General features: G+C 42.5%; 1 protein-coding gene across 1 annotated transcript; it reads right to left on the bottom strand.

Annotated features, from left to right (window-relative positions):
* Nucleotides 1-10,828: 10,828 nt before the first annotated feature.
* On the bottom strand, nucleotides 10,829-48,212 carry LOC145349199 (uncharacterized). Its single transcript, XM_080197653.1, has 6 exons — nucleotides 48,134-48,212; nucleotides 47,852-47,945; nucleotides 37,358-37,762; nucleotides 24,476-24,634; nucleotides 16,676-16,766; nucleotides 10,829-11,294 (listed from the first exon to the last, which is right to left on the bottom strand). Exons 2-6 carry the CDS (start codon nucleotides 47,910-47,912, stop codon nucleotides 11,120-11,122), a joined length of 891 nt encoding a protein of 296 aa, XP_080053779.1. The 5' UTR covers nucleotides 47,913-47,945; nucleotides 48,134-48,212; the 3' UTR covers nucleotides 10,829-11,119.
* Between the last annotated feature and the right edge of the window lie 10,083 nt (nucleotides 48,213-58,295).

Genomic DNA, 58,295 nt, shown 5'->3' with positions numbered 1-58,295 from the left:
AATTTAATTATTTGAAATTATGAAGGGGCCATACCATACCATGTCAGTCTGGACAGGCTATTTCAATTAGACTAGAGAAAATATGTGTCATACATATAGGGTCTGTAAGATAGATGTCAGAAGGAGTTCCTGTATGCAGGGTCACTGACCTTTGAATTTACTGTGGTTGGCTCTTGTGGTAAATGCAGATTTGCTGCTAAAGTTCACAAAGGGATTTGAGTCCCTTACAGCAGCTAATATCACTGTGTACAAAAATTCAGTGGATGTGGAGAGGAATTTCCCATATTCCTATTTCCTGGATTGGTCTAGGTAATCTTAAGTCAAGCTCTAATCAGGTTTCATCATGTTCTGCAGCTAAATGCTAAAAGCTAAAACCCTATGGGAGGTCATTTTATTTTTTGAATTTAGCAACACAATGAAAGCATCGCAAGTAACTGGGGTGGCATGGTGGCACAGTGGTTAGCACTGCTGCCTCACAGCTCCAGGGAGTTCAGTTCCTGGCTTGGGTCACTGTCTGTATGGAGTCTGCATGTTTTCCCTGTGTCTGTTTGAGTTTCTCCAGGTGTTCTGGCTTTTTTCCACAGTCCAAAGACGTACAGGTTAAGTGAATTGGCCATGCTAAATTCTCAGTGTACCTGAACGGGCGCCGGAGTGTGGTGACCAGGGGATTTTCCCAGTAACTTCACATAAGGTCCTGAGCAGTTTTGTGCCATCCCTCGCCTTTGAACAAAAGAGTTTCCTTAAGGTGTTATGGAGAGCATTAGCTATGTGAGGAGGTTGGAGAAACTTGGTTTGTTCTCTGTGCAACGACAGAGGTTGAGGGGGCGACCTGATTGAAATCTACAAGATTATGAGGAGCATGGACAGAAAGGGTAGTCAGAAGCTTTTTCCCAGGGTAGAAGAGTCAATTATTAGGGGGCATAGGTTTAAAGGAGATGTACGAGGCAGGTTTGTTACACAGAGGGTGGTGGGTGCCTGGAACTCGCCACAGCGGGAAGTAGCAGATATGGTAGTGACATTTAAGAGGCGTCTGGATAAATACATGAATAGGATGGGAATAGAAGCATATGGTCCTTTGTTGATGTAAGCCTACATGTGACTAATAAATACACTTTACCTTTACTTTTTTACTTTTAATGCTGAATTTAAAAACTTTTCAAATCATTCATCGGATCTCTTCATCATTTTGTAAATTTAGTGCTGAATCTTTTTATCATTATGATAAAGAAGTATTGCCACATAAATTGTCCTACTACTAAACACTAACCATGAGAAGGTAGAAAGAGCACTACCCAGGTATATAAATAAGATAGCATGCGTGCACCAGGAATCTTTCTGTCTTAGCTCAGTTTGGTGTTCCTAGATTTTCTATTTTCAACAATTCGTTCCAGCGTCGATTCTAACGAGGTGAGTGATTTTTGCTCCATTGTAACATTAAGATGCCAGATGCATGGAGACAAATTTCACCACATGGTGCAGTGTGTTTGCTGATGACTGCTGCTGCTGCAAAAAGTTTAAACACGAAAACTACTATTATACTGAACTTAGAGAGTGCTAGTGTTGCTGGCACCTGAATACATAAGTTTCAACCAGCAAATGACAACTCCAATGTAAACTTACTTAACTTACTAAATCCAGATGCCAGGAAGACCCAGTCAAAGTAGCCAAAGGATTTGGTTTTGTGCATCTGACTGGTTTACATTGGAACTGTCTCCAGTTGCACGGGAGCCACAATATCAAAAACTGACAGTCCCAACATGCTCAGCATAAAAATAAATTTAAAAAATAGTACATAACGCCCAGAGCAATTTTGTGCCACCCCTCCCCTTTGACCAAAAGGGTTTCCTTAAGGTGTTATGAAGGGGATTAGCTACAAGAGGAGGCTGGAGAAACTTGGTTTGTTCTCACTGGAACGACAGAAGTTGAGGGGCGACCTGATAGAAGTCTACAAGATTCTGAGGGGCCTAGACAGAGTGGATAGTGATAGCTTTTACCCCAGGATGGAAGAGTCAATTACTAGGGGGTGTAAGTTTAAGATGCGAGAGACAAGATTTAAAGGAGATGTACGGGGCAAGTCTTTTACACAGAGGGTGGTGGGTGCCTGGAACTCATTGCCAGGATAGGTAGTAGAAGCAGATACGATAATGACTTTTAAGGGGCATCTTGACAAATACATGAATAGGATAGAAATAGAGAAATATGGTCCCCAGAAGGGTAGGGGGTTTTAGTTCAGTCGGGCAGCATGGTTGGTTCAGGCTTGGAGGCCTGTTCCTGTGCTGTAATTTTCTTTGTTCTATTCAAGATGCCTCAGGTGTCAAATAGTGAAACATTAAAGCTCATGTTAGAAATGATTTAAATTTATAATAATAAAAGCAGTATTCATCCTTCAAACTTTGTATTAAGAGAAGGATAAGTAAATCTTTTGTTTAAATGAGGAGTTTTGTGGAGTACATACAATGGTGCAAAGATACTTAATCCTACCTGATCGTATCAGTTTCACCAGATATTGTAATTCAAATTGAGTGTCCTGTTTAGACTCAGAGACTTGAACTGCCACTTTCCCTGATCAATGACTTCTCCCTGTATAACCCTACCCACCACCTCCCAACCACTGCACCCCCACATGCACCCCACAAGCACTGCCTGCCCCTCCTCCTGACCCCTCCCCCTCCCCTGCCCCTGTCCCCATCCCCTCCCCCTCCCCTGCCCCCGTCCCCTCCCCCTCCCCCTCCCCTGCCCCCGTCCCCTCCCCCTCCCCTGCCCCCGTCCCCTCCCCCTCCCCCTCCCCTGCCCCCGTCCCCTCCCCCTCCTCTGCCCCCGTCCCCTCCCCCCCTCCCCTGCCCCCGTCCCCTCCCCCTCCCCCGCCCCCGCCCCATTTCCCTCCCCCTCCCCCTGCCCCATTTCCCCCCCCCCCGCCGCCCCTCCCCCTCCCTACTTTACTAGCAATTCCTCATCTTGACTTTGGACTTACTTGGGCATGGGTGGGGAGGCATTGCTTTCCCACCTGCGCCCAATTAAGTTTCAGGCAAAAAGGCTTGTGGGCAGCCTTTCTATGTTGATGCTAATTGAGGCCCTTCAATGGAAATTAATGTCCATTTAAGGACCTCGTCCCACCATTGCTAATTCAATCAGCAGTAAGAAAGGGAGTCACCACACAGGGAGCCCAAAAGCAAACTCAGCAAGTTCTGAATTGGGGGGGTGGGTTCCTCAAGGGACTGAACATCAGGAAGGGGTGGTGTGCTGAAAGTCATATCCCTGCTCTTTCTTCCAGCTGTCCAACTATTCCCCGCATCCCCCCCACGCGCGCGCGCACACGCACACACACACACACAATGAATCTCATACTACCCTCACTCACCTTTGGCCTGGGATCCCTTGTCAATCCTAGGCCTCTGGTGGGTGTATTACCAGCCACTTCAGCGTCAAGAGATGTCAAGCTTTGTTAGAAACTAAAGGTATTGATTGATAAGAGAAATTTGGCACAGTAGTTTGCAGCCCTTGGCTGCCCTAGAGCACAGTTCCAGTCTTTATATGGTGGAATGGCAGGGTGGCACAGTGGTTAGCACTGCTCCCTCACAGCACCAGGGACCCGGGTTCAATTCCAGCCTCGGGTGACTGTCTGTGTGGGGTTTGCGTGTTCTCCCCGTGACTGCATGTGTTTCCTCTGGGTGCTCCGGTTTCCTCCCACATTCTAAAAGACGTGCTGATTAGGTGCATTGATCTAAACAGGCGCTGTGGTGACTAGGGGAATTTCACAGTAATTTAATTGCAGTGTAAATGGAAGCCTTCTTGTGACTAGTAAATAAACTTAACTTTCTTCTGGCAAACACCCAGTGGAGAGCCTGCAGGTTTCTGAATTGCCAGCGCTCTCGGGGGTGGGATTTCTGTCCTAGCCCACACTGGCCAGTTAAGTGCCTCAATGGACAGTGGGCCATCCCTGGTGGAGATGACCTGGCGCTCCCACCAGTTCTCTAACTGGCAGGCAAGACCACATTGCCAAGTATTAAATTCTATCCAATGTTATATCGTAAGTTTTAGAGCTGTTAGACCTAAAACTATGCCTTCAGCTTTTCCAAGGTAATGCATCCCTGCTTATACCTTTCTAGTTCCTTACTCAAACTACGTGATTTACATGTTTTAAATTATCTTTAAAAATACGAAACACAAAACAATTTTAATAAGAACTGGTTCTTATTAATCAGAGCTTCTTCCCTGCTGCCATCAGATTTTTGAATGGCGTTATCTTGTATCGAGTTGATCTTTCTCTACACCCTACATTCTGCACTCTCTCATTTCCTTCTCTATGAATGGAATGCTCCGTCTGTGTAGTGCGTAAGAAACAATACTTTTCACTTTATGCTAACACATGTGACAATAATAATTCAAATCAAATTAAAATGGTTCATCTACTGTGACATTGTTCAAAAGTAGTCTGGGGTACAGCTCTAATGTTTAGTTCTAAAGTGGAGTTACGCTTATCCCTTTACAAGCTTACAGGAGGAGCAGGAATAGGCCATTTGGCCCCTTGAGGCAGCTGTACAGTTCAAGAATAGCTTCTTCCCTGCTGTCATCAGACCTTCGAACAATCCTATGATTGTTAACAATGTTAAGTTGATCTTTCTCTTCACCATACCTGTAACTGCAACACTATATTCTGCGCCCTCCCCTTTCCTTCTCCCCCATGTACTCTATGAACAATATGTTTTGCCTGTATATCGGGCAAGAAACAATACTTTTTACTGTATTCCAGTACAGGTGGCAATAATAATTCAAATCAAATCAATAAGATTGTGCCTGATCTGATTTGTGGCCTCAACTTCACTTTCCTTCCTTTCCTCTATACTCTTTGACTCAGTTTAAGTCTCTGTGGACGAGCGACCTATGTTGTGTATCTGAAGCCTGTCACTTTAAGACAGTACAGCAGAAGTGAATCACCTGACTTGAGGGGCCAATGGAAACTGAGAGTGAGTGATCACACCAGAGAGTGAGGTCCTCCCCAAGGCAGAATCATTGAGTAGCCATGTAATAGGCATGTAAAGACTGGAGCTTTGTTCTAGGGCAGCTAGAGACTGCAAACACTTGCACCAAGTTTCTGTTATCAATCTGTTACCTTTTGTTCCTAATAAGCTTGAAATCTCTTGATGCTGGAGTGCCACAACATAACCTACAACAGCAAATGCAAGCAATTTTAGTTGCCATTACATTCCTGAGATGTTTGAAGTAGCTGCTTGTATAAATTTCAGGCTCTGGATCATTAGAATACAACATTATGAACACACAAATTAGGAGCAGGAGTAGACAACTCACACCAAACCACCCTCCCCATGTCTACTCTGCTATTCAATAATCATGGCTGATCTGAATGTAACTTCAATTCCACATTCCTGCTTATTCCCGATAAACTTTCACGCCCTCATTAATCAAGAATCTGTCCATCTCAGCCTTAAAAATATTCAAAGACTCTGCTTCCACTGCCTTTTCAGGGACAGAGTTCCAGAGATTCATGACCTCTGAAAGAAAAAAATTCTCTTCATCTGTCTTAAATTGGCAACCCCTTGTTTTCCGACAAGGGGAAATATCCTATCCACATGCACCCTTCAGGATCTTAAAGGTTTTGATGATATCTTACTCTTCTAAACTCTAGTGGGTACAATCCTAACTTGTCCAACATTTCCTCATAAGACAACCCTTCCATTCCTGGTATTAGTCTAGTAAACCTTCTCTGAACTGATTCTAATGCATTTCCCTGATTGGGCTTTCTCTGACTATGCAGCAAGTGGTGATGATCTGAGGAGACTGGTTGCCCATGAGGGTGATGGGAGCTGGAATAATCAAGAGGAAATTTAATGGGCACATAAAGGAAATCAATTTGTATGGCTATGGGGATAAAGTAGCCTGGGACTGCCTGGTTGGTCAGCATGATTTTGTGAAAGGGAGGTTAGTTCTCACAAATTTGATTGAGTTCTTTGAGGAAGCGACAAGAAAAATTGACTAGGGCAGGGCGGTGGCTGTTGTATACATGGACTTTAGTAAAGCCTTCGGTAAGGATCCCCATGGCAGGCTGATACAGAAGGTGAAGTCATATGGGATCCAAGGTGAGCTGGTAAGATGGATACAAAACTGGCTTGGGCATAGAAAGCAGACAGTAGCAGTGGAAGGGTATTTTTCTAACTGAGAAGTATCAATGCTGGGACCTCTGTTGTTTCTAATATATATAAATTATTTGGAGGAAAATGTAGGTAGTCTGATTAGTAAGTTTGCAGATGATACAAAATTGGGGAGTAGCGGATAGTGAGGAGGATTGTCAAAGGATATGGCAGGATATAAATTGGCTGGACACGTGGGCCAAAAGATGGCAGATGGAATTTGATCCAGATAAATGTGAGATGATGCAATTTGGAAGGTCTGCTGCAGAAAGAAAGTATACAGTAAATGGTAGAGTCCTTAGAAATATTAGCATACAGAGGGATCAAGGTGTGCAGATCCACAGTTCCCTGAAGGTGGCAACTCGGATGGACAAGGTAGTCAAGAAGGCATATGGCATTCATCAGTTGGGGCATTGAGTATAGGAATTGGAAAATCATGCTGCAACTATATAAGACTTTGGCTAGGCCCCATTTGGAATATTGTGTATTATTCTGGTCACCACACAACTGGAAGGGTGTTGATGCATTGGAAAGGGTGCAGAAGAGATTTACCAGGATGCTGCCTGGTTTGGAGGATATGGACTATGAAGAAAGGTTAAACAAACTTGAATTGTTTTGATTGGAGCATCAGAGGATGAGGGGTTACCTGATAGAAGTTTACAATATTATGACAGGCTTGCATATAGTGGATGGTCAGAGTCTTTTTCCCAGGGTTGAAGCGTCAATTGCTCAGGGGCATAGATTAAGAGTGAGAGGGGAAAGTTTAAAAGAGATGTAAGTGGCAGATTTTTCACACAGAAGGTGGCAAATGTCTGGAACGCACTGCCGGAGGTGGTGGTGGAAGCAGATTCTATAAAAACATTCAAGAGGCATCTAGATAGATACATGAATAGGCAGGGAATAGAGGGATATGGACCATGTAGAGGCAAGAAAATACTAGATTAGAGAGGAATCTGTGACAGCACAGACTTGGTCAGCTGAAGGGCCTGTTCCTGTGCTGTACAATAGTTTGTTCTTTGTTCTAGGAGAAGAGGCACTGACATGATGGGCCAAATGGCCTCCTTCTATGTGATTAAGGCTTTCTGGGCTTCCTTTTTTTAAAAAAATTGTTTAAAATCTGTACCAAATTGTAATTTCTGGATAATGACAGGCTGGTAGAAGTGCTTAATAGCATAGAGATATTGGCTATGATACTAGTAGAGACAGGGAGGGTATGGAGGAGCTCAGAGTGCAGAGAAAACCTGGCAAGGCTGGGGACTCTGGTCCTGCTAAATTTGTTTCTTTTGTATTTGACCTGGCAGAGCAGCCAAACTCACAGACTGGCCAGCTGCTGGGCAGTAAAACCAGCAGCAAAGGTAAGACAGTCTTACATCCACATGAACTAACCTAGCAATTATGGGGGAGAAAGGAGCACAGATCAGTCAGGGTGAGTGTGGTGATGGGAACAAGCTTGACAATCAGGAGGGAGCTAAAGGTCAGAACTTGGTGGGGAGCAGTGGTCAGTGACAAGCAGGAGGGATGGAGCTTGAGACTGAAGCTGATGGGGGTGAAGCCTGTCAATCATGTTAGGTGGGAGAAAGGAGCTGTCTAATTCAATTAATTGACATCCTGATTAATAATGTATACAGTACAAAAGAGAAAGGTTTGTTTTATTCACATTCTACAACTATTCTGAGGCAAATAAATTGGAGTCAAGGGTTGGCAGGAAAACCTGAACAATGAGTTACCTTTAAAGAAGAGATAGTTCGGACACAATCACAGTATATTCCCTTGAAGGGGAAACAAAGGGCAAACAAATCCAGAGCTTCCTTCATGATGAAAGAATTAGAGATTAAGATTTAAAAAGTGTACTTATGACAGAAGTCAGGTGGATAAGACAGCTGAGAACCAGGCTGAATATAAAAAGTTCAGAAATGAAAAAACAAATAAGGGAAGCAAAGAAGGAGCATGAAAAGAGACTGGCAGTTAACATAAAACAAAATCCCAAAATATTCTATAGACACATAAATAGAGGAAGGATGGTAAAAGGAGAGGTAAGATCAATTAGGATCCAAAAAACTGTATTTATACAGGGAGGCATGGATAGAGCGAAGGTATTAAATGCATTCTTTACATCTGTCTTCACCAAGAGAGAAGATGCTGCACACATCATGATGAAAAAGGAGGTACTTCAGGTACTTGGAGGGCTTAAAATTGAGACGGAGGTGTTGGCTAGGCTTTGTGTATTTAAATTTGAGAAGACGCCAACATTAGGTGGAAAACATCCAAGAAAAGTGAGAGTGGAAATTGCAGGTGCACTGGTCATAATTTTTCAGCATTCCTCAGACTCAAGGGTGGTGCCAGAGGACTGGAAAATTGTAAATGTTACATCCTTGTTCAAAAAAAGGGTGTAAAGATTAGCCTGGCAACCACAGGCCAGTCAGTTTAACTTCAATGCTGGGGAAAACTTCCAGAGACAACAATTTGGGACACTTGGGTTAGCTAAGGAAAGCCACCATGGTTTTCTTAAGGGAAAAATTGTGTTTAACTAACTTGCTGGAGTGTTTTGAAGAGACAACTGAGAGGTTGGCGAGGGTAATGATGTTGATGTATTTAGTGTACACGTACTTTCAAAAGGCATTTGACTCAATGCCACACAACAGGCCTGCTGTCAGCAAATTTATAGCTTATGGAATAAAAAGTATAGTAGCAAATGGATATGAAATTGACTGAGTGACAGGGAACAGAGTTTTTGAGGCTGGTGGAAGATTTGTGGTGGAGTTCCCCGGAAGATGGTGTTGGCACTCTTATTCTTCCTGATATATTAGAAACCTTGTGGTGTACATGGCCCAATTTCAAAATTTGCAGATGATATGAAACTTGGAAGCATTGTGAACTGTGGGGAGGACTTCAAAAGGACATAGAAAAGTTAATTGACAAGTGGCAGTTGAAGTTTAATGAGAGAAGTGTGAAATGATTCTTTTTGGTGGGAAGAACATTGGCAGAGAAAATAAAGGCTATAATTCTAAAGATGGTGCAGGAGCAGAGAGATTTGGATGCATTTGCACATGAGTCATTGAAGACAGCAGAACAGGTTGAGAGAGCAGTTAACAGGTTGAGAGAGCAGTTAACAAAGCATACAGTATTCCAGGCTTTATAATAGGGGCATAGAGTACAAGTGCAAGGAGGTTATCCTGAACTTGCATAAAACACTGGTTCAGCCTCAACTGGATTATTACTTGCAGTTTGGGCACTACACTTCAGGAAAGATGTGAATATTAGAGAGAATGCAGAAAAGATCAAGAGAATGGCTCTAGGAATGAGGCACTTTGATTATCAGGCAGATTGGAGAAGTTGGTGATGGGGAGGATGAGAAAAATCTTGAGAGGTATTCAAAATCATGATCTGTTGGACAGTGAAGATAAGGCAAAGACTGTTCCCCATCTTGTGGAAGGATTGAGAACTAGAAGGCACACATTTAAGGTAACTGTCAAAAGAAGCAATAGAGGTATGCAGTGAAACTTCTCCATGCAATGAGTGGTTAAGATCTGAATGCCCTGCCTGATGATATGGTTGGCAGTGGCCAATGCTGGGGCGGACTCGAGTGGGAGCCACATGGTGCGGGCAGGGGTAGGAGAGGGAATCATTCATATGTGGAGGTTGGTTGGTGCGGACATGGGAACTGGGGCTGTTGTACAAATTGTGATGCAGCTGGAAAGTATGGTGCATCTGAAAAAGTTGGTAAGTGTTGTAGTGGACATGCTGAATTTCCTTAGCCTCCTGCGAAATTAGAAGCATTGATGGACTTTCTTAGCTATAGCATCAGTGTGGAGGGACCGGGACAGGCTGTTGGTGATCTGGACACCTCAAAACTTGAAGCTTTCGACCATTTCCACTTCACCCCCTTTGATGTAGACAGGGGGATGTCTCCATTACTATTATTTTAAATTATTACTTTATTTCACTCATAGAGGAGCCAATGCCAGACAAGAATGGGAGGGTAGCAAGAACAAAATGGCAGTCCCACATTTACTGCTCCATTCCTGCCAATGTCCAGATCTCTGCAATTTTAGTGTGGACTAGAAACAGGTGTGGGAGCATTCTTAGCTCAGTCAAATTGTAATCCAATGGCATCAATATAATCCTTAATGCAATCCTTAATATAATTAATAATCAATATAATGATGAGGCATTGCATGCACACTCCTTCAAGATTGCTGCAGATTGTTCAAAATGTAAAGTTTATAGAAAAATAGTCAGGATCAGAAACACTGTGACTGAAAAGGCTATGGGAGCTGATTCCATGTAGTTGGGGTTGGAGACAATGCTCTTTCAAACAGGCAGCATAGGCATAATAGGCCAAATGGCCTCCCGCTGCATTATAAGTTTCTCTGTTCAATGAAATTTTTTTTGTGATGTTCGGAGTGAAAAGGACTCACTCTTCCTATTTCCACAAAAATCAACTCCCCACGTTTCCCCTTCTCAGAACCCAACTATGAATTCCAGCACCACTCCCCCGCCTGCCCACCCACCCACCTTAGCTTTCTTAGACTTGTTGGGCTCCACAGTGGAGCTGCCAGACTTCCCACCCCTTCCAATGATCAGGCTGGTTGGAAAGTGCAAACGCCTCACCAATGGGATGTTAATGAGGCCAATAGCAAATTATGGCTCTGGCCTTTCACTGCTTCTAACAGGTTGTTTCATGCCCCATTCCTTCCTAACCATGGAATTGATTGTGTGAAATTAACCCTTCAGAGATCATCCACAGGGTTACTATTCAAAGAACTAAAATTAGGGAAAACCATCTCCCAGAACAATGGGCGGACTTCCAGAACAGGATTTTTCACAGCTACATACCTCCATAATGAAATATTGATCTCATTCTTTAGTATCCAACCCACTTGCAACACAATATAAATACTGGAGAATGAGGTTGACACTTCACCACAGTTGGTAAGTTTTGTCCAATCCCTATTTCGCTGACAGTTGCCACCTTAATTGTCACCGAAAAGAGGTGTTATCTTGCCATCTTTCCATTCGATCAGGATTTCTCCATGTTTTAAAGATGGGGATCGAGAAGCATCATGTTGGAATTTGAATCCTTTAGTCAGGGATGTTTTTTCGTCTGCAGATTCAGCAACAATTCCGCCACGTAACTTTTTCTTTCTACTATTGAGTGAAATCAACAAACATGTACGTGTTTAAAAATATTACTGATATATATGGGTTTTGATTTGATTTGATTTATCATAGTCACATGTATTAGTATATGGAGAAAAGCATTGTTTCTTGTGCACTATACAGACAAAGCATACTGTTCATAGAGAGGGAAAGAAGACAGTCCAGACTGCAGTGTTACGGTAATTAAAGCATTGTTAGAGAGTTCAAAAGGGTTGGAATGAAATTTCAGAAGCATAGAACAAGAGTAAAAGATAGAATTAGAAGGTGTGCTGAGCACAGTTTGCAAGAAGTCGCCTCACTCCAGCGCCATTTTGGAAGATCATCATTCCAGGGTTAATAAGATAAAGTTTCACTATTTTAAATCTACAACTAAATTAATTAAAACTATGGAGTTAAAAACTGTTTCCAATATTTAAACATTTCAATGTCAGATGGTGGAATTTTAATTCAATCAATAAAAAACTGCAATTAAAGTCTAATATTGACCATGAAACCATTGTTGATTGTCATAAAACCCATCTAATTCACTAATGTCTTTGGGAGAAGGAAATCTGTTTTTTATACCTAGTCTGGCCTACACATGACTTCAGACCCACAGCAATGTGGTTGACTCTCAAATGCTGTCTGAAATGGGGGGCAGTTAGGGTTGGGCAATAAATGCTGTAAAAATGAATACATCTGGTTGACTCTTACATGCCCTGTGGAATGGCTTTGCGAGCCACTCAGTTGTACCAAACTGTTGTCAAGTCAATGACGAACTAAATTAGATGTGCCCGGATGGCATTGACCTAGGCACTCAAAAACCAAGTGGCAAAATAAACTTTTTTGACCGTGCAAAGTCGTCCTTACTAAAATCTGGGGCCTGTATGAATATTAGGAGAGCCATCTCATGGACTAGTCAAGGAACAGCCTGACATAGTCTTACACATCACCACCATCACCATCCCTGGCTATGTCCTATCCGAACGGCAGGACAAATGCAGCAGAGGTGCAGTGGGAAGGGTGTTACCCTGGGAGTCCTCAACATTGGCTGTAGATAAGAACATAAGAAATAGGAGCAGGAGTAGGCCAACTAGCCCTTCGAGCCTGCCCCGCCATTCAATAAGATCATGGCTGATCTGTCGTGGCTCAGTTCCACATTCCCGCCCTCTCCCCATAACCCTTAATCCCCTCTCTTATCAAAAACCCATCAACCCGCGTCTTAAAAATATTTAGCGAGGTAGCCTCCACTACTTCAACGGGCAGAGAATTCCAGAGATTCACCACCTTTTGAGTGAAGAAGTTCCTCCTCAACTCCGTTCTAAACCGCCCCCCCTCTATCTTGAGGCTATGCCCCCTAGTCCTACAATCCTTTCTGAGCGGGAAGAGTCTCTCCACCTCTATCCTATCCATCCCATTCATCATCTTATATGTCTCAATGAGATCTCCCCTCATTCTTCTAAACTCTAACGAGTACAAGCCTAATTTATTCAGCCTCTCCTCATAGCTCAACCCCCTCAACTCCGGCATCAGCCTAGTAAACCTCCTCTGCACTCCCTCCAAGGCCAAAATATCCTTGCGTAAGTACGGCGCCCAAAACTGCACACAGTACTCCAGCTGCGGCCTCACCAATGCCCTATACAGCCGCAGCAAGACCTCCCTACTTTTATATTCAATCCCCCTCGTGATGAAGGCCAGCATCCCATTCGCCTTCCTGACCACCTGCTGCACCTGCAAGCTGGGTTTTTGCGACTCATGCACAAGGACCCCGAGGTCCCTCTGCACCGTCGCCTGCTGCAGTTTTTCACCACGTAAGTAATAATCCTTCCTACCATTATTCCTACCAAAGTGGACCACCTTGCACTTGCCAACATTAAATTCCATTTGCCATTTCCTGGCCCATTCACCCAGCCTATCTAGATCCTTCTGTAGACTCTCACCACCCTCCGCACAATTTGCCTTTCCACCAATTTTGGTGTCATCAGCAAATTTTGACACCCTACACTCGGTTCCCTCCTCCAGATCATCTATATAAATGGTAAATAGCTGAGGCCCCAGCACCGACCCCTGGGGCACTCCACTAGTCACCATCCGCCAATCCGAATAGCACCTATTGATCCCCACTCTCTGCCTCCTATTTGACAACCAATCCTCTATCCACACTAACACCCTACCCCCAACTCCATGCCCCCTTACCTTCTGCAATAACCTCTTGTGAGGTACCTTGTCAAACGCCTTCTGAAAATCCAGAAAGACCACATCCACCGGCTCTCCTCTATCCACCGCCCTAGACACATCCTCATAGAACTCCAGTAAATTTGTCAGACACGACTTCCCTTTAACGAAACCGTGCTGCGTCTGCTCTATCAAGCAATTCCCCTCAAGATGCCTCGCTATTTCCTCCTTGATGACGGATTCTAACATTTTACCTACCACAGACGTTAAACTAACCGGCCTATAATTCCCCGCCTTTTGCCTGGCACCCTTCTTAAACAACGGCGTAACATTAGCCGTTTTCCAATCTTCTGGCACTTCCCTGGAATCCAGCGACGTCTGGAAAATAACCACCAAGGCATCCACTATCACCTCCGCCATTTCTTTCAGGACCCTCGGATGCATTCCATCCGGTCCTGGGGACTTGTCCACAATCAGCCCCTCCAGTCTGTCGAGCACCACCTCTCTAGTAACAGTAATGTCATTGAGACCCTCCAGTCCTACCATCTTTCCATCTCTAACATCCGGCAAATTATTCACGTCCTCTTCCGTGAAGACAGAAACAAAAAAGTTATTCAAGACCTCAGCCATTTCCCCATCCCCTATCGCTAAGTCCCCCTTCTCATCCTCTAAGGGTCCAACGTTCACCCTAGCCAGCCTCTTCCTTTTTATATATTTATAAAAACTCTTGCTATCCTTTTTTATATTAAGTGCCAGCCCAGCTTCATAGTTTCTCCTACCCTTCTTTATCAACTTCTTTGTCAATCTTTGTTGACATTTAAACCTCTCCCAATCCTCTCCCATCCCAGGATACCTCATGGTATCAAAAGAATCAGAAGAACTAGGAGCAGACGAGGTTGGCAATTCAGCCCCTCAAGCAGCTCCACCATTTAATACAATCATGGCTGATCTCATCTCAGCCTCAACTCCACTTACCTGCTCATTCACCATAGCCCTTCAAACCCTCATTTACTAAAAATCTGCCCACCTCTTCCTTAATGTTCTCAAAATCCTGGCATCCACTGCACTCTAACGTAGTGAATTCCACAGACTCATAACCTGAACTCAACGACTTCCTAGGCCATTTCAGAGGGTGACTAAAAGTCTAAAGACTAAAAGCATTGTTGTAGTCGGGAGTCACGTGTAGATCAGACCAAGTAAGGGGGTTGACAGATTTCCTCCCCTAAAGGGATGTTTGTTTCCTGATCGCTATTACTGACTGACACTAACTTTCTATTCTGGATTGTTATTAATTGAATTAAAAACCCCCCAGCTGGTATGGTGGGATTTGAACCTACACTCCCAGATCATGAGCCTGTACCTCTGGATTACTAGATATTATCACGTGCCATCATCTCCCCTTTCATTTAATTTTGAATTTAAATAAATTACTGATTAATTCTAAAGCAATGACATTAAAAACGGCAGATCTCTGATTTTGTTTGTCACCTTCTCAAGAGGACAGAACGTTTATTTTGGGTCAGTTGTAAAGTACTCAAGGAGACTATACATACTGCATGAGTGAACAATGCTACAGGATGTGAAAAGTCCTTACACAGAGTCACATGTTCTTCCCACAAGGCTTGACAGACTACTGTTTGAGCCACTTCTTTGCAACTTCCATTTATTCTATTCTATTTATGGAGTTCAGAATTTTATTCTGTACCATTGGAAGACTCCCAAACCTCAATTGGGGTGATTAGAATAGCAATGAATCGTTCTTTTATACTAAACGCATTAAAAGCTGAAATCTATCCCGTATCATTAGAATGGGCTTTTAGGTCAGTAATGCTGTACAAGTGTTAGTGCTGAAAGATGGATGGTGTCCAATAAGTTAATAAATCTGTGCTTCTGGTTCAGAACTTATGGGGGGAGGGGTATATCAAGAATTTAGGTGTGTATTCCCCTGAGTTATTTAAATCCAAGATCAACAGAAAATTCATGGGGAGTACAGTCTGTATTTATGATATGCACACCCAGTGGAAAAGGTCAATACCTAGAAAAAGAAATCATAAATTTTGAACTCTTCTTCAGCTTGAGTGCACACACGGCCAGAAAATCACATGCACAGTACAGTATAATTTTAATCTGCACTCTCAGTGACTGAGGCCAAACACCAGGAGTGCAATGTCAAAGAGCTGCCCCCCTACCTGTCAAAAATCAAGAGCAGATATGGGTGGCACGGTGGCACAGTGGTTAGCACTGTTGCCTCACAGCGGCAAGGACCTGGGTTTGATTCCCAGCTTGGGTCACTGTCTATGTGGAGTTTGCACATTCTCCCTGTGTCTGTGTGGGTTTCCTCTAGGTGCTCCGGTTTCCTCCCATAATCTGAAAGACTTGCTGGTTAGGTGTATTGACCTGAGCAGGCACCGGAATGTGGTGACTAGGGGAATTTCACAGCAACTTCATTGCAGTGTTAATGTAAGCCTTATTTGTGACCAATAAATAAATAAACTTTAGATTTGTGCAGTGGCATCCTTCCCTCACCACCCAGCCCCCTGCCCATCATCATATACTCAAAGCTGAATTTCAAATGCCCAAAGAAAGACATTTCACAAGGTTTAAATATTTAGCTTTTGGAAAAAGAAAATTTCCTCACATTTTCTTAAATCTATTTTTTAGAAAGATTATAGGAATTGCATTTGAATACTGAAACTCCCTCCCCAATGGCACTGTGGGTCTGCCTACATCACAGGGACAGCAACAGTTCAAGGAGGCAGCTTATCACCACTTCTGATGAAAGTTCATCAATCTGAAATATTAACACTGATTGTCTCTCCACAGATGTTCTCCCTCCAGAATAGGTATCTCAGACCTGCTGATTATTCCTAACATATTCTGTTTTTAGTTCATTTAGTAGATAACAGTCTTAATCACTTTAATTTTTAATCATTTCCATCCATGCATAGGTAAATTATTTATAATTTTAGCTTCTCAAATGTGCAACCAACATTGGGGACAAGCTCAAATTTGGCTGTATTTTTCTTGGTATTTTGGTTAAACAGTAATAGTTAGGAATATATGACACACCTTTGTCTGTATTATTAACATAGAGTCACTTAACCAGTAGGCAAACTAAAGACATGTTTGATATTTGTCCTTAATTCAAACCAACAATTTATGCAAAAAGTGTAAAGGATAGTAACGACGCTCACCATTAATGTTTTCGCACTTACTTATTATAAAGGACATTCAGTGGCAGTATAATTAGTCCTAGCATCAACATTATGCCACCCAGAATCAACATGGTAACCTTCCAAGTGGTTCCTTAAAGGACAGAGATACATCATGTTAGTAACACCTACGTAATGTTCGGAGAACTGGGTTTACTGGGTTATAGAAAATAATATTAAATGTGAACGCTTACAATCAGTAGACACCAATCACCAACCTTGAAAGCATTGGATCATATTCATTTCCAGTATTACCACCTTAACGCTCATGTACAGGTAGGAGAAGAAGATAAATCAAAATTTCTATGAGAAGTACACAATATAACATTGGGTGTTTCTTTAGATATTGATGTCTAAATAATTTACTCAAGGATACACGAAGGTTGTAACAGGCCAAACAGCCAAGCCAGTCAGAAAAGCAAATTGTATGAATTAATTTCTCTATCTTGTTCACAACCTTGTCAATATCTTAATGGCATCGCCAGCCAGGCCAGCATTTATTATCCATCTTTAATTGCTTTTTTACCTCCATCCACCTACCCAATCGTATGCTGACTGTGTTTGCCTCAACCAATAACCTTGGAAGTGAATTCTTCAGCCTTAAAAATCTCTGTAAACACATTTTCCATGCCTTCTGTTCTAAACCTCTTGTACTTTTGTCTTTTCTCTATAATGTTTGGTCTATTTGTTTGTATTTCTCTCCCTGTATCCCTTTAGCTAAATTATTTTAATCAGTGGAATTTTGTTAAAGATCTCAGGGAAATGGTTTGGGAGGGGGAGGGAAAATGTACCTTGGGTGGCTCTCTGTCAGTGGCCATGCAGTCAGGCAACTGGAGGGAAAAGGAGGACCGTGTAGTGTTAAAAGTTAATGTTAAATATGTAAATAGATCATCTACATCTCTAGTGATGTGGGATGTGGTGATCACAGATAATAGAGCAACCTCAGGGTGGTTCTTGGTGAAGCCTCCTGCAAAGTCTTATTCTGTATACAGTTGGAAGAATGTTTAATAAAAGGTAGAGTTTACCAATAGCCTTGCCTCCAGAAGTCTCTATCGATCCCAACCAAGGACAACCTAAGCTAAGGCAGACATTGATGATAATAGATGGTGATGGTAGCAATAAAGATAAGTGGAAGAAATGCTGAGTAAAAATCCCAGCAAGACAGAAGACAGGGAAAAAGACCAGCCACTGAAAAAGCAGCACGGAAAATGAGGGAAGGATAGCATTGCAAAAAACACCAACAGAACTCAAAGAACGACTTAAATGAAGAAAAGTCCTGGCAAAGATCTTACCCTTGCCAGAATGCTTCAAACATGTGGAATGCCAGCTTAAACCAAAAAAAAATACAGAACTAACATAAGTTTGTCAGGGACAGAACTGTTCTGTGACTAGCAAAGAAACCCCACAAAGAACAGGTCAGTACCGTTCTCTGTGCCCATAGGGAATAATGAAGATGAATATTGGTCAGACAGGGCATAAATGAAGAAACTGCAACATATGAAGATGTTATGAAAGCTTTTGGTACATATTTCAGCCTTAAAGAAACACAATCATAGAAATGGTGAAGTTTAATAGAGTTCCCAAGACTAGGCGAGCGTGTAGATTCCTTTCGTATCAATTCATATTGACTAGCTGAGAATTGTGAACATGGAGCTCTGACAGACAATTTAAATTGGAGCCTCATTGTAGGAGCCTTAGAGGAAACTTTACTGGATTTTCTACAGTCAAGAGAGGATTTCATCAAAGGCTGTGCAGTTAAGCAGAAGTGGGCAGAAGTGAGAAAACAAAATCTTCCATATATTCAAGGTAATGGGGGGGGGAGGTTTCGTGAAGAAAAATGAATGAATCAATGCAGTTTGTGCGACACAATTTGTAGGTCACAGAAGTAGCAATGCACCGATTCAAAAATGGGGAAAGAGCGAAGAAGTCACAATTAGTGAATGTTATGGTTGTGGCAGGAAGAGGATGCATAGACACAAAGAGTATCCCATGAAAAATGCGCAGTAAGAAGAGTGAACATTTTAAAGCAAAAAACTTTCAACACAGAAATTTAAAAACAAAACCAATTAAAGCAAGTAGAATTCAAGAAATTGATGATGCAAAAGTCAATGAACTGCCAATTTTGGGAGAAATTACAGGATATAATAGAGCATAGACCATATGGTCAATGGACATACACAGAAGTAGTGGCTGAAACAAGACTTCCTCCAGCCATCAACCACACAATTCCACAGTCCAGGAGATATTCAACTGAAGGTGAGGGGACAGTTGACTGTACACTTCAGTAGTAAAGAAGAGAAATCACAGAAACTTTGCACGAGGTCCAAAACCAAGAGAGTTCACCGTTAAGCCAAAACGTTTGCCCAAATCTCTAACTCACATCTAAAGTAGAAAAATTGAGAAATCACAACAGACTAAAATAATTCAGGACAAAATTCTCAAACTTATTTAGAGGCCTTGAGAAGCTGAAAACAGCTTTCAGTTCACATTGAGACCAAATATCAAACCAGTATTATTGTTCATCCCCAAGGAAAGTTCAACAACCACTTTGACAGAAGGTGAAGCAAGGTGTTGAGTCAATGCGGCATCAGAGAGCAACCTCCCATGTTAAAAAAACCTGTAAAGTTGTGGAAAGAGAGATCTACCCAATGCATCTGTGGATGAGAATCTATCAGAGAAAGCTAAAAGCACAAGTTTTAGCAAGCTGGATGCAAACCATGGCTTTTGACAACTACTTTTGGGTGAGGAATCCAAACTACTGACTATATTCATCAGACTGTTCGAGAGACATTGATTCAATCGCCTACCCTTTTGTATTACATAGGCACCAAAGATAATGATGAGCATTCTTGAAGGGTTAAAAGAACAAAGAACAAAATCAGCCCGGGAAACAGGCCCTTTGGCCCAACGAGCCCGCGCCGCCATCTCAACACCACCAGTCCCCCTCTCCACCCACGACCCCTGCCTAATGTTTTATGGCCATCTAGATTGAGGGAATCTGATTTAGGCACAATTTATTCCTGCCAATCAGCCTAACAGCACATCTTTGGAGTGTGGGAGGAAACCGGAGCACCCGGAGAAAACCCACGCAAGCACGGGGAGAATGCGCAAACTCCCACAGACACCGGCCCAAATCCATGTGTCTGCACAGCAATCAGTGATAATCACTGAGCTGTCGTCTTGCCCAGTATCTTGTCCAGTTTAGGCACACACTAACGACATGAAGCACTAGGCCAATCTCGAACAACCAAGAGCAGCTCCAGTACGACCCATCGCGTGTATGCCCCTCGTTGGACATGAGGTAGACCGACGTAAAACCTGTGAATGAAAAGGGCCAACTGTCATATGGATGACATTTTGATTCACGGTCCACTATATCAGAGTCCAAAGATGTCCAGGTTAGGTGGATTGACAATGCTAAATTGCCCCTTAGTGTCCCAAGATGTATAATTTAGGGGGAAAAGCCATGATTACAAGGACAAGGCCGGGCTCAGCCCTGGGTAAGATGCTCTGTTGGACAGTTGGTGCAGAGCCAATGGGCTGAATGGCCTCCTTCTGCACTATAGGGATTCTATGGTGATGCTAAAATGGGAGCAGCATTGCAACGTTTACAAAAAACAGGACCCTCCATTAATAAAAATGTAACCTCTCTTAACCAACCAACCATTAACTTTCTGGGACACATTGTTTGTGCACAAGGCATCAGGATGATCCCCAATAAACAAAGGCAATCGAAGAATTTCCAGCACCTCGCAATGTCACAAGAGTTTCAGCACATCATGGGAATGTTATTCAAGGAGGTAGGTTCTTACATTATTTTGCACATGTAAATGAACCACTGCAATAATTGCTTAGGCAAGGCCTAGAATGGTGTTGGGAAGCCAATCAACACATTTTGTTCAAAAGAATATGAGATAAAGGATAAATTATTTCACCAGACATTTTGGCTCACTGTGATCCAGAAGTGCCTATGATAGCTGCAACAGATGCATCATCAACTGTCCTGGAAGCAGTACTCTTCCAGTATCAGAGAGATGGTAAACACAGAGCAGTGCACTATGCATCTCAATCATTGACTGACACAAATGAAAAATTGAAAACTCCTGTGTGCAACTGTGGCCACCCAGAACAGACCAGGGAACACATAATAACTCAGTTCTTGACTTATAAATGAGAAGGAGATATTACAGTGATATACACCTGCACTCCTGACAAAATATCCTCGCTCGACCACCTTGATGTAAAATGATAGTTGTTTCTCTATACCCAGTCATTTGAACCAAGACGGAGAGGATTGACTGAAATGGAACAAAGATATGCTGGAGCTGAAAAAGAAGCATTAGCACCAACAGGGGCTTGTGAGGAACTTGCCAACCATATCACTGATCATGTCAATGTTTAGTATTGAGTTAGACTACATACAGTTGGTTACATGATTAAATGCTAAAGAATTTACAAAGACGCTGCCAAGAATACAGCAGTTTTGTTTGAGATATGAACACATGAGCATACAAGTTAGGAGCAAGAAGAGGCCATTTGGCCCCTTGAGCTTATTCCACCATTCAATAAGACCATGTCTGATGTTGGTAATCAAGAATCTGTCTTCTACCATCTTAAAAATATTTATTGACTCTGCTTCAACTGCATTCTGGGGAAGACAGTTCCAAATTTTTATAGCCCTCAGAGAAAAACCTTCTTTCATCTCTGCCTTAAACAGCAGATCTCTTATTTTCAAACTGTATCTCCTGATTCTAGTCTCTTCCACAACGGGAAGCATCCTTTCGGTGTCCACTCTGTCAAGTGATGATCAAGAATTGATGAGATTTGATGAGTATATCCAAGGAAAAAACAAACCACAGTGGATGCATTGGCGCATATTCCTGTTGGAAAGCCCAAACAAGAAGACATAAACTTTGTCAAAGATATGAAGTTCTGTATCTCAGAGACCAGAAAATTTCTACCAGCAACAACACAGCAACTGAATAAAATTCAAATGAATCAAAATGCAGATGAAGAATGTTGTAAAATTCAGGAGCACTGCATTTAATAATGACCATGATACATTCCAAATAATCTCATCCTGAAACAATATTATTGAGCAACAAAGACATCTCAGTATCATGGATAACTTGCTGATTTATGATGAGAGACTGGTCATACCTGGAGTCCTAATAATCAAGATCCTTCAAAGGATACACCAGGGACACCTGGCCACGACAAAGTGTCATGCTAAAGTGCGCAATTTTATTTGGTGGCCACAAAGGAATCTCAAAATCATTAGAGGAAATGACTTCAAATTCATCCACTGTGCGATCTGTCACTAGGAGAAAATTGGTGATATCCTCATTTCCATCCAGACCATGGAGATGTCTCAGAATGAGTCTTTTTCTACTCAAGGTGAAGAATTTCCTCATTAGCTACTACTCGAAATGGATCAAGGTTAAGCAGTTGCATGGTTTCACATCGGAAGCTGTCAATAAAATAAATTTTGACAATGCATGGCATTCTAGACCTAGCCATTTCAGATAATGGCCCACCGTTTGCAAATGAATTTTTTAAGCAATTCAGAGAAGCCTACGGATTTGTCCACATGACTACCTGCGAGCTTAATGGGCAGGCTGAATGTGGAGTAAGAGGGTGAAGACTTTGTTGAGGAAAAAGGACAATATCAATGTGACATTGTTGAGCTACCATTCCACACCACTCAAGAATGGTCTGGCTCTGTCCAAACCTCTAACAGGAAGACAATTGTGGGCCCGATTTCCTGTTCTTCTGCACACCCTTGTGCCAAGCCTCAAGGAAGCTACAGGATGAATATTATGCAAATCAAACCAGAAACTATATATAACTTACCAAAACTCCAAGGGAGTTAATATGACCAAAATCAAGAAGACCAAGTTTTGGAAAACAATCCATGATCATATCTTGTGGAGTCTGAAACCTCACAAGAAACAGTTGAAGCTCACTTGTATTTAGAAGAAGACTAATGAACCAGTTATCTAGAAAATCAGGCAGAACAGTGAGCTGGTAGTTCCTGATGATTCACATCCATTAAGTTGAGAGAGAACATGAAGAAGAACATGGGCTTGGTGTGGGGGAGATGTAGTGTAAAAAGAAGTTAAATATGTAAATTGACAGTTTACATCTTCAGTGATGTAAGGTAACATGAAATAAAGCCAAATAAGGGATGGTTCTATGTGAAGCCTTGTGCTAATTCTTGTCAGTTGGAAGAATGTTTATTTAAAGCTTAGCAACAACCTTACTTCCAGCAGTCTTTATCAATCCCAACCAAGGACAAACTAAACTAAGACCAACAACAATGATAACAGAGGAAGTACAACATGTTGGAAGAAACAATGATTTTATTGAACTAGAATCAGATATTTTCCATTTTCTGTCTTTAATTATATCTGTATATTAATTTCATATGCTTAAAGTGAATATTAATTCCAAAATGTAATAAATTTTGGTTTGTAATTACATAGAAACATAAAAACATAGAAGATAGGAGCAGGAGGAGGCCATTTGGCCCTTCAAGCCTGCTCTGCCATTCATTACAATCATGGCTGATGATCCAACTCAATAGTCTTAATTCTGTTTTTTTCTCCATAACCTTTAATCCCATTCACCCCAAGTGCTGTATCCAGCTGCCTCTTTTATACATTCGAAGTTTTGGCATCAACTACTTTCTGTGGTAATGAATTCCACAGGCTCACCACCCTTTGGATGAAGAGATGTCTCCTCACTCCTAAATGGTTTACCCTGTATTCTCAGACTGTGACCCCTGGTTCTTAAATTGTTATGTTATATAGGGTTATTCCTGTGCTTTTGGTTTGTATCAATTTCTTTTGTCACTTGGCTTTATATTTTCCTAGTTTATTTCTCCTAGTTTATTTCTCTCTCCTTGCCATTATCTCCCTACTTTACATTTTGTTTTTTTTCCATTATTTATTTTTTTTCTTTTCTCCCTCTTAGAAACCCACCACCTTTCAGAGTTGGATGAATAGGCACAAACCCTAACCTTAAACTTAAATCAAGGCCACTAAGCAATATGCAGAAGAAGGTGACTGGCCTCTGAATGTGTGAAATAATAACAAAAAAATGACACTGGAATGATTGGAAACACAGAATTATACAGACACAATTTCCAGAATTATACAGACACAATTTTAACAAAGTCATCAGCGCACTTCCCCAGAGTTTGCATAACATGCCCTTTCAATGGAAGGGTAGTGGAAACAGAGATAGTAATCTGCATTTGACCCGAGTTGTATCAATGGCTATCACTTTATCAATAGGGTAGGGATCTATGCTTGCGCCTCTTGGGCACATCTTGGGTCTGTGCCAGGGTGGGTGGGGGCAGGAGGTGGGAAACATAAATCTGACTAGCCTCCTTAGTGGAAGCATCTGGCAAAAAAGTGTTGGCAGGAATATGAACCTCTCACTTTTTAGGATATCTTAAACTATTAGGCAGCAATCATGTTTCTGAGGTTTTCCAGGCCAGGACTCCAGTCTGGAGATCTTGATAGGTAATACGCCCACTGTTCAGCCAATGCATACACCGGCTACGTCCTGATATCCATGACACCAAGGTAGGGGCTGAAAGAATTTTCATGCTCCAGCCCCATCATGAGCTATACTTGAGTGGAAAAAGGGTTTGACCCAGACAGGTCTCGGTGGAGACTTAACTTTGTGGATCTGGGTCCCAGCTGATTTTTCGCCAATTCCATTCCTCTCCCAGTCAACCCAAATTGACATTTCCTGGAATTACATACTCCTTAAAAGGAAATCTTTCTGTCTTACCGTCATTCAGTCTGAACCTCACTGTTTTATCATTTTCTTTAGAGTTGGTGATGTTTTCAAAAGTAGGGTAGGAAGTATCAGAGACATAATTAGTCGCATGAACGTTTGTTGATCTTTCAATATTTTCTGTCGGAGCTTCTGAAACTTCAACATGATCACCTGAAATGTAGAAATAAGCATCAGATTCCATCAATAATGACCCAAGGCTGAAGTCTTTGTCTTTACTGCCTGGGCTTAAAGAGTAGTGTGGGCATAGTCCAGGGAGCAAAGATTGGGGTGAAGGATTGAACTCCCATTTATTTGAACCATCTCCATTATGGGTGATAGGGCAAACCTCCCTCTCCAATCACACTTCCTGCAGCATCAAGGCAAAGATTTGCACTCAATCACAAAACTAGAAAACTACTCCTTTGTTTTTCAAAGAACTAAAATGCCTGGTGGGAAGGTTGTTTACCAGAGATTAGGGGTGATTGTTTTATCTGCATGAATTTCAGAATGGCCAAGAGTGGACTGTACCTTTTTTTACTAATTTGTTGGATGTGGGCATCGCTGGCTAGGCCAGCATTTATTGTCCATTCCTCTTTTCCTATGAGAAGGTGGTGGTGAGTTGCCTTCTTGAACCGGTGAGGTCCATATGGTGTGGGTACATCCACAGTGCTGTTAGAGAAAGAATTTCAGGATTTTATCCCAGCAACAGAAATGGTGATATAGCTCAAAATCAGGATGATGAGGTGGCTTGGAGGGGAACTTCCAGATACTGGTGTTCCCATTTGTCTACTGCCCTTGTCCTTCTAGATAGCAGTGGTCATGGAAGGTGCTGTCTAAGGAGCTGTCAGTTCTGGCAGTGCACCTTGTAGGTGGTACACATGACTGCCACTGTACGTTGGAGGGGTGGAGGTTGTGACATTTTTTGGATGGGGTGCCATCATTGGAGAGATTGTCCCTTGTTGGAGATGGTCATTGCCTAGCATTTGTGTGGCATGAATGTTACTTGCCATGCCAGCCCAAGCCTGGATATTGTCCAGGTCTTGTTGCATTTGGACATAGACTGCTTCTGCATCTAAGGAGTCACAATGATGCTAAACATTGTTCAGTCATCAGTGTGTCTGGAGATCTGACATGATGGGAAGAAGATCATTGATGAAGTAGCTGAAGATGGTTGGGCCTAGGTCACTATCATAGAATCATAGAGTCCTACAGTGCAGAAGGAGGCCATTCAGCCCTTCGAGTCTGCACCGACCACAGTCCCACCCAGGCCCTATCCCCATAACCCCATGCATTTACCCTAGCTGGGCCCCCATGACACTGAGGGGCAATTTAGCATGGCCAATCCACTTATCTCACACATCTTTGGACTGTGGAAGGAAACCGAAGCACCCAGAGGAAGCCCACGTGGATACGGAGAGAACGTGCAAACTCCACACAAGACAGTGATCCAAGCCAGGAATCGAACCCGGATCCCTGGCGCAGTGAGGCAGCAGTGCTAACCACTGTGTCACTGTGCCACCTGAGCATCCTGAGAAATTCCAGCAACAATGTCAGGGAACTGGGATGATGGACTTCCAATCACCACAACCATCTTCCTTTGAGCCAGGTATGACTGAGAAAGATGGTTGTGGTGATTGGAAGTCTGAAGTCACTCAAGAGCATAATGTTCATAGAGAAGGAAATGAGAGAGCGCAGAATGTAGTGTCACAGTCAGAGTCAGGGTGTGGAGAAAGATCAACTTAAAGCAAGGTAAATCCATTCAAAGTCTGACAGCAGCAGGGAACAAGCTGTTCTTGAGTGACTTCAGACTTTTGTATCTTTTCCTGAAGGAAGAAGGTGAAAGAGGTCCAGGGTGTGTGGGGTCCTTAATTATGTTGGCTGCTTTGCTGAAGCAGCAGGAAGTGTAGACAAGTCAATGAATGGGGGGCTGGTTTGTGTGATGGATTGGACTACATTCATGACCTTTTGTAGTTCCTTGTGGTCTTGGGCGGAGTAGGTGCCATACCAAGCTGTAATACAACCAGAAAGAACGCTTTCTATGGTTCATCTGTAAAAGTTAATGAGAGTCATAGCTGACATGCCAAATTTCCTTAGCCTTCTGAGAAAGTAGAGGCATTGATGGGCTTTCTTAACTATATGTCGGCATGGGGGGACCAGGACAGGTTGTTGGACGCCTAAAAATCTGAAGCTCTCGACCCTTTCTACTTCATCCCCATTGATGTAGACAGGGGCATGTTCTCTATGCTTCCTGAAGTCAATGACAATCTCCTTCTTTTTGTTGACATTGAGGGAGAGATTATTGTTGCCACACCCAGTTCACCAGGTTCAGTGGAAGCATTCATACTTCCCTGGCTCCTAAAATTATTTTTAAATTATTTCATAGCGATGGCCTAATGGCATTATCACTAGACTATTAATCCAGAAGCTCAGCTAATGTTCTGGGGACCCGGGTTCGAATCCCACCATGGCAGATTGTGGAATTTGAATTCAATAAAAATCTGGAATTAAAAGTTTAATGATGATAATGAAACTATTATTGGTTGTCACAAAAAACTATCTGGATCACTAATTTCCTTTAAGGAAGGAAATGTGCCGCCTTACCTGGTTTGGCCTACATGTGGCTCCAGAGCCACAGCAATGTGTTTGACTCTCAACTGAGCTCCGAAAGCAACTAGTGATGGGCAATAAATGCTGGCCAACCAATGACGCTCATGTCCCACGAATGAATAAAAAAAACTTGAAAGTTTTTTGGACTGGCCTCCAACAGTTCATTTAACAATCACTTGTTGGGACACTTATTGATCAGAACTTTTGTGGACAGTCCACCCAGTGGAAGGCCAAACTTGCATTTTAATAACCTGCTTCATTCTATTCAAAAACCTTTCACTGGTTTTGGGTGGTGCCAACTACATTTTTGAAATCTTCTCCAAAATCATAGTGGATCTGCAGTTGGCAATAAGTCTTCAGGAATGTGTTTCTGTGAATTGCACCTCATTAGTATTCCATTCCTACTTGTTGTTTAAAAATGAAACAAAATTCAGGCTCTGTGGAATGTGATTTGGATCCAGAGTTACTGTACAGATGTTAGTCATATCATCATTTTTTTTTTAAACTTGAGATAAACAACCCTCAAATAAATTGCTAAAAAGAGGTGGGGTAAAGGGACAAGGGACTTTGGTCTGTATGCTGCGTACAGAATTCCTTTCTTACCTAGGACGTAACAAGCCCAACCAGAGAAGCATCACTGCTGGATCTAATAATGGGAAAAGAATCAAAGCCAAAAAGAGAAATAAACATGGGGGAACATCTAGGCAATAGTGTCCATAACATAATAAGATTTTACATAATAATTGAGCAAGACATAATTAAGGCAAGGCCAAAATAATAGATGGGGGAAAAGCTACTTATGAGGGGCTCGGGATGGAGTGAGAGAAGGTAAACTGGAAAAAAAATTTGTAGAATGATAAAACTACAGTAAGAAATATCTAAAACAGTAAACAACAAAGACCCTAAAGTGAGCTTATAAAATTTTGGTGGGGACAGGAGTGGGCAGGTTGATGGCAGGCAGGCCACTAGATAGAATTAAGCATGTTCCCCCTCCCCCAGCCTTTAAACTGCCCCCAAAAGAAAGTCAAATCCAGCCATATTTACCTGGGAGACTAATAAAGTGAGTGAAGAACAAAAAAAAGACATAAGATCAAGAAAATGGAGATAGTAATAATGTAAGTTCAAAGACTTCTCAGAAACATAGAAGGTATTAATTATTAATTAGGAAAAACTGCACAGAGGCTAGCAGCACCCCATCCTGTCAGCTGCCCTAAAGCAGCTCACTGGATGCCCAAAGCTGTACACATTCCTACATATCTTCTGACTGTCTTCTGCCCAAGACAGGATTCAACCCCCTGGGATTATTACCCACGCTCAGTCCCAATTAGTCCCTCAAGGCACGTGACTCTCTTTTGCTGTTTTTTCTTTAAAGTGACAATTATCACATCCCTCCCCCTTTAAGTCCTTTATAAAATCTCCAGTAACCAAGTTACTCAAGCCCAAATTCTAATTGACCATGCTGGAATCGCATGGGGTTTCTCTGTTTCTTGTAGAATGATGTAATCCTATAGTTTGAGGTGCTTCTACAGGATTGACATTAACAGGAACTACAGATAGTGGGTACAGGCACAGGCAGCTCATTCCAACATGCTCCCACTGAGACACTGGTTATGACTATAACAGTTTGATCAGGTACTTTGGTGCTTACAGGTTCGAAAACATTTCTTGACTGCTGGGGCATTTCTCTATTCCTCAAGTGATCCATATATTTACAATGATTAGTTCCTCCATGTCCATTGTGTATGACAGGGGTCTGGTCAGAGTGACAACAATTCCAGGGATCTAACTTGATCTGCTACTAAAGTTCTATATTATGGCAACATGTTGTTGCAGTGATGATGGCTCATGGTAAAGTCTTGAGGCTTGTGCGTCCAAACATAAATACATTTATTGGTGGGTTTTAACTATGTACAGTTTCAAAAATGGTCTAGCATGGGACTCTTGTACACAAGCTTGCTGATTTTTCATTCACATAACCATTCCAGCAATCTTGTCCCGGTACGCAATCTCAGTTTCTTTCCCTAACTGAATTGCTGATTCTGTCGCCAATTTCAATGTTTTTAACTTATCAGTTAGTTTGCTGTCAGTTATTTTATCTTGCTGTTTTAATGTCTTCTTCGGAGCTTTAATTCTTTTTGCTGCTTCCTCTTTATATTCAATAGTTGCTGGTTTCTTTTGAAGTCTTGAATTCCTATAGTTCTGTGGTGAATCATGTTCTTCCTGGACATTCTTCATTTCTAGTTGTCTTAACTTCAGCTAAACTCTTTTTGACTTCACTGTTGGTTAAGTCTGTTTCCAATGAAGTGTTGACCTTTCCGTCCTGCAACTCTCTTGTTGTCTTTCATTTGGTCCTCTAGTGTCTTTCAGTCCCCTCCTTCTAGGGTATTTGGGTGCCCTCTTTCTGGGTCTTTCATTGTCTCTTCCTCGAGGTCTTCTCCAATTTTTCTGTTCATTACCATTTGTTCCTTTTTGTGGTTGTTTTTTAAGTGTATTACCACATTAAATGTACTTTAAATGCAATACAACTTTAAGATTGTGTTGTAATCTTTTCCCTCTCACAGGTTGTCATTGCTAGGATATAGTAAACTTCTTTTTGCAGGTGAATTTTGCAATAAATGTATCAATGTAGGTACAGTGTGTCTTAAGAACATAAAGAACATAAGAAGTAGGAGCAGGAATAGGCCATCTAGCCCTTCGAGCCTGCCCTGCCATTCAATAAGATCATGGCTGATCTGAAGTGACTCAGTTCCACTTTCCTGCTTTCTCCCCATAACCTTTAATTCCCTTGTCTACCAAAAACCTATCCACCCGTGTCTTAAATATATTCAGCGAGGTAGCCTCCACTACTTCAACGGGCAGAGAATTCCAGAGATTCACCACCCTTTGAGTGAAGAAGTTCCTCCTCAACTCCGTTCTAAACTGCACCCCCCCCCTTATCTTGAGGCTGTGCCTTCTAGTCCTGCTGTCCTTTCTGAGCGGGAAGAATCTCTCTACCTCTACCCTATCCATCCCCTTCATTATTTTATATGTCTCTATAAGATCCCCCCTCATCCTTCTAAACTCCAACGAGTACAAGCCCAGTCTATTTAGTCTCTCTTCATAGTCTAACCCCCTCATCTCCAGTATCAGCCGAATGAACCTCCTCTGCACTCCCTCCAAGGCCAAAATATCCTTGCGCAAGTGTGGCGACCAAAACTGCACACAGTACTCCAGCTGCGGCCTCACCAGTACCCTGTACAGTTGCAGCAAGACCTCCCTGCTTTTATATTAGAACATAAGAACATAAGAAATAGGAGCAGGAGTAGGCCATCTAGCCCTTCGAGCCTGCCCCGCCATTCAATAAGATCATGGCTGATCTGTCGTGGCTCAGTTCCACTTTCCCGCCCTCTCCCCATAACCCTTAATCCCTTCTCTTATCAAAAACCCATCAACCCGCTTCTTAAAAATATTTAGCGAGGCAGCCTCCACCACTTCAACGGGCAGAGAATTCCAGAGATTCACCACCCTTTGAGTGAAGAAGTTCCTCCTCAACTCCGTTCTAAACCGCCTCCCCTTTATCTTGAGGCTGTGCCCCCTAGTCCTACTGTCTTTTTTGAGCGGGAAGAGTCTCTCCACCTCTATCCTATCCATCCCATTCATCATCTTATACGTCTCAATGAGATCTCCCCTCATTCTTCTAAACTCTAACGAGTACAAGCCTAGTTTATTCAGCCTCTCCTCATAGCTCAATCCCCTCAACTCCGGTATCAGCCTAGTAAACCTCCTCTGCACTCCCTCCAGGGCCAAAATATCCTTGCGCAGGTGCGGCGCCCAAAACTGCACACAGTACTCCAGCTGCGGCCTCACCAATGCCCTATACAGCTGCAGCAAGACCTCCTTACTTTTATATTCAATCCCCCTCGCTATGAAGGCCAGCATCCCATTCGCCTTCCTGACCACCTGCTGCACCTGCAAGCTGGGTTTTTGCGATTCATGCACAAGGACCCCGAGGTCCCTCTGCACCGTCGCCTGCTGCAGTTTTTCGCCACGTAAGTAATAGTCCTTCCTACCATTCTTCCTACCAAAGTGGACCACCTCACACTTGCCAACATTAAATTCCATTTGCCATTTCCTGGCCCATTCGCCCAGCCTATCTAGATCCTTCTGCAGACTCTCCACACCCTCCGCACAATTCTATCCCCCTCGCTATAAAGGCCAGCATTCCATTTGCCTTCTTGATCACCTGCTGCACCTGCAGACTGGGTTTTTGCGACTCATGCACAAGGACCCCCAGGTCCCTCTGCACTGTAGCATGCTGCAGCTTTTCTTGAGTCTTGCTCAAGCAGCTTCTTTTTTTTACTCTTAAAGCTGTAGCATTAGTCCCTTGTGCCAGACATTGTTTTGAGTCTTTGAACTTGTTTAACTGCAGCAATTCTTTGCTTTTTGTCCAAATTTCTTCTTTTTAAATTTGAAGATGCAGCTCCCTGGGCCATTTTTTCCATTCCAACCAAAACACAGCTCTAGGTTCTCTTTTCTTTAAACTTTGCAGCAACTCTCTTTTAATTTAAATTCCACTTTTCCAATAAACACAAAATCATAGCTCTTGCTTCGGAGGGTTATCTTCTCTTCAGTTTTTTCTATATACTTCTACTTCTAACTGTACTGTCCAATTCGCTCTACTTCTATTCCTCAGGTTCTGGTAACATCTCAACATCTTAAATGTTGCCCAAGGACTGGCATTTAGGGTGAGTATTTCTTTTCTTGAGACTTCAATTAAAACAAGATACTGACAGGTGTTGGGCCAAATGCAGTGTTTTCAGTAATCCATCCCATCCTTGTCACCAATATAATGTAGCATGATCACAGGCTTCTCAGAAACACAAAAGGCATTTTTTAATTAGGGAAACTGTACAGAGGCTAGCAGCACCCCCTATCTGTCCTAGTCCTTACATGTCTTCTACATATCTTCAGGCTGTCTTCTGCCCAAGAGAGCACTCCATCCTGCCCAAGAGAGTACTCCATCCCCTGGGATGATCACCCATTCTCAGTTGAATTGGTCCCTCAAGCCAGGATACTGTACTGTGCATGGTTCTTGTCTCCATTTTATGTCTCACTTTTTGTCTCATTTCTGGAGATGAGAGGGTTGGACTATGAAGAGAGACTAAATAGACTAGGTCTGCACTCGTTGGAGTTTAGAAGGATGAGGGGGGATCTTATAGAGACGTATAAGACAATGAAGGGGATGGATAGGGTAGAGGTAGAGAGATTCCTCCCACTTTGAAAGGATAGCAGGACTAGAGGGCACAGCCTCAAGATAAGGGGGGGGTGCAGTTTAGATCAGAGTTGAGGTCAGCTTCTTCATTCAAAGGGTGGTGAATCTCTGGAATTCTCTGCCCGTTGAAGTGGTGGAGGCTGCCTCGCTAAATATATTGAAGTCACGGGTAGATAGGTTTTTGATAGACAGGGGAATTAAGGGTTATGGGGAGAAAACGGGAAAGTGGAACTGATCCACTTCAGATCAGCCATGATCTTATTGAATGGCGGGGCAGGGTTGAAGGGCTAGATGGCCTACTCCTGCTCCTATTTCTTATGTTCTTATAAAAAGGATACAGAAGTGTTGAAGAAGATGCAAAAAAGGTTCACAAGGATGATGACAGAATTGGAAGATAATATCTATGCAAAAAGGCTGAATGGTTTAAGATCGTTTTCTTCAAAAGAGAGGGAGTTGAGGGCTGAGGTCTGCATCAGAACTATCGTCAGCATTTATTACAATGTTTTAATATTGACATCACTCAGCTTGGTGAGCATTGAAATTCACCAAAAATAGCATTTAAGTAAGAAGTAAAAAGCAAAGATGGGATGGATAGGTTAACAACTGGAAATCCTTTGGCATCATGCACTGAAATTGAGAGTTAAAAATCAAGTCATTTATCACAAATGGATGCGGTTTTCATGCCATTTGGCAAGTAAGATTAAAATATTCTGGAAAATAACCATGTGGATGTGGGAATTCGCTAAAGCTTGCCTAGCTGCCAATGTGAAGCCAGGGAGGAATTTTCAATGGAAAATTCCCTTGCTTTGTCTTTCCCAGGAATTGAGGGAACAATTGACAGACAAGCATCGAATCAGCCAAATAACCAAGAGTGAAGGGACACACATAGGCCTGATGGTCTTTCCTCATTATAGGTATGTAACTAACACACAAAAGGATATTGAGTACCCCTCTATCTGAAAATGTACTATTGCGACCACTTGGATCTCACAATCCAAAGACACTTCTGAAAATGAAGTTTAAAGCTGAAGTTTTATTTATTAGTCACAAGTAGGGCTTACATTAACACTGCAATGAATTTACTGTTAAAATCCCCTAATCGCCACACTCTGGCGCCTGTTCGGGTACACTGAGGGCGAATTTAGCGTGGTCAATCCACCTAACCAGCACATCTTTTGGACTGTGGGAGGAAACCGGTGTACCTGGAGGAAACCCACACAGAACACGGGGAGAACGTGCAGACTCCACGCAGACAGTGACCCAAGCCGGGAATCGAACCCAGGTCCATGGCACTGTGAGGCAGCAGTGGAGAAGATCAGTCTGCAGTTTCCATTTTATTTCAAATACACAGTATTTGATCTTTTTTTCTTGTTTCAAAATTCTTCCAAGGTGTCCCGGAAACTTGGACAATTCCATCATATACACTTTTGCCAACAGTTTCAGTAAGTTTTCCAGTTTCACACCATCCAAGTTCTTGGCACAGAGTGTATTTTTCAGTGCTAAGTTGTAAACAGATATCTGCTGTGAATTGTCAATTTCAGGCAACAGGGCCCTGGGAACAGACTTTGAAAAAGTACCGAGTTGTGTTGGGGGGAATGTTTTAATTTAAAATACTGGGAATGAGGATTATTATATTCAGAAACAAGCCTAATTTAGTGACACCAAAGATCAATTTATTTTGAATTAATGCCATTCCACATATGAGATGGTGAAATCTAGACACTATAACAGTTTTAGAACTGCTCAGCAAACTAAGTTGCAGACACAAATATAAGTTGCGTTGTAGAAGTACCTCACTCAAAACATTAAATTTAGAACTGGGGAAATGATTACGAAATTGAAGCTGGCTATACCTAACTCCTTGTTATATCTTCAATTGTAAGTCATATATTTTAAAGTTTCTTTGGGATAACACTGAAGTAGCTTTCACTCATTTCCATTTGGTTACAGCATCTACATTTTAACCTGTGGTTCACTGTTTCCAAAGATTAGAAAGAAGAAGATATTTTGAAAAGACTGAATACCGAAATGTTCTTCATTGGAAAATTGCTAGTGCAGCCATCACAGGGTTAAATGGAACTTCACTGTTAATCAGCAAAGGGGTATTCATCGGAGAAATGCTTCAAGAGAATGTGCTTTCTCCATAGCAACAACAGAATAGAACAAAGAGTGGGTCTAATAAAGCTACAGAGGCTTTAGCAACTACCAAACAAAAATCAAATACAAAATATCCACAGCACACTTGTTTCTCATGGAGACTGCACTGGTTACAGCAGTAACAAATCCATACTGTGAAGAAATCATACATGTATAGAAAAGGAAACATTTAGTCAAGGACAACACGAAAAAAGCCACTTCTGTCAACACCACATTATCCATCTAAAATAGGCCAGACTTCGCTTTCAAAATAATGGTGAACTGAATGGCATTTGTTTCTCTTCCAGAAATTAGAAAGTCGCAAAAGGAGGCCATTCGGTCCATTGTGTCCACACTTCCCAACAAATAGCCATCCAGCCTAATCCCACTTTTCAGCTTACGCCATAGCCCTACAAAGGCAAATCCTGATCCTTTTTGGACAGCAAGCTCATGCTCTTAGGCAGCAAGTCCCAGACCTTCACCACTCTCTGGGTGAAAAATAATTCCCCTCAAATTGCCTCATCCTAAATCTACACCCATTGGTTATGGAGCCCTCAACCATGGAGAATAGGGCCTTTTTCACCCACTCCATCCTATACAATTCAATTTGGCCTCCTCTGTTACAAAGAAAATCCTATCTGTTCACTCTTTCTCCATAACTCAAATTCTCTCGTCCTGGTGACATCCTGGTAAATGTTCACTCCAGTTATGGCCTAACTAGTGCTTTAGACAGTTGCAGCATAACTTCCCAGCACACTGCCTTGACTAATAAAGGCAACTCAAGTGGCACCTTGACAACCTTCCCTACTTGTTCAGCCACCTTCAGGGATCTCTGGACATGCTAAGCACTCTTTTAATAACATGTGTGTGTTGGTTACTGTTGACTGACCTCCATAAAACTGGAAAGTAACTATTCAATTGCATTCCTTCAGGTTTTAATTATTAACATAAACTATAAAAAATAAAATGCTTGTTGAAGGATGTAAAATTTAAATCTTCTTACGTTGTTCTGAATTTGACCTTTCTGTCTCTTCCTCCTCTCTCATAATTCAATCTTTCTTTCCCTCTCTTTAGTTATCTTTCTGTTCCTGATTTTACACTGAATTTGCTGAACAGCAACAATTTGTGTTTATCTTTAATATAATAAAACATCCCGTGCTGCATCATAGGAGCATTATGAAATAAAATATGACATTGAGTCATATAAGGTGATGTTAAGGATGATGACCAAGAGCTTGGTCAAGGTGGTAGGTTTTAAGGAGTGTTTTAAAGGAAGAAAGTAAGACCATAAGACAGAGGAGCAGAATTAGGCCACCTGGCCCATTGAGTCTGTTCTGCCATTCAATCATGGCTGATATTTTTCTCATCCCCATTCTCCTGCCTTTTCCGCAAACCCATGATCCCCTTATTAATCAGGAACCTATCTATCTCTGTCTTAAAGACCCTCAATGACCTGGCCTCCACAGCCTTTTGCAGCAAACAGATTCACCATTCTCTGGGTGAAGAAAATCTTCCTCACCTTTGTTTTAAAGGATCGTCCCTTTAGCCTGAGATTGTGCCCTCTGGTTCTAGTTTTTCCATCCTCTCCACATCCATTCTATCCAGGGCTCGCAGTATCCTGTAAGTTTCAATAAGATCCCCCCCTCATCCTTCTAAACTCCAACAAGTACAGACACAGAGTCCTCAACCAATTCTCATATGACAAACTCTTCATTCCAGGGATCATTCTTCTGAATCTCCTCTGGACTCTTTCCAAGGCCAGCACATCCTTCCTTAGATATGGGGCCCAAAACTGCTCACAATATTCCAAATGGGGTCTGACCAGAGTCTTATACAGTCTCAGAAGTACATCCCTGCTCTTCTATTCTAGTCCTCTTGACACGAAGTGATTTTGAGAGTTAGAGAATCTTGTTGTTAGCAAGCTCTGCCCCTAGAATCATAGAATCATAAAGTGCATCGAGGTCCTTCGGCCCATTAAGTCTGCACCGACACATGAGAAACACCTGACCTCCCACCTAATCCCATTTGCCAGCATTTGGCCCATAGCTTTGAATCTATGATGTGCCAAGTGTTCATCCAGGTACTTTTTAAAGGATGTGAGGCATCCTGCCTCTATCATCATTCCAGACCCTCACCTGGGTAAAAAAGATTTTCCTCACATCCCTCCTAAACTTCCTGCCCCTCACCTTGAACCTATGTCCCCTCATGACTAACCCTTCAACTAAGGGGAACAGCTGCTCCTTATCTGCTCAGGTCACCCCTTCAGTCTTCTCTGCTTCAATGAAAACAACCCAAGCCTATCCAACTTCTCTTAATAATTTAAATGTTCCATCCCACGCAACATCCTGGTGAATCTCTTCTTCATCCCCTCCTGTGTGTTCACAGCCTTACTGTAATGTGGCAACCAGAACTGCACACAGTACTCCAACTTTGGACTCACCAAAGTTCTGCACAAGCCCCATAACTGCCCTGTTTTTGTAATCTATGCCGGGATTGATAAAAATTGCTGACAGAACATTTTTCCATAAAACTTAAAACACACCAGGTTAAGATTCTCTGAACGAGTCACTGAACGGTAAGTATCAGATACAGGATATTGAGCTTAATCTAGAGAACTGTAAAGGAAATAATTTGAATGCAATGACACAAAAGGAAAATCTGAAATAAAAACATAAATTCCACAAATACGCTGCAAGTCTGGCAGCACCTGTGAAGACAATATGATGTCTGGTAGTTAGGCTGAAATGCTTTGGTTTGCTGAAAATCAAATACATAATTTGAACATACAACGGAGGTGAAGTTATGATTTTCTACATTACTCCCATGGTTTACAGAAAGCTACTAATATCTAAATCTTACTGGCATCACCAATAGATATGAGACTAAAATTTCTGCAGTACCTTCATGTTGCCAAATATGATTCGCTTCAGTACAGATGATTTTATCTTTGAAGGTTCGCCACTTGCTTAATTTGCCTTTTTCATGTGAGACATGGACTTTGTTCGTCTTGTGCTTCACGTTGAGATGCAAACTGAAACCTTTGAGAGTTAAGTGACCCCGTTTGCTGCACGTCCATGCCTGAGGTTGGCCATTGGCACAAGGCTCCAGTTTCACAGTTCCAAATTCAATTGTTTTATGAACAGTCAGACAGCGCTCAGATTTGAGGCTGACTATTGAATTTAGCTGGGAATCCCATCTCCACAGCTGCTGTTCAGAATCTGGGTTACATTCAGTGAGAGATATCCTATTGTTCTCACTGTTTGCACGGATACATTTATCTAGACGGACATTCTTGATGTTGAAGCCTGGAATATTTAATAACAAAATAAAATGTAAAACGCATTAAAAAAAATATACATCACAGAGGAACGTTTGCAGAATTAAATATACTTGTGGCCAAGATATGTGTACATAATTTTTCACTTCCATTTTGTAATGTTACAAATTAGCTCCATTCTGAAAACATTCATGAGTTTGAACAATTTTCCAATTTCATGCTTTCTTATCTACTTAAATTCACAAATTATTTTCATGGCAGAATTGTTTGTTATCATCAAAATAATTATGCCTAGAACAGTGTTTTTAAAAATTCATTTATGGGATATTGGTTTCACTGGCTAAGCCAGCATTTACTGCCCACTTTAATCACCCTTGAGAAAATGTGGCACCTTAAATCACTGTAGGCCATCTGTTGTAGGTACACCCACTGTGCTGTAAGGAAAGAAGTTCCAGGATTTTGATCCAGAAACAGTGAACGAACAGCAAAATATTTCCAAGTCAGGATAGCGAGTGGCTTGGAGGAGAACTTCCAGGTGGTAATGTTCCCATGTGTCTGCTTCCCTTATCCTTCCAGATGGTAGTGGTCATGGGTTTGGAAAGTACTATTTAAGGAGTTTTGATAAGTTTCCGCAGTGCATCTTATAGATGGTACACATTGCTGCCATTGTTTGTCAGTGTTGGAGCATATGAATGTTTGTGGAAGGGGTGCCAATCAAGCAGGCAGCTTAGTCCTGGATAGTATCAAGCTTCTTGAGTGTTATTGGAACTGCAGTCATCCTGACAGGGGGAGAGTATTTCATCACACGTCTGACTTGTAGATGGTGGACAGGCTTTGGGGAATCAGGAAGTGAGTTACTTCCCGCGGGATTTTGCCCTTGACCTGCCCTTGTAGCCACAGTATTTTTATGACTAGCCCAGTGAATTTCTGGTCAATGGTAACCTCCAGGATAATGATAGTGGGGATTCAATAATGATAATGCTATTGAATGTCAAGGGGTGATTGTTAGATGTTTTCCTATTGGAGATGGCCATTGCCTGGCAATTGTGTGGATGAATGTTACTTGCCACTGTCAAATCTGAATATTGTTCAGGTCTTATTGCATTCAGATATGGACTGCTGCAGTATCAGAGAAGTCGTGAATGGTGTTGAACATTGTGCAGTCATCAGTGAACATCCCCACTTCTGGCCTTATGATGGAAGGAAGGACATTGACGATGCAACTGAAGATGGTTGGACCTCTGACGCTACTCTCAGAGTTTTACAGCATAAAAAGAGGCCTTTCGGCCCATTGTGTTTGCATCAGCCATCAAGAACCTACCTATTCCAATGCCATTTTCCAGCACCTGGTCCGTAGCCTTGCATGCTATGGTGTTTCAAATGCTCATCCAAATGCTTCTTGTATTGTTGGTTTCCATCCGTATCACCCTTTCAGGCAGTGAGTTCCAGATTCCCACCCCTTCTGGGTGAAAAGTTTTTCATCAAATCCCCTCTAAATCTTGCCTCTTACCTTAAAATTATGCCCACGGGTTACTGATCCCTCTACGAAGGGGATAAGTTTCTTCTTATCTACCCCATGTCCTTCAATTCTGTACACCACAATCAGGTTCTCTCCCTCAGCCTTTTCTGCTCTAAGGTAAACAACCCAACCTAACCTGCCTCTTTTCATAGCTGAAATGCTCCAGTCCAGGCAACGTCCTAGTGAATCTCCTCTGCAGTCTTTGAAGTGCATTCAAGAACTCCAATTTGGTGCCAGTGAGCAGGTTATTTCTACATGATGGGGCGGTAATTGCCAGGTTGCATTTGCCCAGGTATGTCCTGTGTATAGGACATACCTGGGCAATTTTCCACATTGCCAGGTAGATGGGAATGTTGTAGTCTTGGAACAGTTTGACTCAGCAAGCACAGATTTTTAGTACCATTGCCAGAATATTATCAGGCCAATGGTTTCAGCTGTTTCTTGACATCAAGTGGAGTTAATAAAATTGGCTGAAGACTGACATCTGGAATGGTGAAGGCCTCCAAAGGAGGCCAAGATGGATCATCCCCTTGGCACTTCTGACTGAAGATTTATGAAAATATTTCAGCTTTGCCTTTTGCACTGATGTGCTGGTCATTCCCACCATTGAGATGGGGATAGTGAGTCATGTAATTGTCCATTGCATGACTGGATGTGTCAGGACTGCAGAGCTTAACCATTGGTTGTGGAATTGCTTAGCTCTATCCATTACTTGCTGTTATGCTGTTTGGCACACAAGTAATCCTGTTTTGTAGCTTCATCAGGCTGATACCTCATTTTTAGGTATGTCTGGTGTTGCTCCGGGAATGCCCTCCTGCACTCTGCATTGAACCAGGGTTGACCTAGCTTGGTGTTCACGGTAGAGTGGGGGATATGCCGGGCCGTGATGTTACAGACTGTGGTTGAGTACATTTCTGCCACTGATAATGGCCCACAGCCCCTCATGGATGCCTAGTCTTGAATTGCTAGATCTGTTTAAAATCTGTTACAATTGATCCAGAGTTGAGGGGGTTGAGTTATGAGGAGAGGCTGAATAAACTAGGCTTGTACTTGTTAGAGTTTGGAAGAATGAGGGGAGATCTCATTGAGACGTACAAGATGATGAATGGGATGGATAGGATAGAGGTGGAGAGGCTCTTCCCGCTCAGAAAGGACAGTAGGACTAGAGGGCACAGCCTCAAGGTAAAGGGGGGGCGGTTTAGAACGGAGTTGAGGAGGAACTTCTTCACTCAAAGGGTGGTGAATCTCTGGAATTCTCTGCCCGTTGAAGTGGTGGAGGCTGCCTCGCTAAATATATTTAAGACACGGGTAGATAGGTTTTTGATAGGCAAGGGGATTAAGGGTTATGGGGAGAAGGCAGGAAAGTGGAACTGAGCCACTTCAGATCAGCCATGATCTTATTGAATGGCAGGGCAGGCTTGAGGGGCTAGATGGCCTACTCCTGCTCCTATTTCTTATGTTCTTATGGTACGGTGGCAGTGCCACACAACATAATGGAAGGTATCCTCAATGTGAAAATGGGACTGTCTCCACAAGGACTGTATGGTGGTCACTCCTGTCGATATTGTCATGGGCAATCTATCTGTGACATGCAGGTTGGGGAGGATGAGGTCAAGAATGTTTCTCCCTTTTATTGGTGCCAGACCACCTGCTGCCGATCCGTTCTACGTCCATTAGGATTCAGCCAGTTGTGATGGTGCTCCAAAGCCAGCCTTGGTGGTGAATATTGAAGTCTCCCACTGAGAATACATTCTGTGCCCTTGCCACCCTCAGTGCTTCCACCGAGTGGTGTTCCAAATGGAGGTGTACTGACTTATCAGCTGAGAAGGGACAGTATGTGGCAATCAGCAGGAGGTTTCCTTGCCCATGTCTGACCTGATACTCTGAAACTTCATGGGGTTGGAGTTGTTATTGTGGACTCCCAGGGCAATTCCCTCCTGACTGTATATCTCTGTACCATCTCTAAGCCTAGCTGACTGCAGCTTCAACAGCACCCAAGTAACTTGGCACCATACAGGACTTCTCTTCACGTGAGTTATTTAATTATCCACCTCCATTCACCATCACTTTCGACATGAATTCATTCCATCACTGAAGCACATTGGAAGCAATGTGTACCATCTGCAAGATACACTGCAGAAACTCATAAAAGCATCTGAGACAGCACCTTCCAAATCCATAACTGTCACCATCTGGAAGGAAAAGGGCAGCAAACAAATGAGAACATCACCACCTGCAAATTCCCTGTCAAGTCACTCACCATCTTGACTTGGAAATATACCGCTGTTTCTTCACTATCGCTGGGTCAAAATCCTGGAACTCCCTTCCTAACAGCACTGTGGGTGTACCTACACCACATGGACTGCACCAGTTCAAGAAGGCAGCTCACCGCCACATTCTCAATGGCAATTAGAGAATGGGAATAAATTCTGGCCTAGCCAATGATTCTCACATCTCATGAAGAAAAGGAAGACCCCACGAAACGAATCGTCAGCTGGAAGGAGGTGGCCCCCATTGAGTGCTATCTTCCTCATTCTCAGGATGCAGTACTATGCTGCGAAAGTTCTACAGTCTCAGTAGTGCAGGCAAGGTAATGTACTGGACTTCTCTCCATCTTCTTGCCCACCATGGAAACATTTTCTCTCCTCTTCAATCACTACCTGGACAACAAACTCTTTACAATGTTCTTTCTACTATCGCTTCCCTTCAGCTCCATTCAGCACAATCGTTCAATAGTATAATGCTAATACACCATCCTCTTTAACAGCCATATACTTCACTGCTCTCATCTGGCACATACTCTTCAGTCATTAGTTTCCTCCTCAGTCACTCAATCTTCTTGTAGAATGAAGGGGAATACCCAGTAAGGCAAGCCACAGAAGTGGCACTGCGCTATCACACTCCACAGCCCCTTGAAGAACTAACTAATGGGCACGTATTCAACTTGTGTTGTGAAAGATAACAAAAAGGATTGATGAAGGTAGAGCAGCTGATATTGTCTACATGGATTTTCAAACAGTGTCTGATGAAGTAATGAATTTGTGAACAAAATTAAAGCCAGTGGGATTACAGAGCAGTAGCAGCATGGAGATGAAATTCATAAGAACATAAGAACATAAGAAATAGGAGCAGGAGTAGGCCATCTAGCCCTTCGAGCCTGCCCCGCCATTCAATAAGATCATGGCTGATCTGTTGTGGTTCAGTTCCACTTTCCCGCCCTCTCCCCATAACCCTTAATCCCCTCTCTTATCAAGAACCCATCAACCCGCTTCTTAAAAATATCTAGCGAGGCAGCCTCCACCACTTCAACGGGCAGAGAATTCCAGAGATTCACCACCCTTTGAGTGAAGAAGTTCCTCCTCAACTCCGTTCTAAACCGCCTCCCCCTTATCTTGAGGCTGTGCCCCCTAGTCCTACTGTCTTTTTTGAGCGGGAAGAGTCTCTCCACCTCTATCCTATCCATCCCATTCATCATCTTCAATGAGAGACAGAATCACAGGGGAAGTGTTGGTATTTTGTTTTATTCATTAATAGGACATGGACATCACTGCCTCTGCCAGCATTTATTTATTGCCCATGCCTAGTTGCCCGTGACAAGGTGGCGTGAGCTGCCTTCTTGAACTGCAATCCATGTGTCATAGATACATCCGCAGTGCTGCTAGGGAGGGATTTGCAGGATTTTGACTCAGCGACAGTGAAGGAATGGTGATGTGGCTCCAGTCTGGATGGTATGTGGCTTGGAGGGGATTTGTCACTGGATTAGTAATTCAGAGGCCCAGGCTAATACTCTGGGAACATAGGTTCAAATCCAACCATGGCCGCTGGTGGAATTTAACTTCAATTGATTTTAAAAATCTGGAATTAAAAAGCTGATCTCAGTATTGGTGACCATGAATTGATTGTCATAAAAAACCAGTAGTATTTTTTAGGGAAGGAAACCCACTGTCATTATCTGACCTGGCCTACACGTGTTTCCAAACTCATAGTCATGGCTCTTAAATGCCCACTGAAATGGCTTAGCAAGCCTCTCTGCTGTGTCAAACTACTGCTAAAGACTAAAAGTAATGGCGCTGGGCAGACCACCCAGCATTGACCTAGATATTACAAAAGACAATGACAAACCCGGTTCTGACAATCTGGCAAAGTCTTCCATACTAACATCTGGGGGCTTGTGCCAAAATTGGGAGAGTTGTCCCACAGACTAGTCAAGCAACAGTGTGATATAGTCATACTCACGGGATCATATCTTACAGATAATGTCCCAGATGAAACCATCATCACCCCTGGCTATGTCCCAGACCAAGGGCATAGGTTTGCGGACTCTCCTCTTCCAGGAAAGCACAAAGACAGAGATTTTAGAAAGCAGCTGCAAACCTGGTCAATGTCAACTGTTGTAAAAAGTCTGACAACACCAGGTTTTAGTCCAACCTATTTATTTGATAATATACTCGCAAGCTTTCGGGTTAGCCCCTTCGTCAGGTGAACGTCAGGGCTAACCCGAAAGCTTGCGAGTATATTATCAAATAAATAGGTTGGACTAAAACCTGGTGTTGTCAGACTTTTTACTGTGTTTACGCCAGTCCAACGCCGGCATACCCACATCAATGTCAACTGTTGCCAGGTGTGTCAGGGACCAATCTCAAAACCAACTATTCAACTGCTGGTCAGGTCTACTGGAAACACGAAGCATAATGGCTACAACATTTCATTATCTACTCCTCATGGACAAATCAAAGACTGATTCATAATACTTCTAACTTATTTGTGGCTCACTTCTCATTGTTAATTTGTGTGTACGTGTATGCATGCATTTGTTGTTTTCCCTCATTTTAATAGCTAATAAACTCACTCATTCTTTAGCTCAAGAGGTTCTGGTTAAAGTGGCTCCTTTTTAATCATAAATACATTTGGACTGGGAAAAAGCATCCACAAGGGAAGGCATCCTTTTAAAATTATTCCTGTTTCACCAACAAAGGGGATTGAATAAAGAAAGGGAGCCACTTTGTCCCTCATCACCCAGGGGCATAACAATTTGGAGTGTCCTGTCTGGAATTTAACTAATTGTGGCTCAGGCCAAGATTGTTCTCAGAGAGGAGACGAAGGTGACCAAATTTGGAGAAATTGCTCGGGGACCAGTCATAATAGAAGAAACACTGAGGATGGCAAGGGCACAATGTGAACTCTGGGTGGGGGACTTAAAAATCCATCACAAACAGTGGCTTGGTAGTACCGCCACTAATCAAGCTAAGCCCTAACTGGAAGGCTGGGTCTGCAGCAGTGATGAGGGAACCAGCAAAATGAAGACCTCATCCTTACCAAACTATGTATTACAGATGCATCTGTCCGTGACTGCATGGTAGGAGTGACCACCACAGAGTCACTTTGGAGTCAAAGACCTATCTTCATACTGAAAATACTCTCTGTCATGTTATGTTGCACTATCACTGCGCTAAAAGGGATAAATCTTGAACAGATCTAGCAACTCAAAACTGGTCATCCAGGAGGAGCTGTGGGCCATCAGCAGCAGCAGAATTGTATTCAACCACAACCTGTAATGTTAAGACCCAGCATATTCCCCATCCTGCTTTTGTCACCAAGCTGGAGAATCAATCCTGGTTCAATAAAGATTGTAGGAGGGCATGCCAGGAGCAACACCAGGCAATACCTAAAGATGAGGTGTCAACCTGATGAAGCTACAACACAGGACTACTTGCGTGCCAAACTGAAGAAGCAGCATTCAGCAGGCAGCGCTAAGTGATCACACAATAAACAGATAAGCACTATGGTCCTATCACATACAGCTATAAATGGAAGTGGAAAATTATATATGGAGGAGGCTTCACATTTATCCCCATCCTCAATGATAGAGGAGCTCAACACATCAGTACAAAAGATAAGACTGAACTGCTTGCAACAATCCTCAGCCAGATGTTCTGAATGGATGATCCATCTCCATCTTCTCCAGATTTCCCTAGCATCACAAATGTCAGTCTTCAGCCAACTCAATTCACTCCATATGATATCAAGAAATGGCTGAAGGCACTGGATATTCCAACAATAGTACTGAAGACTTGCACTCCAGAACATGCCACACTCTTTGCCAAGGTCTTCCAATACAGCTGCAACAGTGGTATCCACCCAGAAATGTGGAAAATTGCCCAGCTATGTCCTGTACACAAAATCAGGACAAATCCATTACAACCAATTACCATCCCATCAATCTACTCTGGAAGATGGAAGGCAATTGACAGTGCTATCAAGTGGCATTTAGATACCAAAAACCTGCTCAGTGACACTCAGTTTGGGTTCCATCAAGGCCAGTCAACTCTGGATCTTGGTCAAAAGATGGACAAAAAAAGCTGAACTCCAGAGGTGAGGTGATAATGACTGCCCTTGACAGCAAGCCAGCATCTGAGCAGTGTAGCATCAAGGAGCCCTCATAAAACTAAAGTCAATGGGAATCAGGAGGAGAACTGTCCACTGATTGAAGTCATACTTAGCACAAAGGAAAAGGGCTGTGGCTGTTGAAGTTCAACTATCTCAGCTCCAGGACATCACGGCTGGAGTTCCTCAGGGGAGAGTCCTAGGCCCATCCGTCTTCAGTTGCTTCATCAATGACATTCCCTTCTTCATAAGGTCAAAAGTGGGGATATTCACTGATGATTGCACAATGTTCAGCACCATCCACAATTCCTCAGATACTGGAGCAACCCATGTCCAAGTGCAGCAAGACCGGGATTATATTCAGGTTTGGGTTGACATGACAAATAACATTCTGATCACACAAGTGCCAGGCAATGACCATCCCCAACAAGAACCATTTAGAACCATAGAAACCCTACAGCGCAGAAAGAGGCCATCTGGCCCATTGAATCTGCACCGACCACAATCCCACACAGGCCCTACCCCCATATTCCTACATATTTACCCGCTAATCCCGCTAACCTACATATCCCAGAACACTAAAGGCAATTTTAGCATGGCCAATCAACCTAACTGCACATTTTTGGACTGTGGGAGAAAACCGGAGCGCCCGGAGGAAACCCATGCAGACACGAGGAGAATTTCCACACAGACAATGACTCAAGCCAGGAATCAAACCCAAATCCCTGGAACTGTGAAGCAACCATTGTGCTACCATGGCTGAGATATTTTATCTTACAGTACAGAGAGAATCCAGCTATTGTGCTTGACATTCAACAGCATTACCATCACTGAATCCCCATCATCAACATTCTGGGGGTTACTATTGATCAGAAACTGAACTGGATCAGCCTTATAAATACTACGATTGCAAGAACAAATCAGAGGCTGGAAATTCTGTAGAGAGTAAGTCACCTCCTGCCTTCCCAAAACCTGTTCACCAGCTGCAATGCACAAGCCAGGAGTCTGATGATTTACTCCTCTTGCCCAGATAAGCGCAGCTCGGACAACAAACTTGATAACATGCAGGGTAAAGCAGCCCAGTTAATTAGTACCTCACCCATCACCTTCAACATTCATTTCCTCCAATGCCAGTATGTACCATCTACAAAGATGCATTGCAGTAACTCACCAAAGCCCCTTCAAACCCCACTTACAAGGACAAGTGCAGCAAATGCATGAGAACCTGCTAGCTCTTCTTCAAAACACACACCCTTTCTGACTTGGAAATATATTCTTCACTGTGGCTGGGGCAAAATCATGGAATATGTTCCTAACAGCACTGTGGGTGTACCTACACCACGTGGACAGCAGTGGTTCAAGAAGGCGGCTCAACATTACCTTCTCAAGAGCAATTAGCGAAGGACAAGACCAGCCAGCAGTGCCTGCATCCCAGAGTCACAGAGATATACAGCACAGAAAAAGACCCTTTGGCCCTTCCTGTCTGCGCCAGTCAAAGACAAACCACCTAACTATTCTGATCCCAATTCCCAGCACTTGGCCCATAGCCTTGTGTGCAAGTGCACATCCAAACAGTTCTTAAATACTATGGACGAATAAAAATAGTACTGAGTATTTTTTTCGAGACTAGAAGCAAATAATCAGGAAGTGGCTATTAGGACCACTCCTCATTTTGATTAACGACAGTGACTTGGGTATAAAGAGTGCGATTTAAATATTTGCAGATGATTAAATTCGGGTCCGGATGAGGAGGATCACAGCAGACTTCAGGAGGACATGGATAGACTGGTGAAATAGACACACATTCACGGCTGATGAAATTCAGGGCAGTGAAATGTGAAGTGCTGTATGTCTGGAGAAAGATTGAGCAGAGACAATATAAACAATTTTAAACCAGGGAAGGTACGCAGGGACAACTCTCTTAAAATAAAATTCGATAGGCGCACTAGGCAATAAACCGTTTACCCCTATAAAGTTAAAGCAATTCTGTGGGTAATCATTATGTCGCTTTTAGTCTATTCGAAAATAATGGCATGAAAATCCTGCAGCTGGCAACTAATATGACATACAGTTATTGATCTTTCACTGCTAGTGCCTCAATACGGGCAGCAATGTTTTCTGCCCTGGTTCTAGATCGCAGATTTGTTTCATCTTGTTAAATTTCGCATCCTGCTTGAAGTCAACTAAACGAGCAGAGAAATAAATCCGCCTTACCTTCAGAGCTCGCTGTCTGAATCAAACCGAAGAGAAACAGCCCCAGCTTGACACTCCTCATCGCGGCTTCACCACGTTTCTCTAACGGTAATATCTGCAGGGTCGGGGGTGGAAACTTTAGGTTGCTATTGTTGAAATTATGTAACAAAATGAACATCTTTTATTCCGCCCTTTCAGCTGAGCGCTTTTGGTTTGCTTAGATAATAAATACTGTCAACAATTAAAACAGGTTTAAAGAGATCCCAATCCTCTGAGGATTTCTCTTCGCTAAATGTTGCTTACCAAGTTGGCTTGAGAGTCCCTGCTTCAAGGCTGGGAGATAATGTTGCAATGATTTGCTTCCTTGGAGCAGATACACTGGACGGACTGTTGGAACTGAAAGTAACATAGACCGATCTGCTGAGCAGTTTAGTTTGTTATGAGCCCTCTAGTGCTTGGTTGAGTCAGTTCTGGGGGGAGAAAACAATTAGAAGAATGAATTTACAGATGATTATAATGATTAAAACCCTATTGTTAAAATGATGTCTTCAAACTGTTACGGTCCTCACAGAGATCGGTAACATTTTGAAAAGGATTTGAATTCCCGGTTTGCTGCCAACTTTGAAGGATTTGCGCCACAAGGCTTCAACTTTTAAGACTCTTACTTTAACAAACAAAAATCAACATCAACTAAATAATACTTAATAGGCAACTCATACTCCAAACTATTAAAAATACATCCCTTGTTAGCATTTGAACCCACATAAAACCACCCTCACTGCATTCATACTTTGCAGCATGCCCTTGGAAGAATTGCAATTCTTTAACAGTTACTGCCCCTTTCCAAAGGAATTGCATCTCCCTGTTTTGTTGAGCTGCAAATTTCCAGCTCCCCCTGGCTACTGAAAATTCTCGAATCAACTTCCAGTAGACAGGCCCACTTTGGTGATTCCTCCTCCCAGTTTCCCCAGCATCTTCCGGTGTCTTAAATATCTGGTGGTCCCTTTGCTTTAAGCAGAGGACCAGCTTCCACTGGCATTTTGCCTGGTAGCTAGCAGAGAATAGCTTTTCCCTGCTTCCCGCAATGGCTGCTGCTTTCGTGATCTTCATGGGTGGCATGGTAGCACAATGGTTAGCCCCACAGTGCCAGAGACCCAGGTTCGATTCCAAGTTTGGGTCACTGTGCGTTGTTTGCACATTCACCATGTGTCTGCATGGGTTTCCTCAAGATGCTCCAGTTTCCTCCCACAGTCCAAAGATGTGCTGGTTAGGTGTATTGGCCATGCTAAATTCTCCCTCAGTGTACCCAAATTGGCACCAGAGTGTGGCGATTAGGGGATTTTCACAGTAACTTCATCGCAGCATGAATGTAAGCCTTACTTGTGACTAATAAATAAACTTTACTCTCTCACTATGTGTTTTTTAATCAGAATGCCTGTGATTCTGCACAGAACAAAGACACCCACCTCTCTCTGTGTTCAAATGTAAAATATGGCACTTTGTGTTTCAGTCTTGACCTGAGCCTCATGGCTCCTGTGGTTGGGCAAAGTCCAATACAATTATACACCATCCTGTGTTTTCCAGACATTCTGTTTAACCCTAAATTTAAAAAAGATGGTTCAAAACATAACTATTTTATAAAACCCTGTATTCCTAACCATACCAAAAAATAGGCAGGATATATCCCTATCTAAAAATAACAAGGATCCGATGATGTTTTAAAATACACGTATCTTATATCAATACATGTATTTAATATGTACTACATGTACGTATTTATGTTTTTTTACAACCTCATCAGCAGAGTGTCAAGGTGTAATCGGAAATGTAGAAATTACACAGAGACTTAACAGAACAGCAAGAAAGGACAGTGAAGGGAGAGGTCAGAATATTAAATGATTCCAAATTAAGGCATGAAACTGACATTGAGCAAAGATTAGATTATTGTGTTCAATAGCTGGTGTGTTGGGGAGGGTTACAACTAACTCAGCAGGGGTGCAGGAGCAGGGACATAATATCAGAGAGGAAAACTAAGGTGCACAGAGAATAGGGATGACAAGTAGCACTAGAGTAAGAACTAGTAAGGTATATGGTGATGTCAGAGTACGAGGAATGTGATAAAATCTGAATTAGGGTTATTGTGCCTTGTTTTTGCTTCCATTCCTTCAATTTGGGGGTGATGTCTTGGTTGTCAAACACTTGTTTCCATAACGTGTAGAAGGCTGAACTGGCACAGCTGATCCAATATTGGATCTCCTTGTCTGTGGTGTCAGCTTATGGCTCAGTCTTGAGCACTCTTGCTTCTGACACCAAGATTGGTGGCATTGTGGAGAGTGAAGAAGGTTACCTCGGATTGCAGTGGAATCTTGATCAATTGGGCCACCGGGCTGGCAAATGCAGATGGAGTTTAATTTAGATAAATGTGAGGTGATGCATTCTGGTAGATCGAATCAGGGCAGGGCTTACTCAGTTAATGGTAGGATGTTGGGAGAGTTATAGAACAAAAAGATCTAGGAGTAAGGTTCATAGCTCCTTGAAAGTGGAGTCACATGTGGACAGAGTGGTGAAGAAAGCATTTGGCATGCTTGGTTTCATTGTATTCAGTGTTCTGACCAATGTCTTGAAGTTGTACAAGACATTGGTAAGGCCACACTTGGAATACTGTGTACAGTTCTGGTCATGCTATTATAGAAAGAATATTATTAAACTAGAAAGAGTGCAAAAAAGATTTACTAGGATGCTACCAGGATTTGATGGTTTGAGTTATATGGAGAGGCTGGATAAACTGGGACTTTTTGCTCTGGAGCCTGGATGTTGAGGGATGATCTTATAGTGGTCTATAAAATAATGAGGGGCATATATCAGCTAGATAGCCAATACCTTTTCCCAAAGTAGGGGAGTCTAAAACTAGAGGGCATAGGTTTAAGATGAGAGGGGAGAGATACAAAAGGGTCCAGAGGCCAATTTTTTCATACAGAAGGTGGTGAGGATCTGGAACAAGCTGTCATAGGTAGTAGTGGAAGCAGTATAATTTTGTCTTTTAAAATGTGTTTAAACAGTTACATGAGTTAGATGGGTATAGACAGATATGGGCCAAATGCAGGCAATTGGGACTAGCTTAGGGGTTAAAAAAAAGAGGTGGCATGGACAAATTGGGCCGAAGGGCCTGTTTCCATGCTGTAAACCTTGACGATTCTGAATCACAAGGCTCTGGTCTAAACCCCAGTCCAGGGCTTGAACATGTAAAATCAAGGCTCCATCACAATACTGAGGGAGGACTGCATTCTCGGGGTTGGTGTCCTTCAGACAAGACACTAAACTTAGGTCCCATTGCCTGTAAGAGATTTTGAAGCAGAACGGGTGGTCTATCCCTAGTTTTCTGGCTAATATCAATAGAATACCTGACCTCCCACCGAATCAATCAACATCACAAAAAATAGATTATCTGGTCATTGCCACATTGTTAACGAGATTCAAAATGTTGGCGGATGACAATGTTAGTTGGTGATACTAATACAAGCAAAGTTGAAGCAGCAGCAATGGTGGCCCTTTGAAAGAGGTGGCTGACACAGTGCAGCTGATCATTGATGAGGTGAATAACTAGCATCAGGTAGATTATAAATAGTGTGGGAGCTAACATATAACCTTGCCTGACTCTGGGTTTTTAAACTGTCTGTTTCAAATCTCACACTCAACAGAACTGTACTCTTATCATCATGAAACAATAGCAGGATTGTGATGAAGATTATTGAATATCAAAATTGGAATGCAATCCACATTCTGAGTCAAAAAGCTTTGCCCAGGTCAATGAATGCAATGAAGGGTTCCTGGTGTTGCTGTTGACATTTTTAATGTGTTTGTCAGCCAAGAAAAATGTCAAATTCAGGACAACGCATATCAGGATATTTCCAGCTATGGGTAAGAGGGAACTACCTCAAGAGTTAACCACAACATGATTGATCTTTTTTGAAGATGGTTACAATTGTCGTATTCCTGAAGTTGGCAATGGTGTTTGTGGGGTTTAGATGTTAGAGTTATTTCTTTCCTTAAATTATAGGATAAATACAGGGAGTTTTGATGCAAGTAAATGCACACCAGCTTTAAAGGCCTCAGCTGGAGTACAATCAAAATTACAAGTTTTGTTTTTTTCTCCCCCCATCTGTTTGTTTGTTGCAGTTTTCTCAAGAATTCCCAGGGTAACACTGCTGCCTCACAGTGCCAGGGACCCAGGTTCAATTCCAGCCTTGGGTGAGTGTCTGCGTGGAGTCCTCCCCATGTCTGCATGTTTTCCCTCCCACAGTCCAAAGATAGGCAGGTTAGGTGGATTGGACATATTAAAATGCCTCCATTGGTGAAGACCTGATGGGCTAAAAGGCTTCCTTCTGCATTGTCAGGACTTGGTGATTAGATTAATTCCACCACAGGTTACTGCGGGGTAGCCTGGAGAGCTGCTTTCTATTCACTGGGGAGTTGCTCAAAATGTTCTGTCCAGCACTGACAGATGCAATTGTCACCTTCAGGAAGAGAAACACCATCCTGCAAATGAAGGAGATTATGCCCTTTTGACTTCAGTTGATTGACAGCCTTGGTGTCTTCAAAAAAGCTTTGCAGGTTATGCTGATCAGTATACTACTCAATCTGCACCACATTTCCCTTATCTTCCATTATTTAACTTCTGTCATCAGCCTAGAGCTGTTGGTATGCTGCCCTATTGAGTTGTAACCTCAAGTTAAGTCTTTTTATTTTAAAAACGTATTTATTCATTAGTCACAAGTAAGGCTTACATTAACACTGCAAAAAAGTTATTGTGAAATTCTTCTAGTCGCCACAGTCTGGCATCTGTTTGGGTCAATGCACCTAACCAGCATGTCTTTCAGACTGTGGGAGGAAATCGGAGCACTTGGCAGAAACCCATGCGGACATGGGGAGAACGTACAAACTCCACACAGACAGTGTCCCAAGCTGGGAATCAAACCCAGGGCCCTGGTGTTGTGAGGCAGCAGTGCTAACCACTGTGCCACTCTGCCACCCACATTTTAAAAAGTTTATTTATTAGTCACAAGTAAGGCTCACACTAACACTGCAATGAAGTTACTATGAAATTCCCATTTAGCAGTGAAGGCTGTTTGTTTTGTTCCAGGAAGTGACATCTTTGAACATTTTTCCTGAACTAGTCATGGTGCTGACGATGTCCAAACCCATTGGCCTGAGCACAGGAGACTTGTACACCTAATAGGGTGAAAGTATGAGAATGCACAGGCTATGGTAAATAAAGTTGATGAATTGCATGTGGAAATATGATGTTGTGGCTATAACAAGAAACCTAGCTCAAAGAAGGATAGGGCTGATAATTAAATATTTCTGGATAGAAAAGGAAGCAGCTTTGATTATGAAAATGTGAAACTTCTGGAGAGAGAGGATCCGGTTAGACCAAAGTTTAGAATCAATTAGTTTACAGCTAAGAAACAATAGACATATCTGAGCATTCATTCATTGCCTGCAGTAATACCATCAGCTCTTAGATGTAGGAGTGAATTTTCCCATCCTGTCCACCATAGGAATCGTAGTGGACGAGGGGCAGATCATGTAAAAAAATTTGTAAGCCAACTTCAGGATGAGATTAAAAGACAGAAGCTGAACTAAGTACATTACAGGCAGGATTTTCCAGCCATGCTTACACCAGAATTGGACTGTTGACCTCCATTGGGATTTTTCGATCTTGGGGTGAGCATGGCTGGAAAATCCCGCCTGTAATTTATTTAGTTGTTCTGCTTCTGTCTTTTTATCTCATCCTGCAGTTGGTTTACAATTTTTTTCATCAAAGTGTCCAATTTTGTGTTTTGTCTGGCCCTTGGATCAGCCCAAATTTGTCTGGTAATGTTAATTTGTTGTCCTTGGTTGCTTTAAAAGTTCAGCTTTAAATGCTGTGCTGGTTTTAAAGGTGGTGCCACTGTAACCATTTTTCAAACAGCCTTCCTGGGCTTGTTGCATTACGGCAGAGTCCCATGGTGATGGTGCTCCTATCCTCTTTGAATAAATTGCTGCACAAAAATAAGGACAATCAACTATTCTGGGTCTTCTCTGCGACGTCAGAGGATTTTCCAGTTGAACCCCAGGTTTGGCTGAGTTTTTAATTTTCCATTTGGTTTTCAGCTTTTCTTACAATGAGATGGCTGCCCTGTTGTGTGGCATCGATTCTGAATCCATCTGGCTGCAGTGTTTTTGGAAATGGCTGCTCTGACTTTTTACAGCAGTCTTTTAAACTAATCTTAGCTTCAAACTGAGTTTTTTGCTCATTGCTGCTGGATCCTTTGACTTTGTTGGTGTTCAGAATGGCCCTTCACAAAATCTTGTCAAGTCCTTTGCTATAAAATGGCTTTCATATTTCTGTTCTTCTGCTTCCAATTCTGCAATGGAGCTTCTTTCAGGCAATCTCCTTTTGTGTTGCTTTAACAATCCAGCATTTGTATATCTGCTCCAGCTTCTCTCGAGGTTCAAGATTCTTCCATTAGCTGCCACTACATTGTATGTTATATGTTCAGTAGGTTTCAGAAAGAGGTTCTGAGACTTGGATTGTTTAACATTAAGTGTTTATTGATAATACATATCTATGTATGTATATATGCAGGGCATGACCCAAGCTATGAGCTAACACCATGCTTGCTTCTGCACAGGTCTCTGTCCAGTCGACAGCTAACTCTAGTCTCAGGTCATGTATCTCTTTACATCACACTGTGGGGGATGATGTGTCCCAGTCCCACATTAACTCTTGCTATGCTAGGTATCCTTATACTACAGGGAGGGTAGTGTTAATTTTCAAAAATACATGATGGAATTAGTGAGAGAAGAAATTTAATGTACACAAGAGCGAAGTGATTCATTTTGGTAGGAAGAATGAGGAGAGGCAATATAAGGGTACAATTCTTTAGGGGATGCAGGAGCAGTGGGACTTGCAGAACATATGCACAAAGCATTGAGGGCGGCAGGGAAAGTTATACACATGGTCTTGGGCTTTATAAATAGGGGCCGAGGGCACAAAAGAAAGGAAGTTATGATAAGCCCACATTACTGATTCAGCTTCAGGGGGTATTGTATCCAGTTCTGGGCACTACGCTTTATGAATAATGTAAAGGAATTAAGAAAATCTGCAGAATAGATTATTGAGGATGCTTCCAGGGAGGAGGAACTGTTCAGTAGATAGGCACAGCTTCTCCAATCTATTCTCCTTGGAGAAAAGATTAAAAAGAGATTTGATAGAATTGTTAAAATTCAACAGGAGTCTGGATAGAGTAGATCGGGAGAAAAATGTTTCTGTTGATAAAAGGCCCGAGAACCAGAGGACACCAATTTAAGACAATTGGCACAAGAAACAAATGTGACACGAGGAAACTCTTTCATACACAGGTTAGGATCTGGAATGTGCTGCCTGGGAATGCGATGGAGGTAGGCTTAATCAAAGCTTTCGAAAGTAAATTAGATAATTTACGTGACGAGAAGTGTGTGCCAGAATGGGGAAAAGGTCAGGCATTCGTTGGCTTCACTGATTAGCATTTATTGTCCATCCTTAATTGTCCATGAGAAGGTGGTGATGAGCTGCCTTCTTGAACTGTTCCAATCTTATTTTGCAGGTACACCCTCAGCGCTGTTAGGAAGGAAGTTCCGGATTTTGACCCAGTGACTGTAAAGGAATGGCGATATATTTCAAAATCAGAATAGCATGTGGTTTGGAGCCAAACTTGCAGGTGGTGATGTTCCCATGCATCTGCTGTCCTTGTCCTTCAAGATGCTGGAAGTCAAAGTTATGGAAGGTATTGTTGAAGGAGTTTCGGTGAGTTGCTGCAGTGGACCTAATGTAGATGGTGCACACTCCTGCCACTATCATGGTGGAGAAAGTAAATGCTTAAAATGGTAGATGGGGTGCCAATCAAGAAGTCTGCTTTGTCCTGGATGGTGTCAAGCTTCTTGAGTTTCCTGGAGCTGCACTTATCCAGTCAAAGAGAGAATATTTCACCACACTCCTGATTTGTGCCTTGTACAGGCTTTGGGGAGTCAGAAGGTGAGTTACTCACTGTAGAATTCCCAGCCTTGGACCTGCTATTACAGTCAGAATATTGTATGTTTGGTCCAGTTCAGTATCTGGTCAATGGTAACCTCCAGGATGTTAATTCTGGAAGATTTGGCAATGGTAATGCCATTAAATATCAAGGGGAATTGGTTGGGTTTTCTCATGATGGGTATGGTCATTGTCTGGCACTGGTGTGTTGTAAATGTTACTTGCCGCTTTTCAGTCCAAGCCTGAATATTATCTTGCTGCATTTGGATAAGGATTGTTTCAGTATCTGAGGAGTTGTGAAAGCTGCTGAACATCAGCGAAAATCCCCACTTTTAACCTTATGATGGAAGGAAAGTCACTGCTGAATCAGTTGAAGATGGTGCGAGAACACGAGGCTGAGGAACTTTTGCCTCAGCATGAGATGGTTGGCTTCCAACAACTACAACCATCTTCCTTTGTGCCAGGTATGACTCCAGACAGTGGGATCTTTCCTCCTGATTTCCATCGACACCAATTTGGAGAGGACTCCTTGATGTCATACTTAGTCAAATACAGCCTAGATGTCAAGGACAGTCACTCTCACCTTTCTCTTGAGTTCAGCACTTTTATCTATATTTTATCTAAAGCTGTAATGAGGTCAGGAGGTGTGTGGCTCAAGTGAAACCCAAATTAGCATCAGTGAACAGGGTATTGCAGAGTCAACGGTACCTCCCATCACGTTGCTAACCGAGAGTCACTGATGGGTAATTGGCCAGTTGAACACTTGCTGATACTTATGGACAGGACAAGCCTGGGCAATTTTTCACATTGCTGTGCAGATGTTGTAGCCTGACTAAGAGCACAGCTAGTTCTGAGGCATACATCTGATGCTGGAATGTTGTCAAGGCCCATAGTCTTTATCGCATCCAATGTTTTTAGACGTTTCTCAGTCACATGGAGTGAATCATTTTGGCTGAAAATCTTCATCTGTGATGCTGGAGACCTCAGGAAGAGGCCGAAATGGTTTATCCAGTGGCTGAAGATTGTTGAAGATTCCGTTATTTTTGCACTGTTGTGCTGCATTCCTCCATCATTGAGGAAGGGATATTTGTAGAGCCTGCCCTTCTTGTTAGTTGTTTAATTGTCCATCACAACTAGATGTGGCAAGACTGTAGATTTAGAATTAATCAATTTATTGTGGGATCACTTAGCTCCGTTGTTTGGCACACGAGTCATCTTGGGTTGTAGCTGCACCTGGTTGACAACTGATTTTTAGGTACACCTGGTGCTGCTCCTGGCATGCCCTCCTGCACTCTTCATTGAACTAAGGTTCCTCCCTGACTTGATGGCTATCATAGAGTGGGGGATATGCTCGGCCATGAGGTTACAGATTGTGGTTGATGGTCCACAGCACCTCGTAGATGGCTAGCTTTGAGTTGGAAGATCTATTTGAAACCTGTCCCCATCTAGCACAGTGGTCATGCCAATCCTTAAGATTCCTCTGCATAAGGGCTGTGCAGTGATCACTCTTATCAATACTGTCATGAAGGGTGCATTTGCAACAAATAGATTGGCGAGAATGAATTCAAGTTGTTTTCCCCTCTTGCTGGTTCCCTCAGCATCTGCTACCAACACACTCTAGAAACTATTTCCTTTTGGACCTGATCAGCTTGGTCTATAATGGTGTTATTGAGCTGCTCTTGGTATTGTCATTGAACTACCCCACCCAAGGAACATTGTGTCTTTTCCCTCAGTTGTTCTTCAATTGAAGTTCAATATGGAAAAGTCTTGATTTATCAGTTGAGATTGGGACAGTATCTACGAATCAGCAGAGATTTCCATGCCCACGTTTGACCTGATGCAGGAGAGTTCACAGAGTTTAGAATCCCAGTGAAACCTCTCCTGCCATTTTTAACTGTTTTTAGTTTTGTGGCCCTGCCCCCTTTTCACCAGAGACATTAAATCCCTCAACCCCTCCATTCTCCCATCAACATGATCTGGGGACTGTTTGTTCCTTCCTTGAAAATAGGACCACTCTCCATCCTTCACCGTCTGGTTGAGCTTGATTTCAGATAGAATAGCCCTTCCTTTAACTCCGCTCACTTCCGGTTCCCAGAACATTAGCTAAAATTTCTGGATTAATGGTTTAGTGGTAATACCGTTAGGGCATTGCCACTTCCCATCTCTTTAGAATCTATAGATTTTTAATCAACTATATCTGTTAACATAGGGGAGTATTCAAAAGAATCATAGAATAGTTATAGCACAGAAGGCATTCATTTTGGCATGTTGTATCTATATCAACAAATCCAGCCCTATCAGCCCTGCGGAGTCCACCTTACTAATGTCTGGGGGCTTGTACTGGAATTGGGAGAGCTGTCTCCCAGACGAGTAAAGCAACAGCCTGACGTAGTCATACTCACCGAATCATAT

This window comes from Carcharhinus amblyrhynchos, chromosome 1 (assembly GCF_965287045.1).
Source record: "Carcharhinus amblyrhynchos chromosome 1, sCarAmb.v2.hapA, whole genome shotgun sequence".
In the NCBI taxonomy this organism is placed as follows: Eukaryota; Metazoa; Chordata; class Chondrichthyes; order Carcharhiniformes; family Carcharhinidae; genus Carcharhinus; species Carcharhinus amblyrhynchos.
This window is presented reverse-complemented; position numbering and strand designations above follow the sequence as displayed.

Bases quoted from the DNA above. Each gene is read 5' to 3' on its own strand.
- LOC145349199 (XM_080197653.1), bottom strand. From the start codon at position 47,912: ATGAGGAGTGTCAAGCTGGGGCTGTTTCTCTTCGGTTTGATTCAGACA. The intron at 37,763-47,851 runs GTAAGGCGGATT...TAAATATTCCAG, and splicing joins TCAGACAGCGAGCTCTGAAG to GCTTCAACATCAAGAATGTC. The intron at 24,635-37,357 runs GTACTGCAGAAA...TCTACATTTCAG, and splicing joins TCATATTTGGCAACATGAAG to GTGATCATGTTGAAGTTTCA.